The following is a 72,089-nucleotide window of genomic DNA, read 5'->3' as shown; positions in this document are numbered from 1 at the left end:
TCGGGCGAGAGAGAGGGAGCAGAGGGGCGGGGCCTCGAGGAAGAGTGAGAGGGGTCCGAGGGGGTGGCGTGGCGCACCTAGCAACGTCCAGGAGCAAGCGGCAAGCATGAGGTGGCCGGCACGTGCGCGCGCGCGTCGAGCACACGCCCTCCTGCCTACTGGCAGGAGGTTGAAGACGGTGGCGACTGCGGTGGGCTGGGCCGCACAGTGCTGGACCAGCACAGGAGCTGGGCCGGCTCTGGTGGGCTGCACGGGTGAGGCCAGGTAACTTCCTTCTCTCTCTCTCTCTTTTATTTCTATTTCAGTTCTGTTTTCTTTTATTTAATCTGTTTTGCCACTGTTTTGAATTTAAAAATAATTCAAACAATGCCAAAAACTCCTCTGAAAATATTTATGCTGCTTAATGGACTTTTCCAAAAGCACATAAAATGTTTCAGGGTATTTGGAAATATATTCTATACAAGTTATGAATATAGTTCCAAATGCAAATAAAGTAATGATTTAAATTCAGTGCTCAAAATATTCCTCAAAAATGTTCATTATTTTTGGTTTGGTGCAAAACCCTTGCCAAAATATAACCAACATTATTTAAGGCCATTTTGAAAACATTGAATGCATTTACCAGGGTTCTTTGCCCCTCTTTTATTTTAAGTTTTTGAGGCTTCCAAAATTCCTCAGTTCAAGTTTCAGAAATTTAAATATGATGCCTGGATGAAGATGCAACTATTTACAAACAATATTCTAGGGCTGTGACACGGGCCGTGCCCTGGAGCATGAGCGGAACATATCTTACGGCAACACGCTTGTTTCCGTTTGCTATATTGACGGCTGTGGAGTAGTCAATCAGCCAGTCCTCCGACTTCAAGGTGCCGGTGTATTTGGGCGTGTCTCGGGGGAGCGTGAACCCTTTGGGAAAAGGCTCATCTCGGATGTGGGGTCCAAAACAGGGAGGTCCCAACTTGTCTTCTTCTTCGAGCGCTAGGGATCGGTGGAGTCGGTCGATCCGGTGGTGGTCATCATTCTCTCCCACTCCCTCTCGGCGGCCAAGGCGGTCACTGAGAGTCGGATGCTCTACGGGTGGCAGGGAGACTCGCCTTTCTCTGCGAGGAGGGGGAGGCAGATAGTCGTCCCGCCGTTCCACCGCTTTGGGGCGGCCGTCTTGGTCGCACTCGATGGTGATGCGAGTCCGACTGTGGCTGACAGCCGGCTCCTTGTCCTTCTTTCCGCGGACCCCGCCAGTCGGCGTCCGAGACGCCGCGCCTTGGTCTTGGCGGGGTGGCGGGTCGTCGTTTTGTCGCCGCGGCGCCTTCGTGCGGCAGCCGGCTTCGTTCTGCATGGCAGCCGCGTCAAGGAGCTGCTGAACTTGCTCCGTCATCTGGCGGCGCTCTTCGCCCTCGAAGTTGTTGAGCTCATCCGCCGCCGCCTGGGCGGCGCAGATGTTCTCCGCAGGCGTGGCATACACATGGCGATCGGCCCCGAACAGATTGGCGATTGCCATGCCGCGCTGCCGGACCGCGCCTAGGCGGCTAGGCCCAGTCGGAGCCGGCGAGCCGCCCACGGCGCGATCCATCTCGCGTTGGTAGGCTTCTGACAAGCGTCTCATGCTTGCCAGCTTCTTTGCGCCCTCGATGAGCTGAAGGCGGCACGCCTCCAGCGTCTCGGCGTCAGCGTCTCCCGGAATCGGCGCGGTTAGGTCTCGTAGAGCCGCGTCAAGTGGGTCATGAGCTCCCTCGCCGGAGCGCTCGCCGTGATCGAGGACGAGGACCTCCGTGACGGTGCTTCCGCCGCTCTCTGCGCAAGGGAGCGGCTCGTCGTAGACCACCACGTTGGTGGGAAACGCGTTGAGCGACGCGGTGTCGGAGTCGACCAGCATCGGGTCGGTGGATCCTATGGACTCCAGGTCCACGGCAGGCTCGCCGGCGACGTGGAGTTGGTCGAGGAGACCCGCGAGGAGGCTCTCTGGGCCACTCGTGCCTCCGTCGGACGCGGGCTCGTCGGAGAGGCGAACCTCGCCGATAAGCTCGGCGAGGCAGCTGGCCGCGCAGGCGATCTCAACGCCGTGCAGCGCGTCAGCGTAGGCTCCATCTGGCGTACCGGGCTGGCTGTGCTCGCCAGGGAGAAAAAGGGTTCCCGTCCAGAGCAGGTCTCCGGACGATGGTGCACCTCGCCCCACGGTGGGCGCCAAATGTCGGGGGTTGGGTACGACATATGCCAAAGGATGGCTTATCATGGTGGGAGCGAGTAGAACGTCGCCGGTGCCCGGAAGCGGGATGAGGCAAAGACATGCACGCCGGCGGATCTTACCCAGCTTCAGGGCTCTCCGGGGAGATAACACCCCTACTGCTGCTCTGCGGGGTCTCCGCATGGTCACTAAGGCAAAGTGAGTACAATGGTGCTCCTGGAGTTATTTCTGGAGGTAGGAGAGGGCAAGGCTAGCTCTCTCCTTCCTATGTTCTAGGGTCTAGTGCTATCTGGGCCCGAACCCTTTGCATGGGCTTCCTAGGGGTTTATATAGGCCTACCCCTAGGGGTACAATGGTAATCCGGCTAGGCGCGGGTCCCAGCCATCTGTCTCCCAGGCCGTCGTCTTCTCCGCCGACTACTGGGGCCTGCCGACGGGTGGGCCCCGCGGACAGGCCTGGTACTGTAGCGGTGCTCCTGATGACGCTGGCTTGGTCATGAGGTCATGGCAACAGTGCTGCCGTCTGGCGGGCGTTCACTATCGCCACTCCCCATCTTGTCTGATTAATGTCGTGCGGGGCCCGTGGGAGGGGCCGGCCGACTCCAGGGGGCCGACTCCCACGGGTCCATCTTCAGGGCGCTCTTGCCGTCTTCTGTCTACCCACTGACAGGCGGTCCTGCCGTCCTTGGGTCGTACAGGCAGGCGTCGTGGGCATAGTGCGCCGCCCACTAAGGCTGAGGTCAGGGCCGGCATGGCAACAGTGCCGCGCCACGATGGAGATCTCCAGCGATATGGCGCATTGTAGCCATGCTGGTCCTTCGTAGGCAGGGTAGAGACGGCCACGCTGTGACCGTTCCCCGCCCTGTCCCTGGCGGCGAAGGCAGGGGGTGGTTGGAGTTGCGAGCCGCCTACCCTCAGCCGGCTTCTCTGGAAGTCGTCAGCTGAGAGTCGGCTTGTCTGGGAGTCGTCCCTGGGACTCGGCATATGTGGGAGTCGTCCCTGGAACTCGGCATATCTTAGAGTCATCCTTGGGACTCGGCATGAGCGGCGCAGCCTGTCCAAATGTCTTGAAAGTTTCTGGGGCTCGGGTTAGCCTACCCGTGGCCCATTACTCTGACACTTGAAAATTGCAAAGGTTTGACACGGAATTGGGTCCAATGTCTTGAGGTCTAAGGTCAAAGAAATTCAGAACTTCCCTGAAGAATTTTGAGCCGGGAGGGGCAAATCCCTGGTTCATGTGATCCGTGAAAACAACTACCTCCCCATCTTTGGGATGAGGTATTTCTTCAGACGGGTTAGGGACACAATAAGACATGACCTCCTTCTTCGGCAGATGGCCGGACTTCACGAATTCGGCAAGTTTGCTTTTGGTCACTGTGGATGGAACCCAATTGCAAGTCACAGGGGCTTTGGCCGCCTTAGGAGCCATGACACCAGTGGCCTACGACATTATAAGAAAGCTCCGGTTCAACTTTAACCCGGGAGAAATATTTACAATTATTCAAAGTGGCGGCTTAAAGAAAGGGGCCTAATGGTATAAAGGTGATTGTGCAATAATATTTAAGCCGCTAGCAGTATCAAGAGCAATTCGAGAATTCTTAAGGTCATGAGAAGAAGAAAAAGCTTGCCGGGTGATAGAAACAAGTTTCACAGACGACAGTTATTATTCTGGATCAAAGTATGGCTCTAAAGGAGAAATTTTCTAGACCTAAAAACAGGGTAGAGAAGTTCATACACTCGAAGAGGGCCCTAAAAGAGGAAAATGAGATCTATGTCTATGCAAGATCAACGTAAACAGCTACCGCAGCAGTTCTACGTAGTTTTTTCGATCTAAGCAAGGCGTTGGAGGCAAAACTGATGAAGGTTTGCATCGGGCAGTGATGAACACCGACGAACTTGACAGAACTTCAAGGTAGATCTAAGAAAGGGGAAGAGAGGAACTCACAGATGAGGAGGAGCTGCGGAGGTTCGCCGTTGATCTCTGGTCAAGGTCAGGTCGATGCAGCGGCCTGAGTCGATGAAGACGAGGGAGTCGATGGCGACAACGGCGAAGCTCGAGTGGCAGAGAAGAGGAGGAAGACGACTGGGGGAAAGACCTAGGTCGCCCTATTTATAAGGGAAGGCTGACCGAGAGGGCGCGAAAGACGAGGAGATAACATTTATTATCCAGCGGCTCTGGCGCCTCGATTCTCGGGATGGTCAGTAAAGACAAAGATCCGTTGTAGATATGACGGAATAAAAATAAGTTTTATTGAAGATGACGTCACGGTGATTTAACCCGGATCTAGATGATGACGTCACGGCGGGTCAAAATTCTTCGTGCAAGACAAGAGACTACAGGACAGTTCATAAGGTATTTTAAGATTGACATGAACAGGTTCAAATCAATCTGGGGCCTAATGTTGGGGATACAACTATTTGTATAAGCCGCCCACAGGGGCCGGGTTACGCAAAGAAGACTCACCAGAGAGAAGCCCAAGACCAAAGTATGAAGATGGCGGTTCATAGAGAGCTTAAGGCCTGCAGGTGACTTAAGGCCCGTTGTAATAAACCGCTGTAATAATATTACTTGTATCATAAGGTAGACTTAACTAGTCACCGAGTCGGACATTTTTTATAAGCCGGCCGGGACTCTGTAAGCCGCAGGGCGTCGACCCGTGTATATAAGGGGACGACCCGCTGGCGGCTTAGGGCAAGAAAACAACTCATCGAGAGCCAGGCATAGCGTATCTCGCTCCCTGGTCATCGAAACATCAATACCAACCCAACTAGACGTAGGCCTTACCTTCACCATAAGGGGCCGAACTAGTATAAAACCTCTCGTGTCCTTTGTCCCGATTAACCCCTTCAAGCTTCCTAGTTGCGATGGCTCCACAACTAAGTCCTTTCACGAGGACATCTGACGTGACAATTCCACGACAACTAGTACGAACGTATTAAGTACAGTAGAAACACGAAGATACGAGCAGTAGTACCAACTGCAAGAAGAATAGTAGTAAGACATAGTACTAGTACTACTCTACATACTAAAGAGTTCAAATAACAAGAAATAACATAAACATAGTTCTGCTGGGGCCTCAGCATAACACACCCTTGAAAATAAACTAAGCAACTAGTCCGCTTGACACTGCAGTAGAACCAGCATGAGCGACGACACTGCCACCTACTCGGAGTCCGAGTCCACGTCCTCGACTTTGTCCTCGTCCCTCTTCCTCTTCCTCTTCGCCGATGCTTCTTTGCTTGAACCGGACACTGGGCTCTGCTTCTTCATCCAACCCATGTAGATATTTAAACAAAGGTAGGCATCCATTGCTGCGTACAAGATGTGATCTTCATCTAATGTCTTCGACTCCCATGCATGATGAAACTCGTGATGAGGTTTCTTCAGTTTAGCGTATGAAGGATCAATCATGGCTGCTGCCAGGGTCAACATTGAAGGTTGAAAGGAGGACACCAGGCTTGCCTTCTGGAGATCGAAGGGCTGGCCTACAACGAGACCTATCCGACGCAGGACATCCCTGTCGTTCTTAAAGCCTACAGTAACGAATTTCACTCTTTTGTCCTTGAGGAAGTTCTTAAAATCCTGGCACTCAACATCGGCATGGCATATGTGGTAGACCAAGCAAACGTTATGTACGCAAACCTGGATCACGACGGGCTTCTTCCTCTCTTCGTCCTTTAGATCCTTCTCTCATCCCAGGACTGTGGTGTACTCAACATCTAGCCCAGCGACCCACTCATCCGTTGAACTGTTGAACATGCGTAGGTAGCGAGCAAGCCATGCTTTCACCGTCACGGATCCACGTGTGAAGATGATGATGAACTGATCGCCGGTGATGGCTCTAACCTGGTACTCAGCGGCGACCATGGAGATTTGGGAGGCCATGGATTTTGGAGGAGGGTTAGGAGAAGTTGAACTGTTGTACCCCGCAAAAACTGGGAGCAAACTAATGTGAAGAGGATGGGACGACTGGGAGGGAACTGTTGTGAGGTAGAAGACGGGGACGAGTAGGGCGTGCGAATAGCGTGGGGTTGCTGGCTTGCCCGGCGGATAAACGACTGCAAGCCCCCAAAGAGTTCTCGAGAACTATGCGGGACCCACTAGATGTCATGTCTACTAGACCCATATCGTAGGCCTGACGGTAAAGCTTCTGCCTGTTTGCACACCATGCCGGCGCGTGGATGTAACTTCACTTAATTCTGTCAACCATTGCGCCTCCCACGACCTTCGCCTCCCTCGCGCGGTCGCGCCCTTTGAGACTTTGACCGGCTATAAATGAGCAATTTCTTTGCCTACTCCGCATGCATGATACTCCCTCTGGTCCTTTTTACTCCCGTCAACCGTTTGCAAAGTGTTTGACCAAATATATACTTTTTTTTGAACACCACCTTATATTAATTAACCAGCCACACCAGTACACTCATTCGATACAATATTCACCACACAGGGCGGTACGTTATTTACAAGAATACCATCTAATCTATTGTCAAAGCTGTACTTAGCGATTAAGTGTGCCACCTTATTGGCCGAACGGCTAATCTTTGACAATTTAAGATTGTTGATCAACTTCGAGATGCTCAACGCTTTCATCTTCAGGTCACGCATAGCAGACCTGTGATAGTCCCCCGATGCAAGAGACGCTACCACAAAAGCGCAACCAGTCTCTAAAATTACAGGATTATGAAGAGAAATACCTATGTAGAGACCGGCAATGCAAGCCCTAAGCTCCGCTTCCTCCACGCTTTGACAAGCATCAATGAAATCCCACGACCAAATTTATACTAAAAATATCAATATCTACAATACTGATTATAATGAGTATAAGAACTACGTTTTATAATGAGTGTAAAAATATTGATTTGACATTGTGAATGTTGACACTCCCTCCGTCTAGGTGAGTAAGTCATCTTAGGCTGTGCACCGTGACCAAGGAGGAGGGGAAAACGAGAGACATTAATGTTTATTTGCTAATTAAATAGTATTGCATGCAATGAACTAACCACTGCATGTCATGTTTGATAGTCTCAGGTCATTAAAAGCATGCACACCCTCATCTCTTATTGGTTGATATGTCAAGAAACAAGAAACGAGGTAGAAGTTAATGCACCACGCCTACGTGTTTTGGGATTATTTGGTTTTCGTAAGATGACTTACACACCTAGCTATTAGAGTACCACTACCTCCCTTCTAGTTTAAAGGGCTCGACTCAAAAATTTGACCTACTCTTAGCAAGATAGTAGAGGCGGTGGAATAGTTTTTGAAGTCTGCAAAAGTACTCAACTAATGCTGTCGTTCTTCACAAAAATGTGTTTTCCAATGCATGCATGAACACTAGTTACTCTAACCCCCTCTCTTCTTTAATTCTTTGCCACATCAGCATGTTTGCTATTCCCGTGTGCATGATACCAGCTAAGATACCACAATTATGGCCAGCCTTAATCATCGCATGCAATAATTTAGTGCACCTTGAAATATGAACATGTGTGGGGTGTGTATGTTTTTAATGACTTGAGACTATACCTAGCTGGCATGCAAGATGACTTATTATGCACCGTTCCCCATACCTGCAGGAAGCCCGTTCGTCTCCAAATCTTTTCCTCTCCATGTGTGGAAACAATATGCCTGCCAAACTCTCCTTCTCCCTCCGGCGGTCCCACCACTCCACCCCGTGTGAAAAAATCTGCATGCATGACCCTCCTCCCCCCACGCTCGTCCAATCCGTTGTGACCAGCAATATTTCCACCCCTTCGCTCCCCCGTAATTTACTCCAACAAATATGCCCACATAGCTTTTACTTAACTTAGGTGCATTGGGTCACTGACATACGGGCCCAGCAGTGTACTGGCCCACATGTCAGTGATGCAACTGGACCTGCAGTTAAGTCAGTGCAGCTCAGTCCATATCTTACGTAGGTGTGCCATTGATCGCTATAAATAATATGCCTGCCACAACATCGCTATGTCCTCCCCCTCACGTTCACGTTCGTCACTATCTCCTCCCCTCCCTCTCACGTCGACCACCATGGCATCACCCCTCCCAAGCCCTAGGAGCCCCTCGCTGCACCACGCGGACGGTCACGCATCGCCGTTCCGTTCCTCGCCGCCACTAGTCGAGGAGGGTGCGGTGGCGTTCCGCTCCTCGCCGCTACGTGACGCGTCGACGTTCCGTTCCTCGCCGCCACTAGTCGAGGAGGACATGTCGGTGTTCCGCTCCTCGCCACGACGCGACGCGTCGCTGTTCTGTTCCTTGCCGCCACTAGTCGAGGAGGACGCGTCGGCATTCTGCTCCTCGCCGCGATGCGTCAAGGTGGACGCGTCGGTGTTCCCAATCTCGCCAGCACGCGCGTCGGCTCCCTGCTACAAGGAGAACGCCGCGCCGCCTGCCGAGCCCCCCAGCCTTGAGGAGTTTTGGCAAGAAATGGATGTCGCCTTGTGGGTGGCTTTGCCTCTAGCAGAGCATGCCAAAATAGAGGCGGAGAAGAAGGCTGAGGAAGAGAAGCGCACCGCGCAACAAGCTTTCTGGGAGATCTATGTCGCGTCCGAGAGAGTCAAGCAATTGGTTCTTTGGCAGAAGGCTCGTGCGAGGGTCGTGAGGGTGGCGGAGGACGCCCGTGCCGACGCCCTGATTGCAGTCGGGCCCATGCGCCTCATCTACGCTTTGCGGTACGTGGACTGGGTGTATGCTTCTTGCCAGGAGGAGTACCTGTTGGCACCGGATCACCACACCGGTGAGATCGCGCACGCCCACCGGCAAGCCGCCAATCAGCACCTTGTGAGTTGCGAGGCTGAGGAAGAGGCGTTGTGTTGGTGCGCTGGGAAACGGCCGCGCACCAGGGCACTCGTGGAGCGCCACAAGCGCTCCTGCGAGCGCCGTGGCTTTTAGGAGGAGTATAATTTTTGTTTCGTAAGGCGATCTCATTAGTTTTGGGACGCAAATGATAAATCCCGAACGTTCAGGAATTTTTAGTGTCCTTAATTAAGTATGTAAAAGGGAAAGTTTGGAAACATTGTGTATTATTACACATTTTGCAAGTATGTGCATATAGCGCAAACTTTACTATATACTATCGGACTACACGTCTCTCTCGATATATGCTTGCAAACTTTTCTACTCCCTCCGTCCAGGTCAATAAGTCATCTTTGGTTGTGCATGGTGACCAAGAAGGAGGGAAGATTTGTACACCTAGATGGAGGGAGTACTACTATTACTTATGTACGTGCAAATGCACGTGTCAACATTACGATGGGTTTTTTGTAAAAGTAGAAAAACAACACTAGTCAAGCTTGTGAAACGATTCCAACGTGAGTACTACTACTAGTAGGAGTACCAGGGGCCAGTTCTTTTAGGCTTCTAGATTAGTAATCCCATAACTACTACCTCCGTCCTGGTTTATTGGTCCCCATTGTAATCTGTGTCAAATTTTGATCATAAATTTAACTAATGAAATGTTAGTGCATGTCACATGCACTACTCCATCCGTCTAGGTGAGTAAGTCATCTTAGGCTGTGCACTGTGACCAAGGAGGAGGAGAAAACGAGAAACGTAATGTTTATTTGCTAATTAATAGTATTGCATGCAATGAACTAACCACTACATGTCGTGTTTGATATCTCAAGTCATTAAAAGCATGCACACTCTTTATCTCTTATTGGTTGATATGTCAAGAAACAAGAAACGAGGTAGAAGTTAATGCACCGCGCCTAAGTGTTTTGGGATTATTTGGTTTTCGTAAGATGACTTACACACCTAGATGCACTGCACCTAAGTGTTTTGAGTAACATTTTATCAGTTAAATCTTTGGTCAAAATTTAGCACAAATTACAATGGTGAGGAATAAACCAGGACGGAGTAGTAGTTTAGAAGCCCAAATAAATGAGTGAGGCGCCTTATTGTTACTCTCCACTGTGACTAGTCTTGTGGGAAAAGCTGGGGAAGCCGCCAAAAGAACTGGCCCTAGGAGTAGTAGCTAGGGATCGAGTGTGGGAGATGAACCAGAGAAAGTAAATGCAGAGAGATGAAATGCAAAAAAGACGGAGGGATGTGATGGTTGCTTGTCCGTTTATTTTACCAGGCCACTTATTACTAGGAGTGGTTGGGTTTTGTGATATGACGGCTTTACTGCCGCGCCACGAGTGAGAGGTGAGACTCCCGTGCAGCGCCGCCCTCTACACTTGTATTACATCGGTCGTGGTTTATTAGTCCCCCATTGAATTTGACTGAAGATTTAACTGACAAAATGTTAGTGCATGTCAACAAAAACTATATCGTTGGATTCATATTTGAACATAGTTTTGAATGATATAATTTTAGGTGACATGCATCAGTATTTATCGTACTATATATAATGTTAGTTCAATTTTTGGTCGTACTAATCTATAGTAGTAAGGTGCCCGTGCGTTGCACCGAAGAGTGAAATGCATTGATCGGGGAGTTGTTTATTTTGACAAAGGATGTCGGGGTCATCTCATGTGTAACGGGTATCGATAGGTTTCTTCGGATATTATCTCATCTCTAGAGCTCACAAACATCTGGGTGAAATAGATAAAAAGGTATCTTTTGCAAACAAAAGCGTTCAACTGTTCAACCTGCATCCAAAACTTGTGAAGAAATAACACTTATTGTGCTTTGCAAGAAATGATCTTTAAGAATTAGTTTTTGAGTATCGATTGTTATACATGCTGGCTACAGATGACATGACACTTTCTTATAGTTAACAGTTGGCTATACTATTAGGTAATATTAACCATGCCCTTATACACCTAGACGGAGGGATTAAATCAGGATGACTTGCAAGGGGGCAAAGGAGATGTAAGAAATGGTTCATCGTAAGTCTTCACTAGTACTATAGTAAAAATTCATACATGTAAGATTCTAGACTAAACCATAAACGGATACACTTTTATTATGCACGATACTCCAATAGAGCAAGATCCTGCATGGAAGTCTCCACATGCTTAGACACCGGATTACATTGAGCGAAGACTAATGATCAACATTTAACTTGATAATGCGTATTTTTTTTAGAAGAACAGGGCGGCTCCTCCCCGGTTCCATTATCAAATGAAACCCAAAGTGTCTTACATCAGCTCACTGAGAGGAGCAGTTCAAAGGAAGGACCGCGGCGAAAGCCACTCAAGTTTAACGACAAGCTTATAGAATCAAAAGCAGCAAAGACACGGGCCATAAGCGCCCACACACACACTACATGTTTTCTAAGTGCACTTGATAATGCGTATGTCCAGGTGAACCTCTTTGGAGTCCCCGTGCACCGAGTCGGCGGGTAAAGGATGGAACGGATGCCATGGGTTTTCCAAGTCCACATTAGCGGGATAGTCCCAGCTCCCCAGAGTCCAAGTCTGTACGATGAGGCCGGTTTCACCGCCCACGCGACCCGGAGGGGTAGTAACATTGACCACGCACCCGTACATCTGCCTCGTGTTAGTGTTAGCATCAACGGCGACGCCCCTGACGCACATTATAGAGATGGGGCGGCGGCCTGCGTAGTCCTCGCCGGTGCCCACGATCAAGAGGAAGACGCTGCCGTCCTCCTCCAAGACTAGCAGGCGGCGGTGATCCTCCAGCGACTCCGGCATGGTGAACCGGTAGCACGTGTCATACTTGATGTTCTCCGCCAAGGGCCAGCAGTGACCGCTGCACGCATCTGTGAGGTGATGCACCATGTCCTCCGACGAGCCACAAAATGGCATCGGGCACTCATAGCAGTGGACGAAGGGCTCCTTGGAGGCATCAACCAGGCCGTCCATGAAAGGGGAGTGGCTGTAGGGGACGTTGCGCCAGTTGAATATGTGAGCAAGTTACTACAAGATTTAATTCGAATAAGCACAAAATAAATCATGACGGCTATAACAGATATGAAACTAATCATGTGGACTAGCATAGTAGTAGGATACATAGTAGAAACATGAATTCTACCATGATTTCGAATAGGAAGGACAGAAACACATACGGTGCAACGGGAGCAGCACCGTTGGCGTTGAGGTTGTCGCCCATGTCATTGAGGAAGAGGTTGCCGAGGTCGGGGAAGAAGTCATCGTCGGTGAAGTCGTGGTTGCCAGCAGTCGCGAGAGTGCATTCCCCAGATTTCAACAGCGCCCGCCGAATGGAGCGCAGGAGGGAGTGGCTGTAGGGGACGTTGCGGCCGCCGAATGGAGCGCAGGAGTAGCACACGAGGCAGTAGATGGTGTCCTTACTAGTACTCCCTAGTCTCTATCTATCTATATCTCTATATATCTACTCTTATAGAAAACCGAGTTGGTGATGATGGTATGCTTGCCATCTTGTAATATAGATCGTTCGATCTATATCTGACGGATAGAAAGCCAACTATGAAAATTTTACAAAAGATACCCGCACCTCTCTCCACATTTACAGATAAGGCCTTGCCTCGTTCATCCTTATCTCCCACAACCTCGTGCTCCTCCCTATGTCTCTATCTCTACTACTTTTTTTATAACAAATCGAATAGTGCTGCGCCGTCCGCTGCACGCCCGGCTGAACACGCCTCCTCGCCTCCATCATCACCAACTGAGTCTTTTATAGGAGTAGGAGTAGAGAAAAAACCGAGTTGGTGATGATGGTGTGCCGTGCAATGCACGGGCATCTTGCTATTTTTTTGCATATAAGTCCAAACACCACGTAGACACGGTCTTTGAGCATGGTTCGTAGTCATTCCATGCTCGGGCATTGAAGTTTGTACCTATTTTAGATTAGAATATACTACTCCTCCGGTGCTAGTAGTAGAGTAGAGTCCTACTCTACTACTCTACTCTAGCAAGCTAGGGCATAGTACTATAGTAGGTACTGTAGGGAGTACCAGTATTGTGATCACTCAAGCAAGTTGTCTGGCACCGATATGACCTGACGTTGCTGGTATGTGTCTCGTAAGTCAAGCGGCGTGCTGTAGTCATCATCACCTGTCCACTTCCTGCATCACATATTCGCTTCTCCATCTTTGTCCACACATAATCTCGTCAAGCTTCCATCCCCGCTAAGGCGCCTCCCCCCCTCGTTCGAAACCCAAGCACTAACAATGGCAGAACCGAGCAACGTCCGCCGAAAGAATGGCTGGAATTCGATCCCCACAGAGGTAATCAAGCTCATTGTTTCGCCTGTGGACAATCTCAGTACCATGCCGCTCGCGCGTGCTCGTCGGGGCTGTACCGTTTACTCAAAGCCCTCAGGCCGGAGCTTTTTAAGCCAGCTCCTTGCTTGCTAATGCCGCCTGATCTTCAGAAACGGCGTGTCACGCAGTATAACGATCGTAGGGTGGCGAGCATCAACCCCCTTCACTGTGATCCGATCCCCGTCAGCCTCAGCTACATTAACGGTATGTACTGGGTTGGCATGAACACGTCTTGGATGGTGCTCGTCGATGGTCGCGGCAGCTGGATGCTCGTGGAGGTCTACACCCGGCGATTGGTCCCCCTTCCTTCGATTAACACGGCACTGCTTTGGCACCGCGGCCCAGAATACTCGGAATCTTACAGTAGCCAACATGATACCAAGTTTGATTTGCTCAAGGTTGTAATCTGCCAAGTGCCCACAAGATCTGCGAATTATAAAGATTTCAGGCAAATTGCGTTCTTCAACCGCGGTCTCACCTATCTGACAGGTCACTGCGGTAAGTGGATAAATCTGCACGTCCATCGCAGGATCATACATCCTCCATGGTTCTCTGATGCCATTGAACCCAAGGGCTTCATTTACGCTGTCGACTCCTTCTATGGCTGGACGTGTTGCTGGCTTACTCCAGTCATCGCTACAAACGGCTATTACAGTAGTATGTTACTTTCCTATGATATCATGATGGCTTGCTTATATTACTGTCAACATTTACTGAAAAAATATTCATGCTCATAACATGTTGTTCTTAAGATTGACTAAATCAAGAGCCCTTTTTTATTTGACTCCAACTTGATATGATGTTGTAGGCCTCCTGGTGTCCCTACCCTTCCTAATCCCAGAACCTTTCAAAGAAAAGCGGCATGTCAGTTGCAGGTGGTTCCTGGCTCGATCAGACGACGGCGAAAGTTTGATGATCGTTCACACGTACCGGACGTGTTGTTTCGCGGAATACAATCACAGTCACTGCAAGGTCTTTGAGTAGGATCCTAGCTTCTCTGCGCCTTCAGGAATTTTTGACTGGAGGCTGGTAAGTAGCCTTGGTACACGCTCTCTGTTTGTCGGACTGAATTATCTGATTAACCAGGAGATAACCGACGGCAAGGATCATGATGGCAGCGTGGTTTCGTTCATCAGGCAAAACTGTGTGTACATAGTGTACCATGCGTCTCTGCATGCACCATACCCTGATATGTGCCGCCACGCTCTACAACCCAAAGTAGGAGAGTGGGTCGCAAGTATCAGACTTCGACCTGCTGGCTGGAGTTTCCCCCGTCAGGCACCCATCTGGTTCAAGCCGTCAGCCAATCTCCACAGCTTAATAAATAGTAACGTCTAACTGAGCCAGTTAGTTAGATGCGTACACTTGGTGTAGTAGGATCTTTATTTAGTTTGATGCATACACTTGTTCTTTTTTGGTAGCCCTTTTTTAATGATGGCTGATGTTTGGTTTGGAAGAGAGAGCTGCGTCTTCACTCTTCTGGCCTGCTTACTGCTTCTATTGCACCCCCAGCCCTGGTTGTTGTTGCTGCTGTTTTCAATGTACAATCAGTAGTATATTTCGTCTGTTGGTTGAATAAATGTGTTGTTAGAACGACAAACACATTGTTTTGGAAGTCGTTGCACGGTTCGATCCTTTAGTGCCCCGTACTGTACGTAGCTCATACTATTTTTCATACGGAACACATTTTCCACTTGTTGATAACATGCAGCCCACTGATGAAGGCCCAATAGAGAAGCCCATAATTAACTGGAAGGGAGGCTCTCACATGAATCCGGCCTAGGTACATGCTCATGGTCCCCTAAACATAAATAAGTAAATAAATAAATAAAGCTAAATGCTCATGCACCAGTTCTTTGGGAAAATAGGTAGGCCAGTATTTCTTTTTGAAGAATACCCAAGCTAGGCCTATTTGTTTTCTCTGAATTACTGGGCTGCAAATCTTTCAAGACGAGGAGGGATGCATTCCGTCCTGGCCAAAGAGTATGGTCAATGTCTGTTAAAAGTAATAGCAAAAGGGGTTGAAAATTCCAAAAAAAATTATAGCAAATGGGATATTAGTTTTTTTTAATTTTGTTCTTCACTGATATCTTATACGTATTTCATTGGATTTAACATGACATATTACCAATTTATTTTTAAATTTGTTTTAGTATGGCTATTAATTTTTGGATTAAGAATATTTCGTTCCCCGACAAAAATTTGCGAATTTTCAAAATTTCCCACATATTTAGTTAATTTTTTGACCCTGGTACTGACCAGAAAATGGCCGGCAATTCTAAAAATGGAAAACGGGCTGCAATAAATTCCATATGAATTAGAAAATGAGTAAAAATTATAAAAGTAATAGCAAATGGGCTGTACACGCCACAGATTTCGAGGCTGACTTGTTTACGCAAGGCTTTGTTAGTGAACACACGATTTTATCAGCAGTGACTGTTGGATGTCCATCCAACGGCCGACGTGCTTCTTCAATCTCTGATCTTCCTGCTCCAGCCGCCTAAACTAGCGCCGGCCGGACTGCCTGCTCCCTCCTCTTGTGGCCCGCTGTGATGCCGCGCAGGCTTCCCCGGCCCACCATATTCCCTCTGCTGGCCTGGCCGCACGCAATCAACTGCCTCCTTATTATGCGAAAAAAATGATTCCTCCCACATACATCTGGGGTGCACCGGTTGGGAGGCTGACCAATGGGCCTACTACGTTGACGCGTATGCAGGGCTTGTCAACTTAGTCAACAAACGATTCTAGCAGCAGTAACCGTTGGATTTGAATCGAACGGTCCTGCTGCTTCTTCAATCGCTGCTCTTCTTGCACCAGCCGCCCAAACCAGCGCCGGGGAGACCGCCTGCTCTTGCCTCCAGTGGCCGGCTGTGCTGCTGTTGAGGCCTCGTCGCCCCCTACTACTCCCACCGCTAGCCAGGCCCTGCGGCGATGGCAGCCTCACACCACAGCCGAACCAGTGAACCCTCGTACTCCTCTACGCGTGGGCATCCATTGCCGCGTCTTCCCCGGCTCCGCGTCATCCCCTTCCTAGGCCTCGCCATCATCCATCGCCTTGGTGCTCTCGGCGCGGCGTGGTCAATGTGGTCAACGACATTCCATCAAAAGAGTACTGTACGTGGAGAGGCTGACAACTGCGTCCATGACCACAGCCCAGTTTTTTTGTGATTTGCCAGGTAAGTCGCTGTGTCAGGCTTGTTGGGCTGCAAATCTTTCAAGACGAGGAGAGCTTTCATTCGGCTGGCTGAGAAAATGGCCCATCAGTAATGAGAAATGGGCTGTACATTTTTAAAACACATCAAACCGGCAATTAGTTTCAAATATCTTTTTTTTTCATTTCGAGATTTTAAATTACATTAATTTTTATGCGTGGAGAATTTGTTGGATTTTATATTGATATACATTTATTTTTAAAATCAGTTTGAATGTCAGTCGAAATTTCGGGATTAAAAATAGTTCGGACCGCACCGAAATATGCAAAATTTCGTATATTTTTTTAACCGTGGCCCTAATATGGGCTGTAATGCTAACAAAAAGAATATGGGCTCAAAAAAAACCTTAAGAATTAGCAAATGGGCTGTAAATTATTAAAAATAATGGCAGATGGGCTGTATGCTGTTTTCCACAGATTTGAGGCTTTCCTAAAAAAAGGTTGACGCACAAGCAGTGACTATTGGATGGCCATCCAACGGCCGTCGTGCTTCTTCAATCTCTGCTCTTCCTGCTCCAGCCGCTCAAACAAGCGCCGACGGGACTGCCTGCTCCCTCCTCCCCGCGGCCGACTCTGACAGCTCGGACCCACCAGCTATATCTTCGTACGCAAGGAAGTGCCTCCTTATTACGCACAAAAAAGTGAATACTCCCCCTGTTAGCTAGGACCCAATATAGTGGCAGGCTGACTTGTGGGCCTACTAAGTTGACGGGGACAGAGGGCTTTGTCAACTTAGTCAATATGCACGATTCTAGCTCCAGTGACCGTACGATGTCGATCCAACGGCCGTAGTGCTTCTTCAACCTCTGGTCTTCTTGCTCCAGCCGCCCAAACCAGCGCCGGTCGTGCCTCGTGCTCCTGTCTCCCGTGGTCGGCTACGATGCGGCAGAGGCCTCACCGCCCCCTACTACTCCCACTGCTGGCCAGGCCATCCCTCTACTCACCCACACCCCCTGTTATTCTGCGGTGACGACAGCCTCACACCGCAGCGAACCAGTGAACCCTCGTACTCCTCTACACGTGGGCATCCACTGCCGCGTCTTCCCCGGCTCCGCGTCGTCCCCTTCCTAGGCCTCGTCATCGTCCACCGCCCTGGTGCTCTCGGCGCGGCGTGGTCAACATGGTCAAGGAACGGCTTCCATCGGACGTGGACTATACGTGGAGACGCTGACAGCTGGGTCCACGGCCGCAGCAAGGAAGTGCCTCCTTATTACACGCAAAATAATTATTCCTCCACCTGACAGGGGGGACCCACCGGACGGGCCACCATATTTCACGAAAAAAACGTTTCCCCCCTGACTGCCGGGACCCACCAGCTACACCTTCGCACGCAAGGAAGTGCGTCCGGGCAAAAAAAAACAAAACGATTCGCAACGCTGACTGCTGGGACCCACCAGCTACATCTTCGCGTGCAAGGAAGTGCGTCCGGGCAAAAAAAACGATTCGCCCCCCTGACTGCTGGGACCCACCAGCTACATATTCGCAGGCAAGGAAGTGCCTGACAGTCGGGACCCACCTAGTCGAAGCATACGTAGCATTGTCATTCTGGTCACGAACGTGTACGTATATATATACTGGTGGATGTAGAGGCGCGCACGTGTCATAGTAGAGGCGCGCACATAGCATGTACACGTACGTACAACGACGAAGGTGCAAGAAAGAAAATACGGCCACATACGTACATACGGGCAGGGTCTCGAACGCCTACTCACGCATACGTACATGGCTGGGTCAGAACGGAGAAGCAGCGTCGTCGTCGTGTTCATGGGGAGCCAACTGACTGGGTCGGAACGAAATGTGTGGTCGTGTTCATCGAGAGGGCTTGGATGGAACATGCGATGGAAACGAGGCCTGGCGTACCGCACAACGGAGGAAACGGCCTTGTGTTCGACAGGCCACATTCGAAACAGGATCCTGTTCATCGAGAGGGGTCTGGCGTACTGCAGAATGGAGGAAACGGACCTCCTACGGTCGAAACGGGGGTCCTGTTGATCGGGAGGGGTGTGGCGTACCACAAAACGGACGAAACGGACCTCCTACGGTTGAAACGGGGGTCCTGTTCATCAGGAGGGGTGTGGCGTACCGCAAAACGGACGAAACGGACTTGTGTTGGAGCGCTACGGTCGAAACGGGTGTCCTGGTCATCGGGAGGGGTGTGGCGTACCGCAAAATAGGACTCCACGGGATACTGTTCATCTCCACCGTCGACCTCCTCCAGCCTCCACGGGCTACCGTCGACCTCCTCCAGCCTCCACGGGATCCTGTTCATCCAGCCTCCACCGCATGCTACTCCACCGGCTACTGTTCAACCACCTCTCCACGGGCACCCCTCCACCACCTACGGTTCATCCAGCCCTCCACACCACGGGGTCCTGTTCAACCACCCCTCCACGGCCACCCCTCCATCGTCTACTGTTCATCCATCCCTCCACACCACGGGTTCCTGTTCATCTAGAGGCAACGCCACCTCTCATTGTTCATCCAAACCCCCCCGCAATGCTCATTGTTCATCCCAGAGGCAGCATCGACCGGCTTCAGTTAGCACGCAAGAGCGAAGAAATCGCTCCATCGGGTTCAGTTAACAGCCATCGATCGATCACTCGGGTTCAGTAACGCGTAGCCTGCAGTGAAATCGCTCGGGTTCAGTTAGAGCCCAATGCCTCGCTCGGGTTCAGTTAGAGCCAACGCCTCGCACGTGTACGAGAGAAACGAGCATCGCTCGGCCCCCGACCTCCCACCGTAACCGGCAACTCCTCGAAATTTTCCTCCCCCTCGCTTCTACCACGGTTTTTTCCATCATGGACGGCCCAAAGAATGTCATGCTGCTGCGTCTCCGGCCTGCCCAGGACGACAAGCCCATTTTCTGTCATGATTTTTTGTCATAGAATTAGGAGCCCACCACATCTATGATGATACTGGGTTTTGTCACAATTATTGTCATAGAAGTGTCATATGTATGATAGAAAAAAATTCATTCAGCCCAAAATGTCACAGATGTGTCTTTTTTTTGTAGTGCGAGGAGGCTGCGATGGCATGGCTGCCGGCAGTGAACTTCCCCTTGGCCTTGCCAGTGACTCCTCAGACAACGACAGTGCCTCTTCGGATAGCAGCAACGCTTCTTCCGAGCATGACTCGAGCGATGACGTTAGCTACGAGCCGCCACGCTTGCGCCTCAGGGACGGTGTTAGCCCGGCGTCGCCGGTGAAGCCGTTGGGGTCGCGCTCTCCTTAGGACTCCCTGTTTTGTTTTGTTCCTGCAGCATGTCATGCTGAACCCCGTGGGGGCATGTAAAAACTTGTAATGCTTTTGCTTTGTAGTCGTTGTTCTCCAATCAATGTTATGCTCGCATCTCCCGCTAAGGAACGGTTCCCCCATTAATTCTCGTGGTAGCTTAGCGCTCTACGTCTGCGGGACCTAGTCCCCAGGCAGGCTTTAGCTGTCGTTGGTATGCTAGGTCATGATGCCGTAGTCAAGGCTAGGAGGTGAGAGGCCCGAGGTCCAGTGAGAGCCCCTGAGGCACGATGCTCAGGAGGTCCCCTTTGACGCGCAAGCAGCTCCCGAAGGACTGAAAGGGAAGCATCCTTGCCCAGCTAGGTCGTGAGGGGCGTGCCGTCAATCGCAAGATTAACGCCATGCACACGTTTAGGGACTTATCTTTTGATTCACGTTCATCTTCACACTACAGTGGCAGCCTTAGTGCGACATCTGGTCATGCTTCCACAACCACGGCAATCCTTAAGCGAAGCACGCATCGAGCCCTTCCCCTCCCCTCATCTGGGTGCTCTACATCCTCGGTTCCTGGCTCCCGAGCTTGGCTCAGCTGCCGCTGGTATGCCAGGTCGCGATGCTGTGGACAAGGCCAGGGGGTGAGTGCTCGGGGGCCAGTAGGGGCCCCTCAGGCGCGATGCTCAGAGGATCCCCCTTTAACACACAAGCGAGTCAGGTGGAGGAAAGGGACAGCTGGACTCACGCAGGAGCCTTGGAGTGATCGTGACCCATCGCACCGGGTCCTGAGATTCCTGCAAGTTAGCTGGAGGAAGGGAGCATGGCATACAACAGTGCTTGCTGACTTGCCAGCGATCCTTCCGCGAGAAGGTGAAGGCACTGAGGACCCGGTGAGGTGGCATGTGTGGAGCTGGCCGCGAGCCAGAGCTTGTTCTCCCAGGGTTTTTAGTGTTGTAGAGACAGAGCATGCACATGCGTCGTGCCAACATCCCTTACGTCGGGATGAACCCAAGGCGGGTTAGCGACGTGCGGGGGCCGCGCAGGGTGGCCTTGTGGATAACAAGGCAATGGATATGATGCTGATAATTGCGTAAAGAAGCTCATAAAGATGGCGAAATCAGTTCTAATAGATGCGCAAAACAATACACGCTGCGGGGTGGACCCACACAACTTGATGATAATGCAGCCCGAGGGGCGTCCTCAACTGAACGAATCAAAAAGTCTCCTGGCACCATTGGGGTAGAAGTGTTGAAGTAGCTGAAGATGCGCGGCACAGAAGTTGCTCCTCATGAGCCACATGCAAAAAGTCTCCTCATGAGCCAACAGGCGCCGTTGAAACACGCCTCCACATGGTGCCCAAACGTCTCCCTCGTGACGTTGGCCAGGTCGGAGGCCTTCCAGAGAAGAGCCCCCGAGCCCAACCCGAGGGGAGCGCCGGGCGCGCCTTCCTATGTGAGAGGGAAAGGCACCCCAGCAGAGGGCGAGGGGCTCGTGTCATGACCATCAGGCATGCCAGCCTCCTGAGTGCCCTTGAGGAGGAGATGCTTCTTCTTCTTGGGGGAAACCTCGGGGGGAAGGACGACGCCTTCGCCATCCAAGTCCTCGACCGCCGCGGCCTGGTAGGCGCACTCGAGGGAGCACACCGCATCTTTCTCATCGCAGGCGACCGTGATGATGCTGCTTCTTCCTGGCATCTTGAGGACGTTGTAGCCGTGGTGCGTTGCTGCCATGAACTTGGCGAGAGCTAGGCCCGAGGATGGCATTGTACGGAAGGCGAATATGAGCGACATCAAAGTTGATGAGCTCGGTGCAGCAGTTATCGCGCTTGCCAAAGGTGACGGGGAGGCGAATCTTCCCGATTGGGTGTGTGGAGCCGTCGGTCACCCCTAAGAATGGCTTGGTGGGCTGAAGCTGGTGATATGGCACCTGGAGCCTGTCAAATGTCTCGAAGGAGAGAACATTGAGCCCAGCACCGCCATTGACGAGTGTCTTGGTGACGAGAACGTTGCTGATGGTAGGTGAGCAGAGCATGGGGAGCGCGCCTGAGGTGGCTGCACACTTGAGCTAGTCCGAAGAATCGAAGGTGATGGCGTACTTGGACCACCTGAGCGGCGCCACGCCTCAAGCCAGGGGAGGGTCGCGTTCACCTCACGAGTGAACTGCTTGAAGATGCGATGGGAGGATGGGGCCTAAGCACCCCCCCTAGGATGCAGGCGATAGCACGAGGTTCTTGGAAGCCCATAGCCCCATCATCTCGGTGGTGGTCGTCGTTCCTTCCTGGTGGCGGTGGCAGCGGAGGGAGGCCAGCGTTGCCATGAGGACGGTCCTCGTGAGGCTGATCCTGCCATGGGCCGTCACGAGGCTGGTCCTGCCAACGGTCTTCACAAGGCTGATCGCGCCAGCCCTGACAGGGGCCACAATCGTCCCAGCGGCCTCCGCCGCGGCCTCCTTTGCGGCTGTATCCATGGTCTTTGCACTCAGGGCGTTGACCGAGGCGCCCATCACGGATAGCCCTGAGCTCTTGGCGGTCGTTGTTATTGTGGTTGTGCACGTTGTGGAAGCGCAGAACGGACGGTTGCCCTTGGAGGACTTAGGGTGATCACAGCCGCGCTTCATGCCAGGCTCGGCCGCGAGCACCGCCGGGCCCTTGCACTTCACGTCCTTCGCCTTGGCCTTCTTGTCTTCAGGATCGGCTTCAGGGAGCTCGAGGAGCGAGAGGCGACCTTCTTATGCCCTCGCGCACCGGGTCACCATGTTGAACATCTCCAGGGCCGAGCACAGGTCCTCATGCATGGCGAGCTCCTTCTTCATCTTGACATCCCGGACGCCATCAGTGAACACTGAGATGATGGCCTCGTCCGACATCTTGGGGATCTTGAGGTGGACGTTGGTGAAGCGCTGAATATACTTATGCAAGATCTCTCCTGGTTGTTGCTTGATGCATCACAGGTCGCCAGCTACAGGAGCACGGTCGCGGGTGCCTTGGAAGTTGGTGATGAAGCACTCGCGCAGCTCGTCCCAGGAGGAGATCAACCCCACTGGGAGGTTTAGGAGCGACGAGCGTGCGCCATCCTTGAGAGCCATGGGGAATTAGTTCGCCATGACCTTCTCATCACCACTTGCCGCCTCGATGCTCAACTCGTAGAGCTGAAGGAATTCGGCCGGGTCGGCGGTGCCGTCGTAGCGCGGAGGCAGATCCGGCTTGAACTTGCTTAGCCAGACGACGCGACAAAGCTCTGGAGTGAATTCTCGGCATCTCGCCGTGGCCACTTGGGCTCCCCTCGGGGGGGGGGGGGGGAAGGAAGCCAGGTCTTGACACCTGCGTGCAACCACCTCAGGCTGCACGCGATCTTGGCGTGGAGGTGCAGGTGGAGCTGGGAGCGCACACACCTCTCCCTGAGGCAGTTGCATGACCCGGCAACTTTTTCATCACGCGCGAGCGCCCTGCGCGGCTGGTCACGCTGGGGGGCCTCATGCCTTGGCTCGAGGACGACATCTTGCCGGAGAGGAGGAGGAGGAGCGCCGTGAGCTAAATCGCCCGCCTGGGGCTGCGGAGGAGGCAGCGAACGGGACAGCGCAGGAGCCTCTCCAGCAGCGCTAACGAACTTAGCAATGTGGTCTAGCCAATCCTCGTAGAGGTCGTTATAAGTGCATCTAGTGCCACCCCTAGTTGGTTTTGGAGTATTGACGACAAACGTGGTTGAGGGACTAATGTGTTTGTGAGAATTGCAGGATAACACAGGTAGTGTCCCTCATTGATTCTGTTTACCTATCAGAGACGACCCCTAAAAATGTGTGAAGACATTGAAGACAATGGTGGTCCGTGAAGACATTCACAACAAAGATTATGACATGTGAAGCTATTCACTTGAAGACTATGGAGTGTGAAGACATAGTTGTTTTGCAGTTTCCTTTTCTTCTTATTGAGTCATAGGAACCACCGTACTGTTAAGTGGGGTCCAAGAAAACAAAGTCAGAGTGACTGAAGAGATGCTCAACCAAATTCTATGTCTTCGAGCAAAGACAATGAGAGCAAATCTTATCCAGAGCTGGATGAGTCAGCTTTGCTTGTAGCCCAAGCCAAGCTGCCGCGTGTGTTTGAAATCTGACCATTGGACACGTGTCAGTTCCTTACTGACCCAGGGTCATTTCGGACATATCAGGTCGGGTTGCCTCCTGGCTATAAATAGCCCACCCCCTACACCATAAATTGGTGGCTGCTTAGAGTTAGTGCACGGCTTTTGTCGTTTGAGTGCAACCCACCTCTGAAGCATTTGAAGAGAAATCCTTGCAAGGACAAAGCCTAAAACACCCAGAGCCAAAGAGTGTTAGGCATCACTAAAGTCTTTCTGTCCACGTGATCTGAAGACTTGTTACACTTGAGGACTGTGAATCCTCCAGCCGGTTAGGCGTCACGTTTTGAGCATCCAAGAGTCATTGCGGATTGCCGGTGAATGAAGTCTGTGAAGGTTTGGAAGTCTACCTCGAAGACTTACCAGAGTGATTGGGCGAGGACTAGGTGTCCTTACCTCAAGGGGAATAAGGTGAAGACACAGTCTTCTGAGTTAAATCTCACCCTCCCTAACCAGACATACAATTGTCACAACAACTGGAACTGGTCTACCAAATCCTTGTCTTCGTCAAGCTACTAGTTCTATCCTCTACTCTCCTTACTTTACAATTGTCTTCGTGAAGTCATTGTTTGCCTGTCTAATCTGTTTGGCTTCACACTGTGAAGACTATTATGTGTTTAGCTTCATACTATCTACCTTTCTGATCTTGTTGAAAGCACAAGTGCTCCCTGGGTGATTTTGGTATGTCAACATATCTCTTGTTGGACTAACACTTTTACCTAGTATGTTTCAGATAAGTTCGACAATCGAGTGGCATGGACTAGATGATGTGAAACCCCCTCAAGATGCTAAGGACAAAGGATTGGCTCAAGCTCAAAGCACAAGACTCTACTTTTTCCATTTTAGTGATCCAAGATCACATTGAGTCTATAGGAAAAGCCAATACTATCAAGAGGGGATGAGGTGTTGCTTAATGGCTTGCTTGCTCAAAGTGCTTAGTGATATGCTCCAAAGCCCTCAACCACTTTCCCACATACACATATGTCTCAAACCAAAAGTCAAACTCGGCCCTACCGAATCTTTCCATCCGGCGCCACCAAGTTCTGTTGACATAGTCATTGCCACAAATCCTAGTCTTTTCGGTCTCACTGATAGGGATCTCGGTCTCACCGAGATGGGATTGTAATCTCTCTGTGTATGTCCATTACCAAAATCGGTCTCACCGAGTTTGTGTAATTGGTCCTACCGATATTACAATGCAAACTCTCTGTCCCCTTCGTAACGTTTCAGTCTAACCGGGATGAGCGAATCGGTCTCACCGAGTTTGCCTGACCAACCCTCTGTGTGTCCATTACCAAAATCGGTCTCACTGAGTTTGTGTAATCGGTCTCACCAAGATTACATTATGCCCTAACCCTAACCATATCGGTCCCACCGAGATGACATGTCGGTCCACCGAAAATCCTAACGGTCACATTATTTCCTAAATCGGCCAGACCGAGTTTCACGATTCGGTCACCAAGTTTGGTAAGTTGTGTGTAACAGTTAGATTTTGTGTGGAGGCTATATATACCCCTCCACCCACTCTTCATTCGTAGAGAGAGCCATCAGAACATTCCTACACTTCCAACATTCATTTTCTGACAGAGAACGACCTACACTTGTGTTGAGGTCAAGATCTTCCATTCCTACCACATAAATATTGATCTCTAGCCTTCCCCAAGTTGCTTTCCACTCAAATCTTCTTTCCACCAAATCCAAATCCTATGAGAGAGAGTTGAGTGTTGGGGAGACTATCATTTGAAGCACAAGAGCAAGGAGTTCATCATCGACACACCATTTGTTACTTCTTGGAGAGTGGTGTCTCCTAGATTGGCTAGGTGTCACTTGGGAGCCTTCATCAAGATTGTGGAGTTGAACCAAGGAGTTTGTAAGGGAAAGGAGATCGCCTACTTCGTGAAGATCTACCCTAGTGAGGCAAGTCCTTCGTGGGCGATGACCATGGTGGGATAGACAAGGTTGCTTCTTCATGGACCCTTCGTGGGTGGAGCCCTCCGTGGACTCGCGCAATCGTTACCCTTCGTGGGTTGAAGTCTCCATCAACGTGGATGCACGATAGCACCACGGCTCAAAAATCTCCGTGTCTCCAAATTGCGCTTGCACACCCCAATCCCATCCCTTTACATTCTTGCAATTTGCATGCTTTACTTTCCGCTGCTCATATACTCTTTGCATGCTCGCTTGATATGTATTGTGAATGTTAAACTTGTGCCAAAACTCCACTTCAACTTAAAGAAATTAAAAATTGCAACTTTTCTTACTTAGTGTCTATTCACCAGCCTCTAGACACCTCTTCTCGATCCTTTCAGTTGGTATCAGAGCGTTGGTCTCCATTGCTTTGGTTTAAACACCATTGGAGGAAGATGGATGAATCTACTTTGGGGAGTCTTAGACATAGAGTGCCTATACTTGATGGAGAGTACTTTCATGAGTGAAAAAATGAGATGCTTGTGATTTTCAATGAATATCATGTGAACAAGTACATTACTAGCCCTTGTGCACCTCATGTTGATCCTGTGCATCCTACCCTTGATGAGTCAATTGACATGATTCACAATCTTAGAACTATTGATCTTATCACTAGCTTTTATTCCGCTACTTACTATATAGGCTCAGTTTACCTGTTTGTCTTCAAAGCCACCGCGATTTGAATACTTTCATAAAAATCTCCTATTCACCCCCTCTAGTTGATAACTAGCACTTTCAATCGGTATCAGAGCAAGGTACTCCCTTGTTCTGTGTGATTCGGTTTAACCACCCGAAGTTTTAGCTATCTCGACTGCAGGGATAATCAAGGTCTCCGCTGCATGTCCTATTTTTGATGGTCAAGATTGTCCCAAATGGAAAGTTATGATGAAGAAGCACCTCCTTGCCATGAACAGTGAACTGTGGACCGTCACAGAGATTGGTCTCACCTTTTATGCAAGATGGCGAATGCTGACGACATTTGAAAGTACGCTCATCTGGATATCATGGCTAAGGATATCATATGCTCATGTCTATCCAATGACGAGTTCAGGCGCATCATGCATCTTTGCAATGCGAAGCTTATCTGGGACTGGATTTCTGATGTCTATGAGGGTCATCGAACCCGTCAAGTCCCGTGGTTCTGCGAGTTCAAAGAATCTCTTAAAACGATGTCTTTCGAACCCGAGCCATCTGATCAAAACTACTTCCTCATGGCACGTAGTGTCAAGGTAACCTCTGAATGTGAATCCAAACCCAGCTATAAGACACTTGCTAAAATTGCAACTGAGCAACAAACTGCTATGGATCATATTCAAAATATGCTAGATAAAAGCGATGACCTGTTGGACGCGGAAATGAATCGAACCCAGTCCTTAATTGAAGACATTAAAAGTCTTCATGTTAAGTACGAAGATATTGGAAGTCGTCATGAAATTCTCTCAGCCTCTCATGAAAAGCTCTCCTACAATTATCTTCAAAGGAAGCAGGATCTAGAGAAATTGAGAGCGTCTCATGAAGATCTTCAAAAAGAGAACGATTCACTACTCGCCCAATAGATTAGTACCGCTCAAGTAGAATTTGTTCCACCATGCTTAAAGTGTCTTGAGCACGATAATGCTATCTCTGTTGCTGAATGTTCTACTGCTTCTGATGTTCCAATATCTTCAACTGCTGATGTGGTAACTAACCCCTCTACTGAGGATGCCACTACTATTGCTGATGAGAATGCTAGGTTGAAGACATTGCTTGAGACCGGCATGTACAAAAGCCTCAAAGGGCATCAAACCTTGTGCGATGTCCTCAAGAAACAGATTCTGAACCAAAACCCTAGGAAAGAGGGTGTTGGGTTCGAGAGGAAAATGAACGTTGATGGTTCATATTGGATGCCTGAGCAGTACCCCAAAACCACCTATGTTGCTGCTAAGGACCCTTCAGTGGATCCATCTACTTTATATGGCTTCACTTGTGCTAACCCAATTATCATTGATGAATCCTTTGATGCAAATTATAAACTGTTTAAGAATCAGAATGGTGAAGTGTTTGCTAGGTACATTGGTACTAACTACAGGAATGGGTAACCCCAGAAGAAGATCTGGGTGCCCAAAAGCTGTCTTGAGAAGCTTCCCATGAATGTCATCATGACACCACCAGGGAAGAAGACAAACCCCCGACCAAAGGCGTCATACGGTCCAAAGGCTTCATACAGATAGAGGACCACTCATGGTCACCCTAACGCCAATTTTTATAGGAGAATCGGTATGAGACTAATGAATATGAGCGTGTTTTGTCCAACCGCTATGTTCACAAAACTAAGAACTTTTCTGCATATTCTCATGAGTATTATTCTCCTCCCGTGAAGCTATTTGCTAGGGCTCCCAAGCCAAAGTTCTTAGATGCTGCACTTAGACTCATTGCTTCTAAGCCACCCCTGAAGATGTGGGTGGTTAAGAAGAATTAACTTCTTTTGCAGGGAAAGGTCTCCAGCCGGAAAGCAAAATCTTGTGATGACAATGCTGGAGACCTAAAACATCTTGTGGGACGCAAGATAAAATGCTCCAATGGTCTTATCATGTATTTCGTCCCAGGGTTCCTTGACAAGCATCCTACCATGCCTAACCAGGATTTAAACTTTGATAATATGCTTGTTCGCTACATGTTTCTGCTTCACAATACTCTTGGTGAAGCCTATCCCGCTAACTGCACTGTAGGTTACAACTCCGAAAGCCACTGAATGGATCATGGATAGCAGTTGCACCAACCACATGACTGGTGATCAAAGTCTTCTTATGGATTAAACTCTACGCCCATCTACTAAGAGCCACATCACATTCGCTAACACTGGTAAAATTAAGGTATTGGGTCTTGGTAGAGTTGCTATCTCAAAGGATCAGCGCATGGATAAAGTGATGCTTGTTGAATCCCTTGGTTACAACTTAATGTCTGTGTTAATGCTCTATGATCTGAACATGATTGTTATATTTGGAAAATATCGTTGTCTTGTGCTAATGGAATCTGACAAATCTCTAGTCTTCGAAGGCTATCGAAGAGGTGATCTGTATATCGTAGATTTCTCAGGAGGACCACAACTTGCCGTATGTCTTCTAGAAAAGGCTTCAGAATGCTGGCTATGGCATCGACGGCTAGGACATGCGGGCATGAGGAACCTGTACACTCTCACGAAGAAGAAGCACATCATTAGCATCGAGGGCGTCAAGTTCAAGAAGGATCATCTATGTGGTGCCTGTGAAGCTGGAAAGATGATGAGGGCCAAGCATCCCTCGAAGACAATTATGACTACCTCATGCCCCTTCGAGCTGCTTCACATGGATCTATTTGGCCCTACTCACTACTCTACTCTCACTACTATTGCACATCTCTATGGCTTCGTTATTGTTGATGATTACTCAAGATACACCTGGGTGCACATAATTCTCTATAAGACTGAAGTGCAGATGTCTTCATACGCTTCACAAACCGGGCCATGACGAATTATGGCATCAAGATCAAGCACATCCGGAGTGACAATGGCACTGAGTTCAAGAACACTGGCCTCGACATTTATCTTGATACTTTGGGCATCACACACGAGTTCTTTGCTCCTTGCACACCTCAGCAGAATGGCATCATGGAGCGCAAGAACAGAACACTCATTGAGATGGCACAAACGATGCTCGATGAGTACAAGACTCCAAGAAAATTCTGGCCTGAAGCTATTGATACTGCATGCCACATCATCAACAGAGTATATCTTCACAAGTTCTTCAAGAAGACATCTTATGAACTTCTGACTGTTAAGAAGCCAAATGTTAGTTACTTCAAAGTCTTTGGTGCTAGGTGCTGGATCAAAGATCCACATCACACGTCTAAATTTGCACCGAAAGCACATGAAGGTTCTATGCTTGGTTACAGAAAGGACTCGCACACTTATAGAGTCTTCAACCTCTTTCACTATAAAGTGGTTGAAACTATAGATGTGTGGTTCGGTGAGACTAATGGCTCACAAAGATAGCACCTGCCAAATGTGCTAGATGAAGCTGCACCAGGTGAGGCTATCAAGTTGATGGGTACTGGAGAAATCATACCCACAGAGGAACTGGCTGAGGATGAGATTATCATTTCTGCACCTAATGAACCTGAAGACAATGCTCAGTCCGAAGCCAATGCTGAAGACGAAAACAACAGTTAGTCAGATCAAAATCTTCGTCCAGCTCATCCTCGAGATGCAAATGAAGTCCAGATTGAGAAGATCATTGGTTGCATCAACGCTCCTGGCCCTCTCACTCGATCAAGAGCTACACAACTAGCAAACTTCTGTGGTCAGTTTGCTTTTGTCTCTATATCTGAACCCAAGAAAGTCGAAGAAGTCTTCATGGAACCTGAATGGATTCAAGCCATGCAAGAAGAGCTTCAACAGTTTGAGCTGAATAATGTCTGGGAGCTTGTCAAACGTCCTGATCCTTGCAAGCACAATGTCATTGGCACGAAATGGATCTATCGCAACAAGAAAGATGAAATTGGACAAGTTGTCAGAAACAAAGCCCGCCTTGTTGCTCAAGGTTACACACAAGTGGAAGGAATAGACTTTGATGAAACCTTTGCTCCTGTGGCTCGGCTTGAAGCCATTCGCATGCTGCTGGCTTATGCCAACCATCAAAACATTCTTTTATACCAAATGGATGTGAAGAGTGCCTTTCTCAACAGCAAAATCGAAGAAGTGTATTTCGCTCAACCGCCTGGTTTTGAAGATCCTAAGCATCCTGATATGGTGTAAAAGCTCAACAAGGCACTGTATGGCCTCAAACAAGCACCTGGCGCTTGGTATGACACACTGAAGGAATTCCTGAAGAGCAAAGGCTTCAAACCTGGTTCACTAGATCCCACTCTCTTCACGAAGACATATGATGGTGAACTATTTATGTGTCAAATATACGTAGATGACATTATCTTCGAATGCACTAATAAGAGATACAGTGACGAGTTTGGATACATGATGCAAGAGCAATATCAGATGTCCATGATGGGGGAGCTGAAATTCTTCCTTGGTCTTCGAATCCGTCAACAGCACAATGGCATCTTCATATTACAAGAAAAATACCTCAAAAGATTGCCTGAAAAAGTTTGGAATGCAAGATTGCAAAGGGTACATGACGCTAATGCCAACCAAAAGTCATCTCGGCACTGACGACAATGGTAAAGAGTTTGATCAAAAGGTATACCGCTCCATGATTGGTTCTTTGATCTATTTATGTGCATCTAGGCCTGATATTATTCTTAGTGTTTGCATGTGTGCCCGATTCCAAGCGGGACCAAAGGAGTCGCATCACCTAGCGGTGAAGCGAATACTTAGATATTTGGCTCACACACCAACACTAGGATTATGGTATCCAAAGGGCTCAACATTTGATCTGGTTGGATATTCTGATGCTGATTATGCTGGTGACAAGGTTGATCGCAGGTCCACTTCAGGAACATGTTATTTTCTTGGAAGATCTCTTGTCTGTTGGTATTCAAAGAAGCAGAACTGTGTATCACTCTCCACTTCTGAATCTGAATATATTGCTGCTGGATCATGTTGTGCTCAACTTCTCTAGATGAAGCAAACTCTCAAGGACTATGGCATCAACACAAAGAATGTGCGTCTTGTCTGGGATTTTACCGCAGAAATTAAATGCTACTTCCTATCAACACCTACCCTCCACCCGACGTTGCTCAACCGTGCGATGTTCATCCTGCGGTCTCACTGGCCACTTGGTGGACGCCTGCCAGAAACTTTTGCACAAGCGCTGAGGGGTCTGGGTACCCAAATCGATACCCAAGGCGGACGATACACATTCTTCCTTGCAGTCTGCGCACGTCTCTTCTCCTGCCCCCCCACCGCTCCAATGGCGAACTATCCCATCAACGTCGTCCCCTACCTTCCGCCAGGCATGACCATCGAGCTTGGTCCAGCTGACCGCAGGGTGCATGCGGACATGGTTGTCGGCCCAATCCCTCCTCCGCGTCACGGTTTCTTGGGCATTGCTAAGGCCAACCGATTCATCCCCTTTCATCAGAAGGCTGATCTGCGCAACATCATTGGAGGTGTGCTTCATGAATCACATTACTTCCCTTCTGAAGTATCAGATCATCCACTAGGCGTTGGTTTGTTTGGGTTTGCTTCTTCTGTCATCCGTGATACGGTCGTGGGTACCACCTTTGAGCTTGACAAAAATGAAGTTGAGGAGCACACTATTATTTCATTTGTCCCTCATGATGCTGCCCTCAACATGCGCCTGACTACTTTTGGCCCGGAGGTGTGGATTCTTTATGTGGGTTTTCCTTACGATTATCAGACACAACATTACATGCACAAATCAGTTGATTCCTTTGGTGCTTTTCTTGATTGGAACAATCCTAGAGGGGATAGGAGGCTGGTGCTTGTTAAGGTCAGAGTCATTCGTTTGCACTTAGTGCCCAAAAGCCTGGTTGTTCGTCAGATAGGAGGGGCAAGGCAATACTGGACTGTTGCTGTCACTATGCTGCAGAGTAACAACTGGAACACTCACCCGCCTGAAGTTCCACCAGCTGGGGAGGATCCACCACCCCCTGATGGTATTCCTCATCCGCTGCATGGGGAAGGTCTGAATGCAGAGCACTTATATCAGCAGCAACTTCATAACTGGATGGCTCAGAATGTAGTGGCATATGCTGCAGCCAATGAAGGAGAAAATGTGGTAGTTGATGAAGGTAATGACATTGAAATTCACCCTGAGTGGGGTGTGTGGCCGCCTCCTCCACAAGCACCTCTTGTACTCTACAATTTCCAGCAGTGGTTGGCTGGGGAGGGGCTACAGGTTGATCATGGCATTGTGCCACCACAAAATCTGCATGACAACCCTGGGCTGCCTGGAATGACTCAATTTCTGTACCATATAGTTCAGACTCCAGTGCAACCATTTCTGACTCCTATTTGTTAGTGTCTGTTAATCTCATGAACCAATACTGGGCACATGATGCTACTGGTGCTCCTTCAGTTAATAATGAGGTTTCTGCTTTGGTCAGTTTTGGGAGCAACCCAATAGTTCAACCACTCAGCTCTGAATCTGCTACTCTGCCAAACAATGTACTGGAATTATCTCTGAATATATATGCTGCTGGCTTGCACTTGGATATGTCTTCTCAAGGAGATTTCATACCTGCTATGGTCATTAGGGACTGCATTCCCATGTTCAGGTTAAACACTCATCTTACTGCTGCTATCAAGCCCATTGTGGCTTCTTTTGGACCATGGCGAGATCACTATGGCTTTCAGCAAGACTCAGTCACTTTTAAAGTTACAATCTCTAAAAATGAAGCCCTTCTGACAGTGCTTTCTGCCTCCAAAACCATTGCACATGCTTCTTCCTCTAATGTTATTATTGAAGATCTCTCTGAAGCTGTCAATTGGGAGCTTACTCCACCTCCCACTGACATTGTGGATGTGGCTGATCAGGTTCAGGTTTCTGAAGAAGTCTTGTCTGATCCAATGGACATGCAGCAGATGGGTTCAGTGGGCCAAGTGCAACAGCCTCCTCCCTCAGTCCCAGACTATGCTGGCTCCTCCACAATCCTCACCCGCAAAGGCAAGTCAGTGGTGCTTAAATGTGCTATCGCTCTGCGTCGAAGTGCACGCACCAACAAATACGATGGCTTTAAGGTCCATCAGGTTTCTGATAGTAAGATGAAAACCTCTAAAGTTAAGCCCATGTTTGTTCCGATGGCTCTCACTATCAGGGAGGTGAATGATGAGCAGATTCTGCCGCCTACACCTGTCTGGGTCATCCAGCAGATTGGCATGATGCTGTGCACGATCCCTACTGAAGAACTCTCTGACGAAGCTCTGCTGGCTTCACAGGAGGAGGAGCCCTCGGTCTCGACTTAATTTCTCCTTTGTAGATCTTTTACTTTATTTCCTCAATGCATCTTTTGGTGAACTGGAATGTCTTATGTTGGAACGTACGTGGGTTAAATTCCGAGGACAAGCAGTTAGCGCTATCCAACGCGATTACTTCAAGTGGTTGGGCGGTGGTATGTTTACAAGAAACCAAGAAATCCTCGTTTGATTTGTATTTCATTAAGTCTTGCTGCCCCCACCGCTTTGATCAATTTGCGTTTGTACCTTCTCATGGGGCATTGCCACCATTTGGAACAGCACTATTTTCTCTGCTGACGTGCTCTTCTCTGAAGATTTTGCACTGGTCACAAGTTTCAAATCAACTCAATCGGTGCAAAGTTGGACATTGGTTAATGTATATGGACCATGTCAAGGCGAGCAGAGGGAACAATTCATCCATTGGTTGGGCTGCCTTAATATTCCTTCAAATGAAGATTGGCTCTTTGTGGGTGATTTTAACTTTATATCTGCACCAGACAATCGTAATAAACCTGGAGGAAGCATTAATGACATGAATACATTTAATGATTTCATTCGCTCTCCAAGCCTCATTGAATTGCCTATGAAGGGGCGTTCTTTCACTTGGAGCAATATGCAGCTTGACCCTCTTCAAGAATAATTGGATTGGTTTTTTACGAGCACAAATTGGACCACTTCTTACCCCAAAACTTTGGTTAAACCCCTTGGTAAGCCCGTCTCCGATCATATTACCTGTGTGGTTACTATTGAAACAAATATCCCTAAATCCAAATTGTTCCGATTTGAATCCTTCTGGGTCCAACACCCAGGCTTTATGCAAATTGTTGAATCTTCTTGGGCCAAACCAGAACACTCCACAAATACTGCCACTATTCTGTGCTGCAAATTCAAAACCCTGTGACATGATCTTAAACATTGGAGCAAAGGCATATCTAAACTCTCTATGGCCATTGAGAACTCAAACAAAGCCCTTTGTGAGATTGATGAGCTCGAAAATAAACAGACTTTATCTGTACCTGAAGCTAATTTTCGAAGAATTCTCAAGGCGCACATTCTAAGATTAATAAGGTATCAACAAGCTTATTGGAAAAAGCGTTGTACCATTAGATGGGTCCAGTTCGGGGACGAACCATCCAAATTCTTCCAGGCCTTGGCCTCAGAAAGGTATAGGAGGAACACTATTGCTTCTCTAACAACTTTGGACGACACTTTGGCGGAGGATCATGCGGCAAAAGAATCTATAATCTTTCAAACGTTTAAAGAAAGGATGGGATCGTCACGACCTTGCAATATCAAATTCAACCTATCTCAAATAATCAAGAAATGTGATGGACTCGATGATCTGATCGTTCCCTTTACGCATGAGGAGATCGACAAAGTTGTTGGAGAAATGCCCGCTGACAGAGCCTCTGGTCCGGACGGCTTCAATGGTCTATTCTTAAAACCAGGCTGGACAATCATCACGGAAGACTTTTATAACTTGTGCAATCAATTCCACAATGGGGAGCTTAATTTGGAAAGCATTAATGATGGTTTCATCATGCTTATCCCCAAAGTCGGCTCTCCTGAGTCTATCAATGACTATAGACCGATCACGCTTCTCAATTGTTGCCTCAAAGTGGTCACACATCTTTTGGCTAATAGACTCAAAAATCATCCTCAAAATCGTGCACAGGAACCAATATGGATTTCTCAAAGGACAGACTATACAAGATTGTCTTGCATGGGCTTACGAGTACATATATCAATGCCAATCATCCAAAAAGGAAATCATGCTTCTCAAATTAGATTTTGCAAAAGCTTTTGATACGATCGAGCATGAGGCAATGATTGAAATTATGAAAAGCATGGGATTCAATGATAAATGGATGGGTTGGATTCGGTGCATCTTCTCTTCAGGAAAATCTTTGGTACTTCTTAATGGCACTCCTGACCGTCAATCCCATTGCAAATGCAATGTGAGACAGGGGGATCCTCTCTCTCCCCTCATTTTTGTTCTAGCGGCCGACCTCTTGCAAGCTGCTATAAATGATTCTTTTGCATGTAATTTGATCCAGCTGCCATTCCCATCCTCACACCAAAATGATTATCCTGTAATTCAATACACCGACGACACCATCTTGGTAGTGCCTGCATGCACCCAACAAGCTACAACTATCAGGGACATATTAAATGACTATGCAACATCCATTGGGTTGAAAATAAACTTTCATAAATCAACTCTAATCCCAATGAAATGTGACCCGGCAAAGACTCAGGAAATAGCCAATATATTTGGATGCGCCATAGGCAAGTTACCGTTTACCTATCTGGGCCTTCCACTTGGCCCTACCCATCCAACGGTCATTGAGCTCATGCCGCTGGTTTGCTCTATTGAAAGAAGATTAACAGCCACTCTTAATATGATATCCTACAGCGGAAAGCTATCCCTGCTCAATTCAGTAATTACCTCTTTGATCATATTTGCTCTATGTACACTCAGATTGCCAACCAAGATCATTGAACTTCTGGATAAGATTAGACGGAAATGCTTGTGGACTAAAAAAACTGAACAAGGAGATAAATGCAATTCCCTAGACTCCTGGAACATGGTATGCCAACCTAAGGAATGTGGAGGGCTAGGTGTGATTGATCTAAGAACACAAGGAGATGCCCTCTTACTCAAATACCTACAGAAATTCTATAATGGCTGGGACGTGCCCTGGGTTCAGCTCATTTGGGAAACATATTACTCAAACCACAAACCACATGCTTCGGACACGTGTGGCTCCTTTTGGTGGCGGGATGTCGCAAAGTTAATGCCCGTTTACAGAGGGATCTCCACAATCCAGGTGGCAAATGGCAGGAATGTTCTTTTTTGGAAAGACTCATGGGACGACAACATAATTGCTGACAAATACCCTCGAGCGTTCTCTTACACCATCAATGAAGACATCTGAGTCAAAGATTTCTTGTCCATCACGACACTCCGCGAGGCATTCCACCTACCACTCTCGGAACAAGCACACGTTGAAGTTCGTCAACTTGAATCTGACTTGGCCACGACTGTCTTATCCGATGAGCAAGATGTTTGGTTATATGCACGGGGATCAGCACAATTCACGGCGCACAAGTACTACACATTCTACTTTAGAGATATTCGGGCGCATGAGGCCTTTGGATGGATTTGGAAATCAAGATCCACCATGAAAATTAAGGTTTTCGGTTGGCTGTTATTGTCAGATCGCCTCAACACTAGGAATATGCTTAAACGGTGACACTACAACATTGGTGAGGATCACAATTGTATTCTTTGTGGGTTGCAAATTGAGGAAACCTTGGAGCACTTTTTCTTTGAGTGTCACTTCAGCACTGATTGCTGGACCAGCCTTGGTCTTTCCTGGCCACAAGGAAAATCACGTCTACAGAATGCTACCTTGGCCAAACAAAACTGGGATCGACCTCTTTTTATGGAGATGTTCTTACTTGCAGCATGGAGCTTATGGAAGGAACGCAATAATAAACACTTCAGAGGGATTGTACCAACAAAAACTTCTTGGGTGGACAGATTTAAGAAGGATTTCTCTTCCTTACCTATAGGGTCAAGGAAAAGCATAAACATCTCATCCCTATCATTCTTTCCCCAGTAGCCTAGCAACTCTCCCACCCCCCCCCCAAATGGGGGGTTGCCACATGTAAAGATACCATGTAAATTGTACAACATCATATTAATACAATCATAATAGTAGGAGGTTCTCCTACTCAACATTCAAGAAAAAAACACAAAGAATGTGCCACTCTTCTGCGACAATGAAAGCGCCATCAAGCTTTCCAAGAATCCAGTTCAGCATTCAAAGACAAAGCACATTGAGATTCATCATCACTTTCTCAGATATCATGTCAACAAGGAAGACATTGATATCATTCACGTCAACACTAAAGAGGAACTAACTGATATTTTCACTAAGCCCTTGGATGAGAAGAGGTTTTGCAAGCTGTAATGTGAGCAATATATCTTAGAATCCTCAAATACCAGTGAATGGACACACATCCTAACACTTATGCATGTTGATGACTTAGATGTGCAACACACGAAGTAACGTATTTCTTCAATTAATGAAGACTTACCCTCTGAGTGTGAATACATTAACGTGGAATTTGTCTTCGGAGCACCACGATAATTGTGCATCGTGTCTAGGTCTAATACTTCCTATACAGTGGGTAACGCAACCACCAAAACTTTTCGAAGATTTTCATTTGGCATCATGACTGCATAATCTTCACATTTGGATTGTCATCAACATTGGTTTATCTTCAAAATCTATATCTTTGCAATGTTGATTTGTCTTCAGTAATAATTATATCTGCATATGTGTTCTCTCCTATACAACATTCACTTATAGCTATGTCTTCATGTTGCTATTTTTCTGACCTAAGTCAATGTGATCGGACCCTAATCCCTTATGTGCGACTCCCTCAGATTCTTTTTGTCCAAGTCATGTGCATTCTATTGACACTTGTCGAATATCTTCTCTGCGTCCTTGTCAGCAGAAGATACAGAGACACACATTTAATAAAAACTGCTTTTAATGTTCTATCCTTTACCTGAAAACCGGGGAAGCCGGAATGACCACCCGACAATCCAGGCGTGCGTGGGAACATAGAACAACTCCTAATAAGTTGCATGCACGCCACATGTTTCTCAGATATGAACCGCCAGGGGCACCTGCATAATTGCGCTGCGCCACCCTCCTCCTTCTTATAAGTACACACCCCTCGCGGTCAAAATTCTCTCTTCCACCTCGCCACCTCGCTCAAACCCTAGCGCCTCCGCTAGCTCACGTCGACGCCGGAGACGAAGCGCTTAGCTGCCGCGACTTCTTCAACGCTGACCTCACGCCGGCCGCGGACCTCTTCCTCTCCGCCTCCGCCGTAGGTGTCTTCCGCCGCCAAGTTAGGGCGCGAAAGATTGGACTGCTCGGCCTCCCGTCTATATCGTCTAGCAGTTCATCTATGGTAATTAAAACCTACTTTTTACAGTCTTTTCGATCTGTCAAATCCATCCAGTTCAACCAAAAGTGGTTTATACACTTCCAAATCTGGATCTGTCTCTTTCTGAATCTCATATATTGCAAAGTATGTTCACTTATGCGTCAAAACTAGTTAGATTCCTCACTTGTACCTATTCGTGGATTCGTGCAAATCTGGAACCAACTTCCTTCAATAAGTGAATGTCTTCGCACTATGAGGTCAATGTCTTCTAAACTGATTTATCTTCAAAATCTTCTAAGAATGCATATGACCTCTTCCCCTTCCCTTGCATCTCTAAAGCTGTCACAGGTACATGTTCGTGGGAGAATCCCTTGGTTCTCATAGTCTACATTTATTTGTAGAATTCTTACAGCGTCACATCAAATCTCCTAACGCTAGGTCTTGTATGACCAACAGACGAAAGCCTTTCACTGTATTGAAGCCAATCCGTCTGAACATTATAGCTTCAGAGAAGTCTGCACGAAAAGGAGGCAGGCAACACCGTGGCAACATTGCATTTGATTTGCCTGAAGAACTTTATGAACTCTACAAGTCTGACCCAGAGGAGAGCTACACCCAGCGCAAGAACCGGATCCAGTGGATCCGAAGATATTGGGCAGAGCAGTGGTTCAAGTACAGGTTTGTAACACCTAAATATGCTGAGAAGAATGCCATCAAGCGCCCGTGGGGTGATTGTCTATACCGCAACCTGGTACCAAAGAATAAGGATGAAGCTATTGAACATGGATTCTATCCCTGTATGGTCAGAGGACCACGGCCTGAAAATGCCGACCCATCATCTCTCCTATGGTGTCGTGAAGACAATCATATAGAGATGGCACATGCAAATTTGCTTAGAAAGGCAAAAGAATACCGCATATAGGTAGATATAGTGGACTCATGTAGCAAAACTGGTTTAAAGGATTTTGGATGCACAAGTAGAGGTCGTACTTGGTGCAAAATGAAGGCTAGCAAAAAGATTGAGAAGCGACCAACCAAGAAACGAATATTCTCATAAGCAAGCATTAAGCATAATTAACACCCAATAATGCACCACAAGTAGGATATAATTTTCATTGCATGATTATTGACTTTCGTGCATGCATAAGGAATCACAAACCTTAACGCCAATATTCTTACTAGAGCACAATTACTCATCAACATAACTCACATATCACATCATCATATGTCAAAATTATTACTAAGAATCAAGTTTATTTTGTCCAATGATCTTCATGACATATATTTTTTCTTTCCTTATCCTTCTTGGATATCTATCACTTTGGAACTAATTTTCATGTGTTGCTTTTCATAAGCTCAAACAAATATAAGTGAAGATCATGAGCCTAACATATTTTCTTTCTCTCAAAATAATTTAAGTGAAGCAAGAGGGAATTTCTTTAAAATTTTACTAACTCTCAAATAAATCTAAGTTAATCAAGAGAGCATTTCTTCAAAAATACTAAGCACACCGTGCTCAAAAGGATATAAGTGAAGCACTAGAGCAAGTCCATTGCTCATAAAAATTTAAGTGAAGCATAGAGAGCAATTCTAATAAGTCATGACATAATTTTGTCTCTCTCAAATAGGTGTGTCCCAAATAGGTGTGTCCAGCAAGGATTGATGACTTAAAACACAAAATAAAACAAGAAAAGACACATATCATACAAGACGCTCCAAGCAAAACACATATCATGTGACGAATAAAAATATAGTCTCGAGTAAAATACCGATGGTCGTTAGAAGAAAAAGGGGATGCCACTCAGGGGCATCCCCAAGCTTAGTTGGTTGCTCATTCTTGGATAATATCTTGGGATGCCAGGGCATCCCCAAGCTTAGGCTCTTCTATCCTTCTTTCATCCATCGAAAGATAACCCAAAACTTGAAAACTTCAATCACACAAAAATCAACAAAACCCTTGTGAAATCCATTAGTAAAAGAAAGCAAACAACTACTATAAGTGCTGTGTCAAACCAATTCTCATTTTGTTTTTGTATTATATCTACTGTATTCCAACTTTTATATGGCAAAAAATCATCAAAGAAAACCATAGAGCCATCAAAATAAGCACACAACACAAAGAAAACAGAATTTGTCAAAACAGAATAGTATGTAGTAATTTGGAACTTTCAAATAGTTCTGTAACTCCAAAAATTCTACCAAATTAGTACTACCAGAATAATTTGTATATTAATCTTCTTCAAAAAGAATCAGGGCAAAATCCATTTTCTGTGATTTATGATAATTATTTTCGTGAGCACAAAGTTTCTGTCTTTTTCAGTAAGATCAAACAACTATCACCCCAGAAGATCCTAAAGGCTTTACTTGGCACAAACACTAACTAAACACAAATAACACAATCATAAAAGTAGAATAATTGTGCTAACACTCAAGAATAGAAAGCAAAAAGCAAAAATAAATTTTATTCATTGGGTTGCCTCCGAACAAGCGCTATAGTTTTACACCCTTAGCTAGGCATAAAGCAAGGATCTAAGTTTTGTCATCCTTTTTCTTATTAATTTTCTTAGAGGTATTTTTATCATGGGGTTTTGTAAACACAACGTAAAACATATTATCCATGGAAACTTTAGCATTTCTTAGTTGGTTTTCATCATAACCCCTTTGATTACCCGCAACAATCCAAGAGTAGTGTTGATTAACATTTATTAAAAACTTGTTGGATTATATCTAGAACGGTGACTTCATTTTTAAGATTCTCATCAAAGATTTTATTATCCCCAAGCAAATGCCCTAGTGCATAATCACTATTGTAAAGAATTTCATCTATCACGGGTTTTTCACGATTCATACCATAAAAATCAAAGATTTCCCTAGCTTCCCGTATTATGTGGTCAAATTCATTTATAAGAATGAGAGTGGCCAACTTTTTGGCCCTTGGATTCTTTATGTCAGGGAGCTCAAAATACAATCTTTGCAAAGTAGGATGGGTACGAATAAATTTACTTTCAAGTTTCGGAAATAGTGCTGAAATAGCATCCGCATAAGATCTAGTAGTTTTAAGTATAGGAGCATCATCAAGACATAGATTCCCAACACAATTGAAAAATTATTGAATACGTTATTTGTCCATAACATTCCCTTGCCCCAAGATAAAAGTTTTAGCATCCAGATTGCCTGTACGTCCAAATTTAGGAGTTAGGCCATCATCTGTTGGTGCCATACTGAAATCACTCATGATTGCAAGCAAAGGATAGATCTGGCAAGAAAAAGGCGAACAGACAAAGAGAGGCGAATGAAATGGCAAATTTTTGTGAAGTGGGGGAGAGGAAAATGAGAGGCAAATAATGTAAATTGCAAGGGGATGAGATTTGTGATTAGGAACCTATTTATGTTGAAGATCCTCCCCGGCAACAACGCCAAAAATTCGTTTTGACGTCGCTTGAAGCTACGTCGGTATTTCCCCAAAGAGGAAGGGATGATGCAGCACAGCGGTGGTAGGTATTTCCCTCAGATATGAAACCAAGGTTATAGAACTAGTAGGAGAACCAAGCAACACAACATAAACAGCCCCTGCACAAAAATAACAACACCTCGCAACCCGACGCGTTAAAGGGGTTGTCAATCCCTTTCGGGTACAGCGCCTCAAGATAGGCAAAGGATGTGAGGTAAATTTGTAGTAGACTGATAGATCGAACGCCAAATAAAATAAATAAGAATAAATTGCAGCAAGGTATTTTTGTATTTTTGGTTTAATAGATCTGAAAATAAACACAAGGAAAAAGTAGATCGCAAGGCAAATATATGAGAAAGAAGACCCGGGGGCCGTAGGTTTCACTAGTGGTTTCTCTCAAGAAAAATAGCAAACCGTGGGTGAACAAATTACTGTTGGGAAATTGATAGAACTTCAAATAATCATGACGATATCCAAGCAATGATCATTACATAGGCATCACGTCCAAGATTAGTAGACCGACTCCTGCCTGCATCTACTACTATTACTCCACACATCGACCGCTATCCAACATGCATCTAGTGTATTAAGTTCATGGAAAAACAGAGTAATGCAATAAGAACGATGACATGATGTGGACAAGATCCATATCTATTGCGGCAGATATGGATCCCATGTTTTTATCCTTAGTAGCAACGATACATACGTGTCGGTTCCCTTTCTGTCACTGGGATAAAGCCCCGTAAGATCGAACCCACTACCGGGCACCTCTTCCCATTGCAAGATAAATAGATCAAGTTGGCCAAAAAAAACCCATATATCGGAGAAGAAATACGAGGCTATAAGAGATCACACATATACAATATCAAAGAACTCAAATAACTTTCATGGATATAAAAATATATAAGTGATCATAAACTCGAAGTTCATCAGATCCCAACACACACACCGCCAAAAGACTTACATCATATGGATCTCCAAGAGACCATTGTATTGATAATCAAGAGAGAGAGAGAGAGAGAGAGAGAGAGGAAGCCATCTAGCTACTAACTACGGACCCGAAGGTCTACAAATAACTACTCACGCATCATCGGAGAGGCACCAATGGAAGTGGTGAACCCCTCCGTGATGGTGTCTAGATTGGATCTGGTGGTTCTGGACTCTGCGGCGGCTGGATGAATATTTCTTCGACTCCCCTAGGGTTTCTGGAATATTGGGGTATTTATAGAGCAAAGAGTCGGTCCAGGGGGCACCCGAGGTGGGTAGAACCCACCAGGGCACGCCTGGGCCTCCTAGCATGCAATGGTGGGTTGTCCCCTCCTTGGGACTCCCCCTAGGTGCAACCAGGCCCAACTTCTTCCTTCTGGTCCATTAAAAATCATCGTAAGGTGGCATGGCATTTGGACTCCGTCTGATATTGATTTCCCGCAATGTAAAAAACATGCAGAAAACAACAATTGGCACTTGGCACTATGTCAGTAGCTTAGTACCAAAAAATGATATAAAAGGAATATATAGTGATTATTAAACATCCAAGATTGATAATAAAATAGCATGGAATAATAAAAAATTATAGATACATTGGAGACATATCAGCCCCTTGGGTTTGGAGGGCGGAGTCATACGCCGAGCTGCCTCCATGGGCCCCCTGGCTCCTCCTGGAGGGGCGAGTAGACACGGCTGGTGTGGGTGCGAGCCCCCTGAGGCATCCATGAGGCTGGCGGGATGCGGAAAGGCATTGTGCTCTTGCAAGCAGTGTCGAGCAGCTCAGCGACGCGGGAGAGCAAGGTGTCGCGGCCACCCTCAGCCAGCCTGCAACGCAGCACCTCACGGGCCACGACGAGCGCAACCCGTGCGTTTGCCAGCTCTTAGCGGGTGCGCAGGGGTGATGCCGCATCGTAGCTGGAGGATCTCGCTGCCGCTCAGTCTTGGCGCTGAGTGGGAGGGGGTGGAAACGACCCACTGCGCCATTGACGGTTGTCGCTGGTGCCCACTCCATCCGCGACAAGCAAGAGATGATGATGAACTTCGCGGCTGGGGAGTGCCTCCTGGGTGGTGTGAGCGGCCCATTGCTCGGAGCTGGCTCGTGGAGCTTCCACCATGGGACAATTGAGGTTCAGCTAGGACGAAAGGGGAAACCTCGACACGCCTTTACCTAGTGTGCCAAATGTCGGATTCTAGGCTCTGCAGACCCAAGAAAGGTTTGAACTCTGGGGCGTTTGTGAAGAACTCAACCTCTCTAGCCGATCAACTCGCTGCTCTCACGGCCTAGCTCAATGAACAGGAAGGAAACAGACACAACATTTTACCCAGGTTCGGGCCACCTTCTGGTGTAAAACCCTACTCCTGCTTTGTGATGGATTAGCCTCGCGGGGGCTGAGGATGAACTAGTACAAGTGGAAGAACAACCTCAGGAAGCTTGTTCTTGTGGTGGTGGTGGTGGTAGCTTCGAGGAGCTATCTTTCTCTTTGGGACTCGACCCTTTGCTATGGTGGTGGCTAGGCTATACTTATAGTGGCCTCGGTCCTCTTCCCCCAAAACTTAGGCGTGAAGGGATCCCACAGTGGCCAATTTGAAAGGGGACAAGTTGTACATCTTATACTAACGAAAGGTGGTCTTTGCCTCCAAAGCTTCTGATCATGACGTCGTGGTGGGCTCGACGATGACATCCGTCCTACCATTCTGGCAGTCCTGGTCTTGGTGCACACAAACGGCAACCTTTGGTTGATTCCTTGGGACTGTGCACCTGCACTTGCCTCCTTAGCACCAAAGAGGAAACCTGCCGCCCTACTCCCGTTGGTGCACGCATGGCCTTGGTTGTCATGCCTGGCGTCACCTCGGCCTCATGAGGTGAGTGCTTGCATAGAAATCTCCGCTCCTCTGGAAGCCGCCTAGGAAGGCCGCTCCTTCAGGAGGTCTTGACGTCGTCCGCCTCGTGAGGCTTGGCTCCTCACAAGGGTCTTGTCTCGTCATGGCTGAAGATGGGCCGTACCAAGCCGCCGATGGAGCCACACCATGGGCCGTAGGCAGGAAAGTCTGGGTACCCTGGTTCCCAGAACACCGACAAACTGGAAACTATGTTCAAATACGAATCCAATGATATAATCTTTGGTGACATGCATTCGTATTTTACTAGTTAAATCCTACTTATAAACCAGGACGGGGGTATAGTAGGTAATTAAATGGCAAACGTTTTTTTATTAACCGTATGTGTACATGTCATTTCGTCCTCCTCTCACACGCTTGTCACCTTGCTGCCGCAAACAGCTTCGAGCGCAAGCTTGAGCAGCGCGTGGGGGGGGGGTTCTTTTGGCCAAACGGTGGTGAGCCCGTTCCCGCGCAACCGCGCAGGTTCGCGCGCAAGCTTCCCACCTGACTCGGTGAAATCCCCCAAAATCCCGATGTTTACCAGCCTACTATATAAACCCTCACGGCCGGCGAGTCATGTGTCGCATTTTCCCCTCCCTCCCTGTAGCTTATCTCGTCTACTTCTCCCACAATCGTCAATGGCATCGGTCCGTTGTGGTCGCTCAGCTACTCCATCGTCATCAGAGGACATCTCCAGCTGGGAGGCTACACCGTGGTGGCAGCACAGTCCTTGGCGCAGTGTAGTGCGCATGGCGTCCCTGTTGGGTGTGCGCAGAACACCCACCACACGCTCCGCCGCCGCTGCCCGTCAGCAGCTGTTGCCGGCCGCTGATACGTTTCCATCGTATCTACTTTTCCAAATCTTTTGCCCTTGTTTTGGACTCTAATTTGCATGATTTGAATAGAACTAACCCGGACTGACGTTGTTTTCAAAAAAATTGCCATCGTGTTATTTTTATGCAGAAATAGAAGTTCTCGGAATGACCTGAAACTTCACGGAGATCACTTTTGGATAAAATAAAAAATATTGGCGAAAGAATCAACCGAAGGGAACCCACACCCTGGCCACAAGGGTGGAGGGCGCGCCCTCTATCCTTGTGGGCCCCCTGGACCTCCACCGACCTCAACTCCAACACCATATATTCATGTTCGGGGAGAAAAATCAGAAAAAAGATTCATCGTGTTTTATGCTACGGAGCCGCCACCGCCTCCTGTTCTTCCTCGGGAGGGCAGATCTGGAGTCTGTTTTGGGCTCCGGAGAGGGGAAATCATCACCGTCATCATCATCAACCATCCTCCATCACCAATTTCATGATGCTCACCGTCGTGCATGAGTAATTCCATTGTAGACTTGCTGGACGGTTATGGGTTGGATGAGATTTACCATGTAATCGAGTTAGTTTTGTTAGGGTTTGATTCCTACTATCCACTATGTTCTAAGATTGATATTGCTATGACTTTGCTATGCTTAATGCTTGTCACTATGTCCCAAGTGTTATGATTTCAGACCTGAACATATTATGTTTTCATGAATATAGGTGAGTTCTTGATCCTATCTTGCAAGTAATAGTCACCTACTATGTGTTATGATCCGGCAACCCCGGAGTGATAATAGTCGGGACACTTCCCGATGATGACCGTAGTTTGAGGAGTTCATGTATTCACAAAGTGCTAATGCTTTGGTCCGATTCTCTATTAAAAGGAGGCCTTAATATCCCTTAGTTTCCCATAGGACCCCGCTGCCACGGGAGGGTAGAACAAAAGATGTCATGCAAGTTCTTTTCCATAAGCACGTTTGACTATATTCGGAATACATGCCTACATTATATTGATGTGTTGCATGATGAATTCCATCCGACATAATTATCCATCATTGATCCATTCCCTACGAGCTCATTTCATATTGATCTTTGCTTAGTTACTTTTCCATTACCACTGTTATGATTGCTACAAAACTGCTACTGTTACTTTTGCCACTGTTACCGTTACTTCCATACTAGTTTGCTACTAAATACTTTGCTTTAGATATTAAGTCTTTTAGGTGTGGTTGAATTGACAACTCAGCTGCTAATACTTGAGAATATTCTTTGGCTCTACCCTTGAAAACTGTTGCGATCCCCTATACTTGTGGGTTATCAAGACCTTTTTCTGGCGCCGTTGCTAGGGAGCATAGCTCTATTCTCTGAGTCACTTGGGATTTTATGTGTTCATCACTATGAGGAATTTGAAAGATCAAAGAACCAAGATTTTTCCCTCAACTAAGAGGGGAGGTAAGGAACTGCCATCTAGCTCTACACTTGATCCACCTTCTGTTTTGAGTAAACCTGTGACACCTACACCTACTATTGATTCTGATATGTCGCATGTATTGATGATGCCAATTCTGCTATGCATGATGCTTATGATGATACTACTTCTTTGCTTGATAATACTATGCCACTAGGTGAATTTCTTGATGAACAACTTGCTAGGGTTAGAGAGAATGAAATTAATGAAACTGATGATATTATTGAAACTGAAGATTATGATTCTCCCCCTAGATATGAATTGCCTGTTGTACCTGAAGGTTATATTATGGATGAGGAAACTGCTAGAGACTTTCTTGCTTACAATGATAGAGATGATCTTAAGAAACTATTAGCTAACCTGAAAGAAAAGTCTTTGAATGCTAGAATGCAATATGATCCAAAGTTTGCTACTTGACCTATCTGTGTTACTGATAAGGATTATGAATTCTCTATCGATACTGAGTTAATTACTTTGGTTGAATATGGTCCTTTCTATGGTTATGAATCTGAAACTGTTGTGGCACATCTTACTAAATTGAATGATATAGCCCCCCTATTTGCTCATGAGGAGAAAATTCGCTATTACTATATTCTTAAATTGTTTCCTTTCTCTTTAAAGGGTGATGCTAATATATGGTTTAATTCTCTTGCTCCTGGTTGTGTGCGTAGTCCACCGGATATGATTTACTACTTCTTTGCATTTCCCTGCTCATAAGAAACAAGCTGCCTTAAGGGAAATATTTAACTTTGTGCAAATTGAAGAAGAGAGTCTCCCACAAGCTTGGGGGAGGCTTCTCCAATTACTTAATGTTTTGCCTGATCATCCTCTCAAGAAAAATGAAAGACTTGATATCTTTTATAATAGACTAACCGATGCTTCTAGGGACCACCTATATAGTTGTGCTAGTTGTGTTTTCAGGGAAAGAACTGTTGAGCAGGCTGAATTACTATTAAATAATATATTGAGCAATGATAATGATTGGACACTTCCTGAACCAACTCCTAAGCCAACTCCGAAGAAAAAGAGGTGTTATATTTCTCAGTCCTAAAGATATGCAAGAGGCAAAGAAATCTATGAAAGAAAAATGTATTAAAGCTGAAGATGTTAAGAATTTACCTCCTATTGAAGAAATACATGGTCTTGATAACCCAACACATGTATTAGAGTTAAATTCTCTCTATAGATTTGATGAAGGTGATATCCGTCATAATAAGTCTGCTAGTCAATGCTTGGATGAGTTTGATAACTTTATTGTTAAACAAGAAAACTTCAATGCTTATGTTGGTAGACAATTGAAACATAATGCTTATATGGTTGAACACTTGAGTGATTACATGTCTAGAGTTAAGAATGAGCTTAAGCTTATTAGTAAACATGCTTCCATGGTTACAACTCAAGTAGAACAAGTACTTAAGGCACAAGATGATTTGCTCAATGAGTTAAATAATAAGAACAATGATAATGCTGTTAGGGTTATGACTAGGGGTGGTAAGATGACCCAGGAACCGTTGTATCCTGAGGGCCATCCTAAGAGGTTGGGCAAGATTCTTAGAGAATTAATACTGATGCACCTAGTCCTTATAATAAAAAGAGAAAGAACACTAATAGGTGATACGTCTCCATCGTATCTACTTTTCCAAACACTTTTGCCCTTGTTTTGGACTCTAACTTGCATGATTTGAATGGAACTAACCCGGACTGATGATGTTTTCAGCAGAATTGCCATGGTGTTATTTTTGTGCAGAAATAAAAGTTCTCGGAATGACCTGAAACTCCACGGAGAATATTTTTGGAATTAATAAAAATACTATAAAAAGAATCAAGGCCAGGGGCCCACACCCTGTCCACGAGGGTGGGGGCGCGCCCTACCCCTTGGGCGCGCCTCCCTGCCTCATGGCCCCCCTGGTGCTCCGCCGACCTCAACTCCAACTCTATATATTCACGTTCGGGGAGAAAAAATTCGGAAGAAGGATTCATCACGTTTTACGATACGGAGCCACCACCAAGCCCTAATCTCTCTCGGGAGGGCTGATCTGGAGTCCGTTCGGGGCACCGGAGAGGGGAATCCGTCGCTGTCATCATCATCAACCATCCTCCATCACCAACATGATGCTCACCGCCGTGTGTGCGTAATTCCATCGTAGGCTTGCTGGATGGTGATGGGTTGGATGAGATTTACCATGTAATCGAGTTAGTTTTGTTAGGGTTTGATCCCTAGTATCGACTATGTTCTGAGATTGATGTTGCTATGACTTTGCTATGCTTAATGCTTGTCACTAGGGCCCGAGTGCCATGATTTCAGATCTGAACCTACTATGTTTTCATGAATATATGTGAGTTCTTGATCCTACCTTACAAGTCTAGAGTCACCTACTATGTGTTATGATCCGGCAACCCCGAAGTGACAATAATTGGGACCACTCCCGGTGATGACTGTAGTTTGAGGAGTTCATGTATTCACTAAGTGTTAATGCTTTGGTCCGGTACTCTATTGAAAGGAGGCCTTAATATCCTTTAGTTTCCAATAGGACCCCGCTGCCACGGGAGGATAGGACAAAAGATGTCATGCAAGTTCTTTTCCATAAGCATGTATGACTATATTCGGAATACATGCCTACATTACATTGATGAACTGAAGCTAGTTCTGTGTCACCCTATGTTATAACTATTGCATGAGGAATCGCATCCGACGTAATTATCCATCACTGATCCAATGCCTACGAGCTTTTCACATATTAATCTTTGCTTAGTTACTTTACCATTGCCACTGTTACAATTACTACAAAACTGCTACTGTTACTTTTGCCACTATTACCGTTACTTCCATACTACTTTGCTACTAAATACTTTGATGCAGATATTAAGTTATCTAGGTGTGGTTGAATTGACAACTCAACTGCTAATACTTGAGAATATTCTTTGGCTCCCCTTGTGTCGAATCAATAAATTTGGGTTGAATACTCTACCCTCGAAAACTATTGCGACCCCCTATACTTGTGGGTTATCAAGACTATTTTCTGGTGCCGTTGCCGGGGATCATAGCTCTATTCTTTGAGTCACTTGGGATTTATATCTGCTGATCACTATGAGGAACTTGAAATACGAGAAAACCAAGATTTATCCCTCAACTACGAGGGGAGGTAAGGAGCTGCCATCAAGCTCTGCACTTGATTCACCATCTGTTTTGAGTAAACTTGCGACACCTAAACCTGCTTCTGCTATTAATTCTGATATGTCGCATGTTATTGATAATGGCACTTCTGCTATGCATGATACTTATGATGAAACTACTTCTATGCTTGATAATATTGTGCCATTAGGTGAATTTCTTGATGAACAACTTGCTAGGGCTAGAGAGAATGAAATTATTGAAACCGATAATATTGATGAAAGTGATGATGAAGATTCCCCCCTAAATATGAATTGCCTGTTGTGCCTGAGGGTTATGTTATGGATGAAGAAACTGCTTGAGATTTTCTTGCTTGCAATGATAGATCCGATCTTAAGAAATTATTAGCTAAGCTGAAAGAAAAGTCTCTGAAGGCTAGAATGAAATATGACCCTGCTTTTGCTGCTTCACCTATCTGTGTTACTGATAAGGATTATGATTTCTCTGTCGATCCTGAGAATGGCACATCTTACTAAGTTAAATGATATAGCCACCCTATTCACTAATGATGAGAAAACTCGTTACTACTACATCCTTAAATTATTTCCGTTCTCATTAAAGGGTGATGCTAAAACTTGGTTTAATTCTCTTGATCCTGGTGGTGTGCATAGCCCCCAGGATATGATTTATTACTTCTCAGCTAAATATTTCCACGCTCATAAGAAACAAGCTGCTTTAAGGAAAATATATAATTTTGTGCAAATTGAAGAAGAGAGTCTCCCACAAGCTTGGGGGAGGCTTCTCCAATTACTTAATGCTTTGCCTGATCATCCCCTCAAGAAAAATGAAATACTTGATATCTTTTATAATGGACTAACCGATGCTTCCAGAGACCACCTGGATAGTTGTGTTGGTTGTGTTTTCAGGGAAAGAACTGTTGATCAAGCTGAATTGTTACTGAATAATATGTTGACTAATGAAAACAATTGGACACTTCCTGAATCAACTCCTAAGCCAACTCCGAAGAAAAGATGTGTTCTATTTCTCAGTCCTGAAGATATGCAAGAGGCAAAGAAATCTATGAAAGAAAAGGGTATTATAGCTGAAGATGTTTAGAATTTACCGCCTATTGAAGAAATACATGGTCTTGATAACCCGACACAGGTAGTAAAGGTAAATTCTCTCTATAGACGGTGATATTCCTCGTTATAAGTCTGCTAGTCAATGCTTGGATGAGTTTGATAATTTTATTGTTAAACAAGAAAACTTCAATGCTTATGTTGGTAGACAATTGAAACGTACTGCTTATATGATAGAACACTTGAGTGATTATATGTCTAGAGTTAAAGGTGAACTTACACTTATTAGTAAACATGCTTCTATGGTTACCACTCAAGTAGAACAAGTGCTTAAAGCACAAAATGATTTTCTCAATGAATTAAATAACAAGAAAAATGATAATGTTGTTAGAGTTATGACTAGAGGTGGTAGAATGACTCAGGAACCTTTGTATCCTGAGGGCCACCCTAAGAGAATTGAGCAAGATTCTCTGAGAACTAATGTTGACGCACCTAGTCCTTATAAAAAGAAGAAAAAGAAAAATGATAAGACTTTGCATGCTTCTAGTGAACCTGTTGTAGACAGACCTGAGAATCCCAATGATATTTATATTTTTGATGCTGAAACACAATCTGGTGATGGACATGAACCTAGTGATAATGTTAATGATAATGTTCATGTTGATGCTCAACCTAGCAATAACAATGATGTAGAGATTGAACCTGTTGTTGATCTTGATAACCCACAATCAAGGAATCAACGTTATGATAAAAGAGACTTCATTGCTAGGAAGCACGGTAATGAAAGAGAACCATGGGTTCAGAAACCCATGCCTTTTCCTCCTAAACCATCCAAGAAAAAGGATGATGAGGATTTTGAGCGCTTTGCTGAAATGATTAGACCTATCTTTTTGCGTATACGTTTTACTGATATGCTTAAAATGAATCCTTATGCTAAGTACATGAAAGATATTGTTACAAATAAAAGAAAGATATCGGAAGCTGAAATTTCCACCATGCTTGCTAATTATACTTTTAAGGGTGGAATACCAAAGAAACTAGGAGATCCAGGAGTACCAACTATACCATGCTCCATTATAAGAAACTATGTTAAAATAGCTTTATGTGATCTTGGAGCCGGTGTTAGTGTTATGCCTCTCTCTTTATATTGTAGACTTGAATTGAATAAGTTGACACCTGTTGAAATATCTTTGCAAATGGCCGATAAACCAACCGCTATACCTGTCGGTATTTGTGAGGATGTGCCTGTTGTGGTTGCAAACGTTACTATTTTAAAGGACTTTGTTATTCTTGATATTCCCGAGGACGATAGTATGTCGATTATCCTTGGTAGACCCTTTTTTGAATACTGCAGGGCTTTTATTGATTGCAACAAAGGCAATGTCACTTTTCATGGTAATGGTAATGAGCATACGGTACACTTTCCAAGGAAACAACCTCAAGTCCACAGTATAAATTCTATTGGAAAAATTCCAACTATTACTATGGGAGGTTTTGAATTTCCTCTTCCTACTGTCAAGAAGAAATATGATATTCTTATTGTTGGGGACATACATATCCCGGTTGAGGTAACCAAGTGCTATTCACAAATTCTCCGGTTTCATGTGATCCGGAATGAGTTTGTTAACAAGACTTGATCAACCTTGTTAGTGGATTCCTTTTGATGAGCATGAGATGGATGAAGTTAGAAAGCACAACTCTCTATACCCTCCTTTTACTTTCTGTTATTTAGATTAAATAAAGCAAAAATAGCATTTTTCTGTCTGTTTTCTGAATTATCCTGGCAATAAAAAATACCCCAAAAATAAAATTTCTCCAAATGCCCTGCAAATGAAATATGATTTTTTTCTAGATTATTTAATAATTATTGGCACTGAGAACACATCAGGGGGAGCCAACACCTGGCCACGAGGGTCCAGGGTGCGCCCACCCCCCTGGGGCACGCCCCCTACCTCGTGGGCCCCTGGTGGCCCCCCTCCACTTATTCCAGCACCCACACACTTCTTCTTCCTCCCAAAAAAATCACCAACCAGCTCAAGCACGAGTTCTAGCTCATCTTGCTGCCATTTTCGATCTCCTTGCTCAAGGCTCCACTCACAAAACTGCTTTGGGGGATTGTTCTTTGGTATGTGACTCCTCCAATGGTTCAATTAGTTTTTGTTCTAGTGCTTTATTCATTGCAAATTTTTGTGTCGGTGTTCTGGGAACTGGGGTCCCCAGACTTGCCTGCCTGCGGCCTGCGGCATGGCTCAAGTGGGGGCCCAGTGCAGCCCAGCTTCATCAGCTCAAGCTCAAGACCCTCGCGAGCGGCCAAGCCTCGCAGGGCGGATGACAGGAAGCTTCCTCAGGAGCAGCCTCCTCAGGCAGGCTCGCGAGGAGGCGGAGAGATCAAGGCAAGGTACCTCCCGAGGAGCCCGTGACGCAAGCCATGACGATTGAGACCAGGCAGGCGCCAGACGGGCGCCGGCCTGTGCAGTGTCCTTGTTTCCCTTTCGGCGCAAAGGGGGCAAGCACAGGCCAAGGCATCAGGAAAGGTTACCGTTTTCGGTGCAACAAGACCAAGACTAGCAGAACGGCAGGATGGAGGTCATCGTGGAGCCCAGGACGGCGTCATCGTTAGAGCCTTTGGCAGCCGAAGACCAACTTTAGTCAGGATAAGTGTACCAGATGTTCCCCTTCAAAATGGCCAATTGTTGATGCCCTTCCCGCTCATTATTTGGGAAGAGGCCCAGGGCCTCCCTCTATAAATAGGACTAGCCACCCACAGGGTAGAGGCATCTGGGGATCGGATCGAGAGAACAGATCGACCAGAGAGAGAGAGAGAGAGAGAGAGAGAGAGAGAGAGAGAGAGAGAGAGAGAAGCGACTGAACTCACCCTCGCAGTTCATCACACCAGCTCAAGAACAACCCCTCACGAGGCTGTTCTCCCTTTGTACTGTTCATCAGCCCCTGAGGCAATCCACCACACCACACACTGGAGTAGGGTATTACACCACAATGGTGGCCTGAACCAGTATAAATCTCGTGTCCCTTGTGTGTTCTTCTTTCTAGCTTAGATCCTTGTGAGACTCCGACACGTGAGCTGGTAGGGGAAAGATCTTCGTGCGCACCCCAGTGTTCGAACCTCAAGGGTCTGCCGGAACCCAAAATCAGACATTTGGCGCGCCAGGTAGGGGTGCGCCGGAATCTTTCTTCCGCTAGTCGCGTGTGATCTTCCGCCGTGTCAATGGCTGACGCTCGCCGAGCTCGCGCCGAGCGTAGGGCTGCTCTCGCCACCCGCGTCGCCCAGACAACGCCCGTCGGCGGTCGCCCCCATCATTCCCCGTCGCCTGCCACCAACGCCGCCACCGGCCCAGTGGGAAACGAGCAGCAGGCCTCGTCCCCCCATCCTTCGGTGCGGCGCGACGACCGCACCGCCACCCGATCGCTGACTCCAGCTGGTTCGTCGTCCCACGCCCGTCGCGGCCCCATGGATGCGCACGCCGCGCTGCTCCTGGCGCGTGAGCTCCTGCACTACCGTCTCGTCGACGACCTCTACGAGGACTGGCTCGCCCGCATCACCGAGCTCGTCAGCGCCGCAGGGGGCTCTCCCATGTCGTCCCTCTCGCTGCCTCACCCTCTATCCTACGTAGGAGGCGAGGAGCAGGAGGTGCCTCCACCGCCTGCTCCCCAAGAAGGCGCCCTGGCTCCAAGGCGCGCGGCCCCAGGACGAGACCCTCCGCGTCCGGTGCCTGTGCGACAAGAAAGGAGCTGCCAAGAGATCCCTCATCCCCAAGAAGGTGCTCGCGTGCTCCCAGCACTGGAGCACCATGACCGCATCCCTGCGCCGCCACATCAAGACCCCGCGCTACTCCAGGCAGCGGTGTGCGGGAATCCCCAGGAGCAAGCCCCACATCAGTAGCGAGCTCCGGTGGCCACTGCAGGCTGCCGCGCCTTCACCTCCGAGCTGAGTAGCATCGCATGGCCCGGCAAGTTCAAGCTGGACCTGCCTCCCCGCTACAACGGCACTGCAGACCCCGCGGAGTTCCTCCAACTTTACGAGCTGGGCATCGAAGCCGCCAACGGGGACGAAAAGGTCATGGCGAATTGGTTTCCCATGGCTGTCAAGGACGGTGCCCGCACCTGGCTCCTGAACCTGGCTCCTGGCACGATCTCCTCCTGGGACGAGATGCGCACCCGCTTCATCGCCAACTTCCAAGGTACTCGCGACCGGCCCCCGGCCATGAGTGACCTGCGCCGCATCAAGCAACAACCAGGAGAGACACTGCAGAAGTACATCCAGCGCTTCAACAACGCCCGCCTCAAGATCCCCAGGCTGACTGAGGAGGCCATCATCTCAGACTTCTCCACTGGCGTGCATGACATCAAGATGAAAGAGGAGCTAGCAATCCATGAAGACCTGTGCACATCGTTAGAGCTGTTCAACTTGGCGACCAAGTGCGCCAGGGCTGTGGAAGGGCGCCTCTCCCTCCTCGAGCTTCCGGTTGCCGACCCAGAAGAGAAGAAGCCCAAGGTCAAGGACGTGAAGTGCAAGGGGGCTGCTGTGCTTGCAGCAGAGCCAGACACCAAGCCAGGCAGGGATCAGCCTGAGTCATCCAAGGGCAGCTGGTACTATGTGTACAACGACCTCCACACCCACAACACTAATGAATGTCAAGAGCTCTGGGCCATGCGAGATGGGAGTATCGGCCGACGTCCCGACCGCAACGACCGGGGCTATGGCCGAGGAGGAGGAAGAGGTGGACGATGGGAAGACCGTGGCCCTCGCCAAGGGTGGCGTGACCGACCTCGCGAGGACCGCTGGCAGGACCATCCTCGCGAGGGAGGTTGGAGGGATCAGCCTCGTGAGGACCGCCCTCAAGGCAACGCAGGCCTCCCTCCTCTGCCACCACCACCAAGGAGGAATGAAGACCATCACCAGGACGAGGGGGCTAGGGGCTTCCAGGATCCGCGCGTAATCGCTTGCATCCTGGGCGGCGCTCCGGCCCCAGCCTCCCAGCGCATCTTCAAGCAGTTTGCTCACGTGGTGAATGCAGTCCTCCCCAAGCTTGAAGCCACGCGCCCTCTTAGGTTGTCAGGGTGTGATATCACGTTCAATTCGGCGGATCACCTCAAGTGCGCAACAATGGCCGGAGTCCTCCCGATGCTTTGTTCCCCAGTCATCAGCAATGTGCAAGTCACCAGGACCCTCATCGATGGCGGAGCAGGACTCAATGTCCTGTCCGTCGAGACGTTCAACAATCTCCAAGTGCCATACGATCAGCTTCAGCCAACCAAGCCTTTCTCAGGAGTCACTGATGGTTCCATTGTTCCGATAGGGCAAGTTCGCCTTCCTGTCACCTTTGGGAAGCGCAACAACTACCGCACCAAGCTCATTGACTTCGACGTCGCCCACATTCGCTTGCCATACAATGCCATCCTTGGGTACCCAGCTGTGGCCAAGTTCATGGCAGTGACTCACCATGGCTACAATGTCCTCAAGATGACAGGAAGCGGTGGAATCATCACGATGCCTTGCGAGGAGAGGGATGCAGTGTGTTCTCTTGAACGTGCCTTCCAGGCTGCAGCAATCGAAGACCCATAGCACAGGAGCGGGAGGCTCCCAGAGGCGGACCCCAAGAATAAGAAGGCTTCACCTGGCCCAATCCCTCGCGAGGCAGGCATCTCCGGAGGCGTTGCGTCAGGATCCGCGCCCGTTCAAGGGGCGCCACCCTCTGTCGCATAGGAAGGCTCGCCCGGTGCCCTCCTCGGGCAGGGCTCGGGGGCTCTCTCCTGGAGGGCCACTGACCTTGCCAAGGTCATGAGGGAGGTGCTCGGGCACCACTTGGAGGCATGCTTTAAGGCACGTTTCCCTCAGGAAGGTATGAGGCAAGGAGGACCAAATCCTCAGGAGTTCATCGCGAGGAACATTCAGGAGCTACAGGAGTCAAGAGTCATGCGCGGCAGCAGCCGCCTACCCGCCGTAGCCCCACATCCCAGCGAGGATGGTGGGCTGCGTGTCTGCATCGACGTACCAGGTCTCAACCGAGCCACGTCTCAGGAGCGCCTCTGGCCTTCACGCATGGGGCGTTGTGAGGGTCCACCTCACAGCTACGTTCGCATGCCCTTCGGCCTGCCGAACGCGGCTGCTACCCACTAGTGCCTGATGAGGAGCATCCTGGAAGCTCAGGTGGCCAGGCACCGCGCGTTCCTGGGGGAGATGGAGATGGACCTTGAGGAGCCGCCCGGACCCCTAGAGCCTCCCGAGGCTCAGGGCTCCAAAGGCTCGTGAGGGTGGGCTTCCTCACCGTGCATCATCCGCTACTTCAGCAGCACTTCATCCCCAACGGCATCAGGCGACTTCTTTCCAAGTTCCATTTTCAGCTGGGAGCGCCCGCAGGGCTGCATCATTCCCAGGTCGCGTGGGTCCGTCCCTGCGGCATGTATCCATTTTGCTTATGCTCTTTACCTACCTTGTTGGGGGCGCCCATCGGGCTGCATTATCCCCGAGCTGCTCGGGCCAGACCCAGTGGCATTTACTTTTCCATCATCTATCTAAATGGATTTGCTCCCTCGTGCTTAACATGCTTTACTTAATCGCCTGCTTGATTGACACCTACCTTTGGAGCCGCTCGCTCTGGCACGACACTTGCGCACGGGTCCGTCCCTGCAATGCCAAAAAATCTGAGTGGCGGAGCTCTGGCTGCTGCAGCCCCGCAAGGCGCCACCTCACTAGGCCCTCAATGCCCCAATCACTCCCTCAGAGCGAGCAATGGTTGGCTGGCAACTATAACAACAGACCTTGTTTCCCCTCATGATTGATATGCAGGACCCGCTCCAGGAGTAACGCTGGTGGCATCGCGAGCCTTCTCTCCTTCTTTCCGGCACGATCCGCTCGCGCATTAAAAGGGGGGTACCTAAGCATCGCGACTCATGGGATCTTACTGGATCTCCAGCCCTCACCCCCTGGCCTTGACCCACGGCATCGCGACCTGTCATACCAGTAGCGACCGAGCTCGCTCGAGGGCCGGGACCTGAGGACTTAGAGCATTAAGGAAAGTGCAGGGGAGAGGGAAGAAGCTCACGAGGGCCTAACCCAGCCTCACCTCAGCTACCGTCACGCAGGCTCGGCACTTCACCGAAGGCGACTCCAAACCTACGAGATAAGTCACGTGAAAACTGATTCGACTCAGCGCTAAACCCTCACCTAGTGCGGCTCTGTCATGACAACATTGCCTACCTTTCTTGCCTAGCGGAGGCTTCTTGAGCGCTAAAGGGGACCTCCTGAGCATCGCGACTCAGGGGCTCTTACTGGACCTCGGGCCGCTCACCTCCTGGCCTTGACCACGGCATCGCGACCTAGCATACCAGCGACGGCTGAAGCCTGCCTAGGGACCGGGACCTGTCAGCGTAGAGCACCAGGCCCTCGTGAGGGAAGAAAGGGGGAGCTGAGCCTGGACAAGACAAGCCTCTCGAATCGATTCATACTAGGGATATAATATTTACAAAAGACATGGCCAGCGCCTTACATACCCCCGTGGGGTGATACTTTGATTCCTTGCAGGAAAAAAAAGGTGTAATCCTAGGAAGCTAACTACGCGCACCTCCGCAAGAGACACCATCATTAACAGTGGGCCGTCAGGCACTGGCGCCAACCCCATTCAGATCAGTAGCGTCGATGACCTGATGCAGCTGCCCTGCTCTGGGAGCGACGCGAGCTCGGGGGCTCGTAGCTATCGTCGCTCGTCTCCGGAGTCCCGAGGAGCTCGGCGGAATCGCTGGACCCTCCGGCACCTCCACCGCCGCCTGAGGAGCTGCTGGGGAAACGGCTGGCAAGCCTGGTCCTCGCCACGACGATGCACCGGCAGCCTTTCTTGGGGCAGCATTCCAGCCAGCATCCTTCCGCATCGAAGACCTTGAAGAACATCAGGGAGGCTCCATCATACTCGAGGTGGATTATGAGGGCGCCACCTGTTCTGCAGACCCGGGCGATCTCGCCCCAGCCATGGGTCATGTAGACCTTGCCCAGAGCGATGACCTCAACCTCCGCTCCGGTCGCAGGGGTACTGCAGTCAGCGTGCTGCAGCCAAAGCTCGAGAGGCCCCCTTGGCGGGATATCGAAGGCGAAGGAGGAAGGAAGGCGAATCCAAGATCGAGGAGGCATGGTGGCGTGGAGTACAAGCTCGCGAGAGGAGCCCTCGACGTGGACTCTCGGAGGAACAACATGCACCGCAGTGACCCGCCGGCATCGACGGCGGCACCGTCGGTGTCGCTCGATGCCCTCTTTTCCAGAGCCCTCGATACGGGCGTACAAGGGCAGTGGGAACCCCGGCGGCGGCTGCTTGTACCAGGGCCTCGATGCCTCCTGCCGCGCGCCCTCGTCTCGATGGCAGAGGACTAGCCGTTTCTTCAGCGGAAGCGTGTCGGGACCCTCTCGGGGGGCCTTCCCCTTCTCTTCTGCAGAAAACCGGTGAATTGGTGCCATCGGCGTGAGGTGGAGCAAGGGCGAGGATGAAGGAAAATGGAGTAGTAGGGGGAGATGAACTAGAATGGCTCGCGCTGTTCCGTACTTAAAATCGGAGGAGGCCAACCGCCGGCCTCCACGATTGCAGGTAATCATGACCCGTTTTTGCATGCAGGAACTCGTCAAGTCGTGCGGTTGCCGAGGCGTTGTGATGAAGCAGAGACGCCCACGTCCAATCAATCACCACGTGGCACCCAAGGCCACAGGCTGTTGGGGCCCGCGACGCTTCGCACTTGCCCCTTCGCTTCTCTGTTAAGCCAAGTCCGGGCGCACCTTGGGCCCGGGGGCTACTGTCGACGTCCTGGGAACGGGGGTCCCCAGACTTGCCTGCCTACGGCCTGCGGCGTGGCTCAAGTGGGGGCCCAGTGCAGCCCAGCTTCATCAGATCAAGCTCAAGACCCTAGCGAGGGGCCAAGCCTCGCGGGGCGGACGTCAGGAAGCTTCCTCAGGAGCAGCCTCCTCAAGCAGGCTCGCGAGGAGGCAGAGAGATCAAGGCAAGGTACCTCCCGAGGAGCCCGTGATGCAAGCCATGACGATCGAGACCAGGCGGGTGCCAGACGGGCGCCGGCCTGTGAAGTGTCCTTGTTTCCCTTTTGGTGCAAAGGGGGAAAGCACAGGCCAAGGCATTAGGCAAAGGTTACCGTTTTGGTGCAACAAGACCAAGACCAGCAGAACGACAGGATGGAGGTCATCGTGGAGACCAGGACGACGTCATCGTCAGAGCCTTTGGCAGCCGAAGACCAACTTTAGTCAGGATAAGTGTACCAGATGTTCCCCTTTAAAATGGCCAATTGTTGGTGCCCTTCCCGCTCATTTTTTGGGAAGAGGCCCAGGGCCTCCCTCTATAAATAGGACTAGCCACCCACAAGGTAGAGGCATCTGGGGATCAGATCGAGAGAACAGATCGACCAGAGAGAGAGAGAGAGAGAAGCGACTGAACTCACCCTCGCAGTTCATCGCACCAGCTCAAGAACAGCCCCTCGCGAGGCTGTTCTCCCTTTGTACTGTTCATCATCAGCCCCTGAGGCAATCCACCACACACACACTGGAGTAGGGTATTACACCAAAATGGTGGCTTGAACCAGTATAAATCTTGTGTCCCTTGTGTGTTCTTCTTTCTAGCTTAGATCCTTGCGAGACTCCGACGCGTGAGCTGGTAGGGGAAAGATCTTCGTGCGCACCCCAGTGTTCGAACCTCAAGGATCTGCCGGAACCCGAAATCCGACATTTTGCTGCTAAGGTGACCCTGTTCTTGATCTTGCATGTCAAATTTATTTGGTCCCAAGTAGTTCTAATGCATGATAGAGTCTCTAGGCACTTGTGAGAGTAGTTGCTATCAATTTTGTTGAGTTTGATTCACTTTTATTTTGAGTTACTAAAATTTTCAGAAATTTTTCAGAGGAAGAAATATGTTTAGGAAAATGTACCAAGGTGGTTCTTCAAGGAAGCAAGGACCCAGACCCGCAACACGTGAGCCAGACGATGAACCACCGAGGGACGCTCAAGTGCGGCCTTGTGAATGGCCGTCAGAGGAGTTTATGGTCCAAGCAGGCATGAAGGAGGAATTTGACGCATATGTGCATAATGCTGAACTCGAGGGCTTCATGCTAGATAAGTGCCATCAGTATCACCACTTAACTGATTCTTTTGTGAGAAGGTTCAAATTTACATGTTCACGCAATTCTCACACTGTCCTATTTGATCTTTATAATAAATCTTATACCATGGACTTAGAAGATCTTAATACTGCTTGTAAACTCCCGCAATGGGGTAGTGCTAGTGAACCTCGCAAATATGAATTTAAAGATTTTCTTGCTAGTATCACTATGGGGGAATCTAGAGAAATAACACAAGCTACCATAGGGAGCATTCATTTTCCTGCTATACATTATTTTCCTCTCTTTATAGGTAGATGCATAAATGGCAAGGACGAGGCATGTCACATGTGTGTTCCCGATCTTAGTGTTCTCAAGAGTGATGTGCTAGGAGATAAACAATATAACTCGGGGGCCATTGTTGCACATAGGTTGCATAATAATAGTTTAAATGGAGACTTGTTTGGTGGGATTTATGCAACCCGTGTGGCTAATTTTCTTGAGATACCCATACATGAAAATGATATGGAGTTGCCTCCCGCTTATTTAGATTATGATGCTATGGCTCGTCATCAGTTTGTTGAGAGGAATGAACAGTTCCTCCAGTACCGACTAATCTTTGACAGACGTCGTACTTTCCATATTGCTCTCCCCGCTCCTGGTTTCTTTGACTTTCAGGCAAAAATGAGATATATTATAACCAGGGAGGAGGCAAACGAATATGAGAGGAGGACGGAGGCAGCTCGCCTCCACTGCAGCTTGTCAGGAAGTAGCTGCTGCATCTTAGTACGACCCCAGCTACAACTTTGATCCATGGGCATAGACCAACTTAGGCCAAAAGCCTAAGCTTGAGGGAGTACGTATTTCTCACCGACATTACATTCATGTTCACACACTCATGCTAGTTGTCGGTGCTCATACTTTTTAATTGTACTATCCATGCTAGTTTATTTTCTTCTTCTCGCCTTCTTGTGTGTTTGAATAACCTTAAGAAAAACCAAAAAAATTTGGTTATAGCTATTAGATAGTTTACTTTCCATGTGTGTAGCAGTAGTAATTAAAAGAAAACTCAAAAAGATTTCTTGTTCTTCTTTTTCTTGTTGGGAGCTTTCCCGTGTAAATAGTTTCTTTTCTTTCTTTTCTTTGGGGGTCGAGAGGAGAAGACCCTGATGAAAATGTTGAGTCTCTCTCATATGCATTATTGTTGATTTAACCCAGAGCCCATATTACCTCCCTTGAATTGAATGCTTGTAGATTCCAGCTTAGTCCAATGCACGTGCACTATTATTATTACTATGAACCTTAGGTTCGTAGTATCAATTCTATTGAAAAAAATTCAACTATTACTATTGGAGGTTTTGAATTCCCTCTTCCTACTGTCAAAAATAAATATGATACTCTTATTGTTGGGGACATGCATATCCCCGTTGAGGTAAGCTAGTGTTATTCAAAAATTCTCCCGTTTCATGTCATTCAGAAGAAGTTTGTTAATAAGACTTGATCAACCTTGTTAATGGATTCCTTTTGATGAGCATGAGATGGATGAATTTAGGAAGCACAACCTTCTGTACACAACTTTTAATTTCTGTTATTTAATTAAATAAAGCAAAAATAGTATTTCCTGTCTGTTTCCTGAATTATTCGTGCAATGAAAAATACCCTGAAAAAAAAGTTCCCCAAATGCCTTAAAATTTTAGTATGATTTTTTATAGAATATTTGAGAATTTCTCGCACTGAGAACACACCATGGGGATGCACCAGTGAGCCACAAGGATGGAGGGTGCACCCCTCCGTCCTTGTGGGCTCCATGTTGGTCCCCTCCACTTATTCCAGCACCCATTCACTTTGTCTTCCTCAAGAAAAAATCATCCCGTAGCTCAAACCCGTGTTCTTGCTCATTTACTGCCATTTTCGATCTCCTTGCTCAAAGCTCCATTCCCAAAACTACTTTGCGGGATTATTCTTCGGTATGTGACTCCTCCAATGGTCCAATTAGTTTTGGTTCTAGTGCTTTATTTATTGCAAATTTTTGATGCTGTGGTGACCCTGTTCTGGAGCTTGCTTGTCAAATTTATATGGTCCAAAGTAGTTTTGATGCACGCTATAGCCTCTAGGCACTTGTAGGAGTAGTTGCTATCAATCTTGTTGAGTTTGGTTCAATTTTATTTTGAGTCACTAAAAATTTCAGAAATTTTTCAAAGGAAGAAAAATGTCTAGGAAAATGTACCAAGGTGGTTCTTCAAGGAAGGAAGCACCGAGGCTCACGATACGTGAGCCGGACCTTGAAACACCAAGGGAAGCTCAAGTGCAACCTTGTGAATGGTCGTCGGATGAATTTATGGTTCATGCAGGCTTCAAGGATGAATTTGATGCATATGTATGTAATGCTGATCTTGAGGACTTCGTATCAGATAAGTTCCAACAATACTACTACCTCACTGATTCCTTTGTGTGGTGGTTTGAATTCTCATCTAAGCGCAATACCCATACTGTTTTATTTGATCTTTATGATAAATCATATACCATGGACCTTGAAGATTTTAATACTGCTTGCAAAATCCCATAGTGGGGCATTCATAGTGAGCCTCACAAATCTGAATACAACGATTTCCTGGCTAACATCACTGTGGGAGAAACTAGAAATATCACACAAGCTATCATAAGGAGCATTCACTTTCCTGCCATACAATACTTTGCTCTCTTTATAGGTAGATGCATTAATGGTAAGCATGAGCATAGCCACCTTTGCGTTCCAGATCTTAGTGTCCTCAAGAGTGCGGTGTTGGGTGATAAGCGATATAACTTGGGGGGCCATTGTTGTGTGGAGGTTACACTTAATGCTAAAGATGAGATTTATTTGGTGGGATTTATGCAACTCGTTTAGCTAATTATCTTGGTGTACCCATAAGGAGAAATGACATTGAGTTGCCACCTGCTTTTCTAGATTATAATGCTATGGTACGCTACCAATTTCTTGAGAGGAACGGCAAGTCCCTCTAGTACCGACTAATCTTTGATAGACGGTGTGCTGTCTGTATTACCCTTCCTGCTCCTTCCTTTTAACTTTCAGGTAAATGGGAGATATTTTATAACTAGAGAGGAGGCAAACGAGTATGAGAGAACAGCGGAGGCCGCTCACCTCCAAGAAGCAGCTCGCCAGGCGGTAGCTACTGCAGCACAGTACGACCCCAACTATGATTTCGGATATCATCCGGGCCAGTGGTGGCCCTAGACCAACTTAGGCCAAAAGCCTAAGCTTGGGGAAGTACGTATTTCTCACCGACATTACATTCATGTTCACACACTCATTCTAGTTGTCGGTGTTCATAATTTTTCATTGTATTATACATGTTAGTTTATTTTCTTTTCTTGCTTTCTTCTTGTGCGTTTGAGAATCTTTGTGAAAAACCAAAAAAGTAGTTGTAGCTTCTAGCTAGTTTACTTTCCATCTTTACTTAGTAGTAATATTAAAAGGAAAACCCAAAAAAAATCTCGTTCTTCTTTTGCTTGTTGGGAGCTTTCCCGTGTAAGTAGTTTTTCTCGTTCTTGTTTTACTTCTTTCCAAAAAACAAAAACTCCAAAAACATTTCAGTGTGTTTCTTTGAAATTCTTTTCTTTTCTTTGGGGGTTGAGAGGAGAAGACCACGATAAAAATGATGAGTGGCTCTCATATGCATTATTGTTGATCTAACAAAGAGCCCATATTACCTTGTCTTCTCCTTTGAATAAATGTTTGCAGATTCCAGCTTAGTCCAATGCACCTACACTATTATTATTATTATTCACACTGTTCGGTCATGCAATTGAAAGGCAATAACGACGATATATGATGAAATGATTGAGATGAGGAAAAGCTGGTATGAACTCGACCTATCTTGTTTTTGTAAATATGATTAGTTCATGTTCCTGATTCAGCCTATTATGAATGAAACATGTTTCCAATGACAATTAGAGATTATAGTAATTCTCACCATGCTTAATTAGCTAGGAATTTATAATGGTTTACCTTGCATGCCAGTATGCTATTGAAATGATTGTGATGTAGTATGATAGGATGGTATCCTCCTTTGAATGATTCGAGTGACTTGACTTGGCACATACTCACGCATGTAGTTGAAACAAAATCAACATAGCCTCCATGATATTTATTTTCATGGTGATTTATATCCTACTCATGCTTGCACTCAGTCTTGGTTAATCTCAATGCATCTTCATGACTGTTGTCGCTCTCTAGTTGGTCGCTTCCACTGCAAAAAAATACACTTCCGTGATGATACGTGTTTGTCATAGTAGGTCACGTTTTTGTCATGCATGTACATCCATGACGATTTTATGATAGAATCAAGATAGTCATACATGTGCTGTCGTAGAAGTGTTCCACGACATTACCAAAATTATCATCATGGAAGTGTCCACTTCCATGACGATAAATCGCGCGTCATGGAAGTGCTTTCATCAAGGGTGACCGACACGTGGCATCCACCATAACGGGTCGCCGTTAAGCTATCAGTTCTGTTTTTGGATCTGATAACTCGCTAACAGCCACGACCAATGGGGATTTTCCACGTGTAAATTTCTCATTGGCCGGAGGAACCATGTGTCGGCTCACCGTTGGGACAGATGTCATCCACTGATTGGACCGAAGGCGCCTATGATACATCGACACGTGGCACGGCCCAATAGAGGCCCATTCCTGGGAAAAGTCCGGGCCATTTGACTTGGTCAAAAGGTAGCGGGCCGGCCCACGGAAAGCCCGTTAACGGCATGTTCGCATATAGCCCATTTACAGCCTGCTAACCCAGGGCCCGTTAAGGCCTATCCGAATTAGGCTGAGTAGCGTCATCTGGGCCGTCCAATATAATTCCAGCCCATTTTTACTTCCGGCCCATGTATGGCCCATGACTTCTTTCGGCCCATATGAGGCCCTTTGTAACTCTTAGCCCATTAACGACCCATGGTGAAACTGGCCCATAATGAATAGTGTACCACTTTGTACCCATTAACGACCCATTACTCAATTGGGCCATTTCCAACCCATGTTATCTTTCGGCCTTCTCAGGGCCCATTTATTCTTGGGCTCATTTCCAACATTCGGTTACTTATGACCCGTTACTATCCCTTTCTACTTGTGGGCCAAATTCAGCCCGTGGTTGCAGTTGGCCCGTTTGTGGCCCGTTAATCCGTTGGGGCGTTTTCATAGCGTCATCAAATATGGCCGATTAACGACGACCCGTTATGGTCGGCCCATGAACGGATGATTCCAACTCTAGCCCGTTTACAGCCCATAATGTGGTTTGTTATTGGCCCATGTTTGGCCAATCGGTCATACAACCCGTAGAAGGCCCATTGATGATAGGGCCCGTAGAAGGCCCATTGTTTCTACGGCCCGTAGGTGGCCCAGGGTCACTACAGTAAACATGTAGCCCATGGTTATTGTGGCTAGTTTTTAAAAATACGTTATTGGGGCCACTAGCAAACCGCGAAAAAAGAACTGCACTAACTACAAGCAAACAAATAAACAAGACAACAAGGAAATAAATAAGCAATCAACTTATTCTACGATATCACGACTACTACACATATTACATCCACTGGGCATCAAAGTTCACCACCAGTGCAAATATAGGGAACAAAGTAGCATATCACATACACTCGTTGTCAAAGTTGGCAACCAGTGCAAATAAACACCCCAACAAAACAAGTCCAGAACTGAAACCACTTCAGAAGATCTCAAGAAACAATATCCTGGGTACCCATAATGCTGGCAAGATGCTTAGCAAGCTTATTAACTTTCTCTTATTTGACGCTTAAATCCTCTAGCACTTGCTATTGCACTAGAAAGTATGCATCTGAATTTTGCAGGGACTTCCTCAGTCCTTCGGCTTCTTGCCGTAGCACAGCTGATGCCTTTCATCTTGTAGCTGAGACTAAAGAAGCTAAAGTGATTCAGGCAGCGAGTTTGAAGAGCTTGTGCCAGCGGTACTGGCCAGTAACTCGAACACTACATCAACACATAACTGTGGGGTTGTCTCACTATCTATAAGATCATTTTTATCACCTTTCTTGGAAACCAACAGGGTTGTCTCACCATATTGAACCTTATCTGCATTACTTTCTCTACCAGTGCATAGTGGGGTGCTCTTCTCCAATATTCTGTTTGCATTCTACAAGAGAAACAAGCAGACACATCACAGGTTTAGCATGTAGTATACAAAACTCATTTTGGTAAACCGGTTCAGTAGTTAGGTGGACAAGATAATAGCATGAAACAAACATATATCTATGTAGTATGGTCACTGTATTCTCCATATCATTCTAGTTTATTTTGCCAAATCAAGATAGAGACACAGTTCAAATCATATATTCTTAAGACACAACAACATAGACAGAATATAAGTGTGAGAAACTACACAACACTAACAACACTTGTAATGTGCATCACATGAGAACATAACTGTTTATACAACTAAAACTAAAATAAACATAGAGCAAGAATTTAGAACAGCAATCAGTTAAATAAATAGGTTTTGAAACATACCTATTCCGTCATCGGAGTTTCAATTGGATCCTTCAAATTTGAAAGTAGTTGGTATCAGTAAATACAGTGATGCAAGAGAAAGGAGTATGGACCATAGCTACGGAATCCGACCTGAGAACAGTTGCTCCTCTGCTTTAAACGTGGAGTGTGGGTTCGCTGTGGTGGTCTTCGTGCTTTGGGCACTGTAGTTGCTTTACAAACTGCTCGTGTGGGGGTACTCTATGGTGGACATGGTGTTGTATCATCTAGAAGTGGGTTACTATCCACTGGGGTTGGGGTTAGATGGGTTGTAGCTGGTTCTCTGTCCAACGGTGTAAGTGTGCAATCTGGAAGAGTCTCGATTATGTGTGGTGGGGCTAGTTCATGGGCCAGTACAACCATGGTTCTATATGCATCGACGGGTAGCACCGTCTTTTGTGAAGAACGGGTTTTTGCTCCCTTAGATAGTACCATCATCGCCTCCAATTCCAATGGCTGACAAACAAGAAAAGAAATTGAATGTACAGACATTGTATGATAGACAGATGTGGTAATTCACATATATGTTGTCTAACCAAACATGACAACATGACACAATTTCACATATATGATGGCTAACTAAACAAGACAACATGACACAATTTCAGATATATGATGGATAACTTAACAAGATATAATGGCATAATTCAACATATGATGAGTATCTAAACAGGATAACATGACAAAACTATATGATGTCTTTCAAAAATAGTTTGGGATGAAATAATTTACATACATGTTGTCTAAGTCGATAGGATGGCATGATATAATTGTTTTCAGCAAGCTCACGAAATATATCTTTGTCTCCGATCATGTGATCGGTACATCCACTATCAAGGACCCATTCCTTTCCTCCAGTCATGTAGCCGCGAAGGTTAGCCACAAGACCAAAGTGTCTCATAGACTCATTGAGATCAAAATCACTATCATCATCCTCATTATAGTATCCATCTTCAACATCATCTTGCAAATGATCATTTCCTAGAGAGAGTGATTCATTAGATATATGATTTTGACAATGTTCATCTCTATGAATTCTAATAGCTTCGGAAATGATATTGCTAATAATTCCAACATCTCCTTTGGCACGCATACGGTCACAAAGCTCAAATAAACAATCTCCAAACATAGGATCATTGGGATTCATCTTATTCCAAGCAATAGACTTGTGAAGAATCTCATCTAAGTTTTTCAAGGAATAATCCGGTAATTGTTCGTCAAGAAATCTCCATATAGTATAAGCACAATCAAGAGTTGGCAAGTGACTAATCAAATTTCTAGGCAAACCACTAGTGATAAGATTGATAATTCTAAAATTGCGAATCATGTCAAGAGACTCATCAGGGGTAGGATGCAAGGGGTCAACAAGGGGTTCACAAGGAGTAGTAATGTACTTGTTCAAGTGATATTCATGAAAAATTCCAAGCATCTCATTTTTCCACACATTATAGAACTCTCCATCAATCATAGGCACTCTACATCTGATACTCCCCAATGTAGACTCATCCATCTTCCTCCAATGGTGATTAAACAAAAGCAATGGAGACCAAAGCTCTGATACCAATTGAAAGGATCGAAAAGAGGTGTCTAGAGGGGGGGTGATTAGACCCTCAACAAGTAAAGATAGCAGTTTTTAAGTTTTTCAAGTTGAGGTTGGTAATTAGCACAATTTCAAACATTCACAATACAATTCAAGCAAGCATGAAAAGAGTATATGAGCAGCGGAAATTAAAGCATGAAACTTGCAAGAGAGTAAAGTGATGGGATTGGAGAGTGCAAACGCAATTGGAGACACGGAGATTTTTGGCGTGGTTCCGATAGTTGGTGCTATCGTACATCCACCTTGGTGGAGACTTAAACCCACGAAGGGTAACAGTTGTGCGAGTCCACGGAGGGCTCCACCCATGGAGGGTCCACAAAGAAGCAACCTTGTCTATCCCACCATGGCCATCGCCCACGAAGGACTTGCCTCACTTGGGTAGATCTTCACGAAGTAGGCGACCTCCCTGCCCTTACAAACTCCTTGGTTCAACTCCACAATCTTGACGGAGGCTCCGAAGTGACACCTATCCAATCTAAGAGACACCACTCTCCAAAAGGTAATAGATGGTGTGTTGATGATGAACTCCTTGCTCTTGTGCTTCAAATGATAGTCTCCCCAACACTCAACTCTCCCTCACAGATTTGGCTATGGTGGAAAGATGATTTGAGTGGAAAGCAACTTGGGGAAGGCTAGAAATCAAGATTCTTGTGGTTGGATTGGAATGTCTTGATCTCAACACATGAGTAGGTGGTTCTCTCTTAGAAAATGAATGCTGGAAGTGTAGGCACGTTCCGATGGCTTTCTCCATTAGTGAGGAGTTGGTGGAGGGGTATATATAGCCTCCACACAAAATCTAACCGTTACACATAGATTCCCAAACTCGGTGAGACCAAATGGTGAAACTCGGTTAGACCGTTCAGGTCAAAATGTGAATGTTAGAGTTTTCAGCGGGACCGACAAGGTCAACTCCCTGGGACCGATGTGCAAGGGTTAGGGTAAAACCTCAACTCAGTTTGACCGATTACACAAACTCGGTGAGACCGATTTTGGTAATAAGCAAACAGAGAATTGGTCAAGCAAACTCGGTGGAACCGATTGCATATCTCGATGGGACCGAAATTATTGCAATAGGCAACAGAGTTTGCAAGCCCATCTCGATGAGACTGAGATCCCATTGGTGAGACCGAACTGATTAGGGTTTGGAAGTGGCTATGTCAAATGAACTCGGTGGCGCCAGATAGATCAAATCGGTGGGGCTGAGTTTGACTTTAGGTTTAGGACATATGTGGAAATGAGGAAGTGGTTGAGGGTTTTTGGAGCATATCACTAAGCACTTTGAGGAAGCAAGTCATTAAGCAACACCTCATCCCCTTTAATAATATTGGCTTTCCTTTGGACTCAATGTGATCTTGGATCACTAAAATGAAAATGTAGAGCCTTGAGCTTTTGCCAACGTTTGTCCTTAGCATCTTGAAGGGGTTCCACATCCTCTTGTCCGTGCCACTCCAGTGTTGAACTTATCTGAAATATACTAGATGAAAATATTAGTCCAACAAGAGATACGTTGACATTAATTATGAAAATCACCCAGGGAGCACTCTTGCTTTCAATCTCCCCCTTTTTGGTAATTGATGACAACATACATCAAAGCTTTAGATAAGGATAAGGAAAGTGGCAAGTAAAGCTTTGGAAAGATATGTAACATTCATTAGCTCCCCCAACCACTATAGGGACCAGTTATTTTGCCAACATGTATCCTCTTTGCCGTCAGCATATCATCACGGTAGACGACAAATGGTTATTTTGCCATCATGGGCAGACGGCAAAACAAAGTTATCGGCAAAAAATCACAAAAAACAGACGGCAAAAGGCAACACTCGGCAAAGACAGGTTTGCCGTCAACTAGCTGTGCAGATGACGACAAAGGTGCATTTTTGCTGTCTTCTTCTGGTGCGGCTGATGGCAAAAAGCTGTCCACAGTGTGTCCATAATGGGCCTAAATGGACATATATTTTGTTGTCTTGTATTTGGGCCAGCTGACGGCAACCAAGGAAGGTTTGCAGTTTGTTGCTCTACACTGATGACGACAAAGAGTGAAAGAATCTTCTAAAAAAGGCAAAGAGTGAAAAAATGAAGAAAAGAAAACCCCCAGCCACACCCCAAAAGAGTTTCCCGTCCACTCTCCTGCATGCGCTCTGTATCTAGGTTTCCCCACTGCCGCCATCGGTCACCGCCGCTGCCCTCTTTGGTCGCCACCACCCTCACCAGTCGCCACCCCCGTTGGTCTCCCCAACATGGCTGGAGGATAGGCCATCCCATCGCTCCATTCCCGCCCCACCGCAAGAGAGGAGACCGACCGTTTGGTGCCTCCC

The sequence above is a fragment of the Triticum aestivum genome, chromosome 2B, assembly GCF_018294505.1.
Source record: "Triticum aestivum cultivar Chinese Spring chromosome 2B, IWGSC CS RefSeq v2.1, whole genome shotgun sequence".
Lineage (NCBI taxonomy): Eukaryota > Viridiplantae > Streptophyta > Magnoliopsida > Poales > Poaceae > Triticum > Triticum aestivum.
This window is presented reverse-complemented; position numbering follows the sequence as displayed.